The 72,089-nt window shown below is 31.2% G+C and overlaps 1 protein-coding gene and 1 non-coding gene across 18 annotated transcripts; one reads left to right on the top strand and one right to left on the bottom strand.

The window, feature by feature from the left end:
• Positions 1–29,346: 29,346 nt before the first annotated feature.
• Positions 29,347–29,453, bottom strand: LOC149516512 (small nucleolar RNA R71). The gene has a single exon (XR_016346013.1). It is a non-coding gene; the product is annotated as a small nucleolar RNA R71 (small nucleolar RNA).
• A 19,699-nt stretch (positions 29,454–49,152) lies between these two features.
• Positions 49,153–66,808, top strand: LOC111291744 (serine/threonine-protein kinase EDR1-like). 17 transcript variants are annotated; one of them, XM_089766867.1, is made up of 20 exons: positions 49,153–49,272; positions 49,396–49,490; positions 50,339–50,737; positions 51,385–51,553; positions 55,400–55,603; positions 56,484–56,672; positions 56,872–57,131; positions 57,308–57,427; positions 57,545–57,634; positions 58,320–58,415; positions 58,989–59,081; positions 61,424–61,544; positions 62,775–63,075; positions 64,375–64,498; positions 64,606–64,625; positions 64,872–65,028; positions 65,634–65,672; positions 65,991–66,279; positions 66,403–66,475; positions 66,574–66,808. In XM_089766867.1, the coding sequence occupies exons 5-20, from the start codon at positions 55,523–55,525 to the stop codon at positions 66,654–66,656; spliced, it is 2,136 nt and encodes a 711-aa protein (XP_089622993.1). In that variant the 5' UTR covers positions 49,153–49,272; positions 49,396–49,490; positions 50,339–50,737; positions 51,385–51,553; positions 55,400–55,522; the 3' UTR covers positions 66,657–66,808. The 17 variants fall into 17 exon arrangements, 16 of the variants coding, with proteins under 16 accessions (XP_089622993.1, XP_089622985.1, XP_089622982.1 ...); XM_089766859.1 differs by lacking the exon at positions 51,385–51,553 and having other exon boundaries at positions 49,396–49,493; positions 58,995–59,081; XM_089766856.1 differs by lacking the exon at positions 51,385–51,553 and having other exon boundaries at positions 49,396–49,493.
• The last annotated feature ends 5,281 nt before the right edge of the window (positions 66,809–72,089 follow it).

Raw genomic sequence — 72,089 nt, 5'->3', positions numbered from 1 at the left:
CCTTAGCATAAAGTTTTTGGTATTAAGGCTGTTTTCTTAGAATCAATGTTCTCATGCTCATTTTTGGGATTTTAAAGCACAAAAAATCATGAAATATTATAAAATTGAGATATGAAAAGTTTCATAAAAATTCAAACTTAAGAAGGTTAGGGTACTGCTGTGATTTCAAATGTAACAAAAATCATGAAATATTATGAAATTGAGGTCTGAAAAGTTTCTTAGAAAGAATCAGCCCTAGGAAAGTCAAATTACAAAATTCCTCTAAAGGGCATTTTAGTAATTTTATACTTTCCCAAGTGTAATAAAAATTTTTAGTGTTTTAAAAATCATAATTTTAACTTTAAATCACATTGATTCCAATTAGGTTGTGAATTTTCAAAATTGACTTGGGTACTATCCATTTTGACAAAGTTTTGTGCAATTTTGACTGTGTTTGACTAATTTTAACTTTTTTTATCAAGTTTGACTAGATTTGACCCAAGTTGACTTTAAAGCTTACTCACTTCATTTATTCTTTATTTTCATGCATCCACATGAAAAGGTAGCCTCCATATAAATCTTATGGAAAATAGTTTCACAACAACCTTACGGGTATTCTTTTCTTTTGTTTATTATAGGCCTAAATATTGATGCATTTTATGGGCTTTTAAAGTAGGTTTTCTTATGGGCTTCAAATGGCCTTTGTTTAGGCTTGTAATTGGGTCTCCAAATGGTTTATGTAATGGTCCTAAATTAATGGTTTCGACTCATGTTCACAAATGGGCCCGAGTCAATCATGTTAAAAAAATGTTTCAAACAAAATTCAGTATCTATACTTTGGAGGATGCCCAAAAGGAAATTAAAAAAAAAGGCTTATGATTTTGAAAAAAACATTTGACCTTTAAGAATGAATGATGGCATGGGTTTGTGGAGTAGGAGTTTGTGAAAAAAAAAAAAAGCCAAAGAGACTAGTATAGGAGAAGAGGACGTTTGAAAACAAGCAAAGGGTGTTTGCAGGAGGGAAAAATAAAAAGAAAAGCTTGGGAAGCAAGAAGTAGAGACGTTTGGGTAATATAAAAGCTTTGCCAAAAGAAAGAAAGGGAAAGAAGCTGATTTTAAAAAAAAAACACAGAAAGAAAAATGAGGTCTTAGTGGTTTTGTAGCCAAAAAACAAAAAAAAAAAGTTTTGTAAGCAAAAAGAAAGACGTTTGGGCATGCACTAAAATAAGGGGAAAAAGAAAGAAAACGAAGAAAAATAGACTTTCATGAATAAAAAAATAAAAGAAAGAAAAAATTATTTTAAAACTTAGAAAACATAAAAAACAAGAGTAACAGCTTTAAAATGAACAAACAAGACAAAAAAGTCGAAAGAAAAGAAAGCTTGGCCAAAAATGAAGAGAAGCTAGAACTCAAGAAAAGGTAGTTTTTCTTCTTCCTTTTTTTAGATATCTCACATATATAAGTTAATCCTCTATTGCTTTTTCATGTAAAGTTGGTTTGCATAAAAAGAGATTTGTGTACTTTCCTTGTAAAGAAAAAATGTTAAAAAGGCGAGCTTGTTAAACTAAAATGGGATAAACCTCATCCAAAAAACTTAAAACAATTCATTAAGCTATCGTTTTCTCTCCCAAATGAACCAAAAGCCTCTTGCTCCATTCTTAAACAAAAGCTACTAGCTTTGTAATAAAAAAAATGTTTTTTTCCTTTTTAAAAGAGATAAGTTTTCAAGTAAAAACAAAACCTTACTTTGATAGTTCTCTGTTAGTTTCCTCTTGGTGGATAACATTTAGAAAACTTAGATGTGAGTTTATTTTTGTAAGAACATGATATCAACCTGTAAATAATGAAAAAAAGGCCTTTTTCCATTGTGAAAACTAAAAACCAACTGAAATGTAAGAAAGAGAAAAATTTGTAGGGATTTTAAAGACTGAAAGTTCTTAAATCAGGTTTCAATCCTCCTGTTACCATCATAAGAGCTTGGGGTACTGATTATGTCCATTTTTTTAGTTGGTAAAAAAAAAGAAGCTTTTTTTTTCTCAAACAATAACATGACATCAAAAACAGGGGAGGGAAATAGCAAAAAAGAGACTTGGAATTTGTGTTTTATCCCATTCTGTATTTTCTTTATGTATGTCATTTGGTATAAGCCTAAGGTTCATGTTGACTACTTGGTAAGGGACTTGGAATTTGTGTTTTATCCCATTCTGTATTTTCTTTATGTATGTCATTTGGTATAAGCCTAAGGTTCATGTTGACTACTTGGTGTTGCTTGTCCTTTTTTCCTTTGCATGGCTTTGCTATAGGCATTCAAAGCTTGTGTTCTAGTTAGGTTTAAAGCTACCTCTTTTAAACCGAGATTTTTTGCCTTTAAATAATAAAAAGGGAGGTTTTCTTTTTTAAAACTAATTGGCCTTTCAAAGCATATTGTAGGGTAGTTGAATGAAACCTAAAGAAAAACCTTTTCAAGCCTATCTTTTTTTTTCTTTTCTCCATAGAGGTTTCATGTCCTCTCATTAAGCTTTTAAACTCCCAAAATAGAAATGAAATGGACCACACCTTCAAAAATGAAAGCCATATTCAAGAGTATGTGCAGACAAATATTTGGGGAAATTATAGAAACTGAAAGTTTGCTTATGGTGTTTTTAGGTCATGATTTGAATCAACCATAAAGTGTCCAAGTTTTATCTTTTAGGCCTATGGTCTTTGGGCTTAATTGTTAAAAGAGCTTTTTAGCAAAAGAATAAGTTATAAAACAAAGAATGGTTTTATAAAGGTTTAAAGTAAAAATAAATAAATATTAAAAAAATATACTAAATAAAAAAAAAGGGATTTTGGAAACCCTGCCTATATGTTTAAGGGAATCCAAATTGTGTTTTGAAAATTTTAATTCCGTTTAGATGTTGAGGTATTAAATTAAAAAAAATTAAATTAAAAAAAAGAACAAAAGAGGAAAGACTTTTAAATTGAAAAGGAATGGAAAAAAATTCAAATAAATAAAAATTAAAAAACTTAGGTTTTTACGATTGTTTAGATAGCGTTTTACATTGATATTGTCATTATGCTTATGTGAATATTCTGACTTATGTTTGATTTTGATTGCCTAGATACATATTTTTAATTGGCATGCTTAAATTATTTTGGATTTCATTCATGCACTTTCATTGGTATTTACATTTTTAAGATCTCCCAAAAAAATAATAAGAGCAATAAACAAATTTTCAAAATAAAAGAAAATCTCAAAATCTTTACCTAGATGTTGGAGGGAGTTTAAAATCACATTTTAAAGAATTAATTCTACCTAATTGTTGGGGAATTATCAAAAATAGCAAAAAAAATGAATAATAATAAAAATAAATAAATAGATTAAAATTTTTAATTAAAAGGGAGAAAAGTATAAAAGTATAAAAACTTTATTTTTAGAAAAAATCATAAAAATAGAGCTTGGTCCAAAGTTTGTCTAGATGTAGGAGATTTTTAAAAAGGCTCATTAAAATTAAAACTCTAGGTGAAACCCCAAACCCTAAGTATAAATCCTAAACCCTAGATAAACCCTAAACCCTATGCAAAACCTTGAAACACTAGGAGATAACCTAAAATCCTAGATAAAACCTTAAAGCTCTAACCATAAAACTCTAAATTTGATCCAAACCATGACCTGTGCCCACACCCAAAACCATCCCAAAATTCAAAAGATTTGTAGGAAAATTTCATATGAAGCAATCTATTCCTAAATGCTACCTAAAGGATAGGGTATTTAGAAAATTTTATTTCATTAAGTTTTTGTACGATTCTTTAACCCAAGAAAATAATAATAATAAAATATGACAAAGGAAAAACAAAAATAAGATTTTAAATATAAACAGTCGCACCTACACTCTACTTAGGGTTAGAGAGCCTAGATGGTCTTTTTATATTTAAGGGTCCATTTCAAATTTGCATCTCAACATCATACTGGACATGCACTTGTATATCTTCATTTTTAAATTGTTGCTTGCATTCATTCCGCATGTTCTTTATTTGTTATTTAATTGCCCCATCATCCTTTTTATGCATAAATATCTTTTTATGGAAAATGTTATTTCAAAAAAATGGATTTTAAAATAAAACTAGAATAACATTCTAAGGGAAATAATTCTTATGCTCTATCTAGATGTTAGAAAGTCACCAATAATTATCATTTGCCAAAAGTGTTACTTTCATTTCAAAAGGAATGTCATGGTGAATCTTAGGCGAAAAGAGTTATCCTTAAATTTTGCCTAGATCTTAAAGAATTTTAAGGTAATTATTTAACCTAAGATTTCCACAATATTCCTAAGTAAAGATTTTTAACAAAATTGATTTTCTTTTTTAAAAGTGAAAGGAATTATTATTAAATTTTAAACTAAAACCATTTTATCCAAAATAAAAAATTACACATAATTAATTGGTATCATTTGTAAATAGGCATGTGGGGGTGCTAATCATTCCCTATGCATAATTGACTCTCAAAACCAACCCTGTTTAAGTAGACCAAAATTATCTTTTTGATAAGGTTTAAACTCGTTTAATTATTTTACTAAAAAGATAAACTTTTTATATGGCCAATCACACTCTAACAAAAAAGATTGGTGGCGACTCTCTTTGTTTTAAAAATTTTTAAAATTTTTCATATAGCAGTCTTCGAAAACCTTTAAATAGCTTGGTGACTCTATTAGGGATTTTTTTTTTTTAGTCAAGCCAACATTTAATCATATGTTATCTTAAGCTTTAGATTTAATGGTTTTAGTTGATATTTAATTTTAATTCCCTTCATTTAACATTTTTTCAAAAATATTGCATGATAGTTAGTATCTTACTTTGATTTTGTTATTTCTTTTACCCTTATATTACTTTTGATTGATATATTTCTTCACACACACTTTGCATAATCACTTGCTTGCATAAGCTATAAACCTGAGCTTTATCCCTATTACAAGGAAGTTAAGTAGTTATGCTCTCGTAAGGTGATAAACTCCACATTTGCTAGTGAAACACTTTCACTCGAATTGAACCATTTCTATTTTTAGCTTGTAGTGGGTGAGGATTGGGGTGTTTTACTAGTTTGTAATGGATGATGATGAGAAGAACAATTTGGAAACCTTTAGACATATAAATCTCAGCCCAACATATAATGAACCTTAGGGGATCAGCCTTAGGTAGAGCCATGTCAACTTTTTTTTTTTTATAGCAGTTACCCTAATTAGGACACCTGAGTAACATTAGGATACAATTTGCATTTATAGGTAATAATAATGAAAATAAAACTAAACTTTCGACAGAAAAAGGGAGAAATAAATAATAAAAGAAAAACATTCTTTTAAGAAATTTTATTTTGACGTGTAGTTCAATTCATTCGGTGTTTCTCCAAAATCTACATCTTAAAGAAATATTAAAAAAAAGATTTTTTTTAATATTTTACAATAAAAAAGAAAACAAAAATAGTTTTTTTCAAAAAAAAGGTCTTCTTAATTTATTAGCCAAATAAAAAGCAAAAGCATGAAAAAGAAAAAGTTTTTTTAAATGAATTTAGAATCAAGTTTTTTTTATTTTTTTTCCCACGTTTTTAAAACATAAATGAGAGTTTTGGAACTAATCAAGTTGCCTAGTGGACCTTGCAAAAAAAATAATCTAGTAAAAAGTTCAAAATAAAAAAAAAAAAGAATGAAAACAAACGAAGAAAAGAGATAAACAAAAAAAAAAGAGTGAGAAAAATTAAAAAAAAATTCAAGATATGTTAGAAGGTTGTTGTATTTTCTTTTGGATTCAATCATTGCATTCTACATTCATTGTTAATATAATTTTTATATTTTATGCCACATGCATAAAAAATTCCATTTTGTAGATATATTTGCATCATTATAATTTTGATGCATTCATAAACATGTTATGTGTGTCATGCAAGTTAAAAATCGTTTTGTGGCATTTATTCAGTAAGAGTAATAATATAGACTATTTTGTTTAAACCCTTAAAATAAAATATCCATCTTAGTACGTATCAGAAGCTGAAAATATAAAAAATCAATTGGAGGCCCGAAAAAACTTTAAATGCAATTAAAAGGAATTTGGACATAACATTCAAAAGATGACATAACAGCTTGCTAAGTTGATGAAAATAGTTGAACGACTCAAGGAACTTAAGTTGGTTCCTTTTTAAGGGTCTTTACCAATTTCAACCCATTAGGTCCTAATAACTCAAAAAGTTATGATTAACTAATTCTTGCTAGGTCCACCACTTTTCCTGTGCATGCTAAAGAATTTAGTGGTTCGAGCAATGATTAAAGTTTGGGCAAGGTCATGAAGGAATGAGTGATTTGACCACACAAATGTCTGAGTTCAAGAATTTGATTTCTAAGATGGAGTCACCAGGTTCCATATAACCCTCATAAATTGTTTCAAACCCAAACCTGCACTAAACACTCCTTATATCTATTTTTTACCTCTTTTCCAAGCATTTAGGACTAGGCCCCCAAATTTCATGTAGTCTCCAAGAAGTCCACATCTAAACCCAAATCTTCAGCCTGCCATTTCCCAACCATTTATTTAGCCAATTTCTTAACTTCATACCTTTGCACCATCATCAAATACTTGGACTCCTAGTCAATTTGTTGCCTAAAAACCACCCAAGAAGAAAAAAAAACAGTTGGATCTTATTCCCATTTCATATGGAGAACTTTTTCCCTATCTAATTAAGAAACACTTTATTGCCCTTATGCCTTTGGAGTCTTTAAAGGCTCCATACCCTAAATGGTTTAATCCAAATACAAGATATGAATACCATTATGGGAATATAAGGCACTCCATTGAGAATTGTAAGGCTTTCAAACATAAGGTACAATCACTTATAGATACGAAATGGCTTGATCCAATGACAATAACAAGCTAAAGATTTAAGAATGATGAAAAAAGGTTGGCATGATGCTAAACATGGATAGGGTTCTTTCTTTAAAAAGATCTTTGAGTAATAAGTTGTGAGGAAAATGAAATGTTTCATAAAATTCTTCTATTTAGTAAATGTTTAAGAAAAATGATCTTTTATTTAAATATGGTTTTATCTTTTTCAACTTGGATGTATGGATTATGGCTTTCAAATTCTTTAATTCTTGCCTGTGCTCCAATTTCTACATATTTCTTCAAAGAGCTTTGTCATTCATGCATTCATCCATTCATCTATATATCCACTTAATAAAATGCAATTCATGTGGGCCCTAAAATGATTTTCTTTTAGAATAATCTTGGCGATTTCTTCTTAGGATTGGGAGAATATCAAATTGATAGGGGTAAATGGAAAAAACTACAGAGGAACTTTTTGCTCAAGGAAATAATCAACCTAAAAGACCAGCTTATGACCCTTAAAAGAGAACTCATGGGATCTAGATGCATAAAGAAAGCATAGCCTTTTAGAAAAACAAGATTCGAGTTATTAAAGGTGGAAATAAATCTTACAATGCAAAGAAATCTGACTAGTTCCAAACATGGTTATATTGCTTAAGTTCAGGGTTCCAATATTTGATAAGTATGATAAAACTGGATATCCTAAGACATTTGACTCGATACTATCATAAAATGGTTAGGTATACCCATGATGAAAAATTGCTTATTCATGTCTTTCAAGAAAGTTTGATTAAGGCAACAACCAATTCGTATTATATTTTGGAAATCGGCCAAATTTGTACTTAAAGGGATTTATCTTGGGCATTCTTGAAGTGATACCAACAAATGTTAGAGATAGCCCCAAACTAATTAACTCTTCAAAACATGAAAGTAGCTCCAACGAAAGCTACAAAACATATGTTGTTAGATAGAAATAGGTAGCATCACAAGTTCGATCACCACTTACTAATAGAGAGCTCAATTTGTTATTTGTGGATAGCTTTCTTTCACCCTATTATTATAGGTTGATGAGTAATACATCCTTAGAATTTGTAGATTTATGGGTAGAATTAAAGATGGGATAAAAAAGGGGAAAATTGTAGATGCCAATGTAAAAATTCATAATGAAAAGAAATGAGGTGTTTTTGGTGAACACACCTGAGAAACAATTGTTGAAGGGCAAAATGAAGGAAACCTCAATGTGATACAAGAAGTTCCGGTAAATGCTTATCTTCATTAGTCATTGTATGTTAATAATCTGTCCCAACCTTTTTACAATTCGACACATTAGGCTAATAACTCTCTTCGACCATTTTATCCTCATGCCTTATGCTCTATTCTCAGATTCTTTCACCATGGAAATTCACAAAACAAAATATCAACCCAAATTGTTTGCAAAACTACAATAGGAAGAAAGTTAAAACCTACCACTCACTTTCAATGTCCTACATAAAGCTTTTCCCTCTATTTGCCAATAGTCATATGATTTTCCCTATCCCTGTAAAGCCTAGAAAACCTCATCACCCAAAAGGGTACAATCCAATGCTAAATGTGAATACCATGTTGGGGTCAAAGGACATTCCATACAAAACTACATTACTCCCAAGGATATGGTTCACTTTTTTATCGATACAAATCCTACAAAGTTTAAATAGTTGGTTGACGGTTGTGATAATTGATAGTGGTGGAATTAAGGGTCAAGATTCTAAAGCTAAAGCACCAAGTAAAGGACTCTTTTTCATTTTTTGTTTAGGCTTGCATATCATCTTGAAAGCACTATTAAATATGTGAATTTGGATTGTGCCTCAATGTTTGTGTTGAATGAATGGATATGGTGCATCATATTATCTCATGAATTTGAGAATATCATCATGTGAGGTTTTTAATTTCTTTTTAAGTTTTGGATATTTAGGATTTTTCCAGAAAAAAATTTTAAAAATAAAATTGTTTGATTTAAATAAAGCCCCACTTAATTAATTTTCAAAATCACAAAAAGAGAAAGCAATGCCTTAAAAAAAGAAAGGAAAAACATGTTTTATAATGTAAAAAAGGTCTTAAAAGAATTGGTGATCTCTTTAGAAATAAACTCATCCAACATTTTTATGCCTTTCTCTAACCACTTTCATGTTCCAAACCTTTTGCATAATTTTGATTCATCAACCATAACCCTTTGAGAGGCATGAATTTGAATTCATAAACCTTAGTTTTGCATGATAATATTGTAATATAAAAGGGTAATAATCTTTTCCTAGGTAAAGAACAATGAGACAATTAATTTCAAAAATTAAAAAAAAAAGAGTAAATGAAATTTTTAGAGATTTCTAAAAGATCAGGCAAACATGATATTTTAGAATTTAGATGTGGCAATATAATGTTTCAAGGCTATGCTATAGTTTTAAAAATTCCTAGGATCAAAGCCACCCAAGGCCTTTAAATGACCAAAAACATACCAACGTTTTAGTTTTCAACCACAAATTATATTTGCCTAATGTCTTAGGGCACATTAACAAAAAAAGACCTCAATGCCCTTAATCCAATTTGAATTATGATCAATGCATCCCTTGTTATGCAATGACATGAACTTCTTAACACTTTAAACGGGTTCATACTACATACCTTGTTTTTTCACATTAACCTTAATTGAAGGAGATGTGTCAAAGTAAGGTATCTTTCTTGAATAGTGGTTGGAGACAAGTAAAAAAAAAGGAAAAAGAAAAAAGAGAGAGAAAGAAAAAAAAAAGAAAAACATTTTCATTGTGATATCATACACTTGAAGTATTTAAACGAATCCAAAAGATCTCAATAAATTTATGAAAAAATCAAAAAGAGAAAATTAAAAAGTTCAAAGAAAGTTTGAAAAACCAAAAAGCCTAAAATGAAAAAAAAAAAAAAAGCCATTAAAGAAAGTCAAGAAAACCAAAAACCCCTAAAAAAAGAAAAAAATTGAAAAAAAATCTTTAAATTCATTTTTCCTGAAAGGAATTGCTCTTCTATTTAGGAGATTATGCTTGAAATAACAAATGGTCGTCTTTATTATCCCTTCACAAATAGGAAAATTATTCCATCGTTACCCTTTTGAACCTAATAAAATTTTTCTAACTAAACTCTAATTGAGGACCACCTTCCATATTAGAGGAAAAATATAGGTATTAAGGAGTTAAGTATCATAATGTCTAAGAAAGAACCCTATTTGTTGAGGGCAAATGTCCTATAAAAGGTTCCTAAAGTTTTGAATCCACTTAAAGAAAAGAAAAAAAAATAAAGTGAAAGAATAACAAATAAGGAAAAAAAATGAAAGAAAAAAAGATGAACCAAAGTAAAAGTAAAAAAAAAAAAAAGATAAATAGAAAAAGAGGAGAAAAAGAAATGATTGAGTGGAAACTATGGGAAAATTAAAAAAAAAATACCAAAAGTGATTTCTTCAAATGAGAAAGAATGATCATTGGTTTAATTACCCTTAAACACTTATTTTGGGCATATCTATCCCGTCTTTTGAAAATCTCAAACCTTGGCCTACATTATATCTTTAGGAAAGTCCATATTGAATCAAGTATAAATGCTTAAAATTGAAAAGCTTCTCTTTGAGGAATGGCCATAAAACCTATTAACCTTTTCATCCTTTTTTATTACCTAATTACCTATTTTGACCATTAACTCATTTTGATAAGTCTAAATTCTTAAGTGTATGGTGTAATAATAAAAAGAATGAAAAAAAGAAAAAAGAGAAAATGAACATGGCCCTAGGGTGAAAACTCTACAAAAGGGCAGTTTAGAGCAAACCTTGAAGGCCTTAAAGCCACTTTTGATATTAAGTGAGATGCTAACCAAATGAAACCTAAACCCTTCAAAAGATTCGAAGATGTTGAGATCTTAAAAGTTTGAAATGCATAAAAGTGAGATTGATTTCAAAATTTTGAGCCTTCTTTCCTTATCCTTAAATGACCTTTCAAGATTTTGAGACCATCATGGCTGACCTTAACATCTATTAAAATGCCATATTTAGATACTAAAGAAAATATCAAACAAGTTTGGTTCAAGGGATTCGTGCTTTTTAGAAAAAATTATGTCATTTGAGCCTACATCAAAAAATATATACCTCTTTTATCCTCTTCAGATGATGAAGCCCTTTAAATGAACTAAAGTATACACCTCTTTCATTTCTAATAGGGAATGCCAATTTTTAAGAGACTCTTAAAGTCACATCTGTTTGGATATTACATTAACTTGCATTATGAACTTAATTATGTGAGGTAATTTTGTTGACCATTCTGAAATTTTTTGAATAACCGATTATGTATTTTTGTGAAAAATAAGAAAATCACATTGTTATAAAAGAAAATTATTAAATTATGAATCTTTAGACCAATTCAAATTTAAGGAAGGAAAATGTTTTTCAATAAAGAAGTAATGTTGTTGAAAAGGAAAGAAAAAAGGAAGAAAAGTAAAAAAATAAAATATATTTTTTAGAAAGAATATGGTGGTTTGTCTTTTTGATTTTGCAATTGAGTCCAAAACATATGTTGCATGTTGTATGTTGAAACTAAAAATAAAAAGGAAAAGTTTCATGAAAATGAAAGGAAAACCAAAATAGCCTATTTGAAAAGCAAATAAGGTAAAAATTGATAAAGAAACAAGGCAAAATAGTGAAGGAATAGGAAAATAGTAAGTGGAGTTCATTTTAGGAGGAAGTTGAAGAATTAATTGGATGGGAAACAAGAGACAAGCAAAATTGAGAAAGAATGTCTTTTTATTGTTTATATTTATGTTAAGGCATATACATCATAAAGTTTCTGCATTTGAATAGGCATTTGTGAAATGACATTTCGTGTTTGCAAGAAATACTCGAAAAAACAAGAAAAAAAAAAGAAAAAATTTGAATTTAGGGCATCCATGTCATGTATGAACATCGGCATTTACATCATGAAAAAAAATTTACTAGTAAAAAAATTTGTCATGCATCTTCTTATGTACATTTGTGTCACAAAACAAAAAAAAAAAAAGAAAATTCACATTTATATCAGTGTCGAGTCATCTACATGAAAAAATATTGGCATTTACATCATGAAAAAGTCACTTGCATTTACATCAAGCATTTGCATCATGAAAAAATTCAGTCAATACATGATTCTCACATTCTCATAAAGACATTTGCATTCACATCATTTAATTAGAAATAGACATTTATATAATCATTGCATTTGTCAAAAAAAAAAAAGAATAACAAGGAAGTCTTTAAGAGAAGAGTTTGAAAAAAGAGAATAAAAAAATCCAAAAAAAAAAACCAAAAAGGATAAGAGCCTCTTAATTTAAGAAATAAAAAAAGTAAATTCTACCAAGAAAAAGGATAAAGGAAAAGAGCTTAGGAAAAAAGAGAAAGAAAATGAAAAGAAAAAGAAAGAGAAAGAGAAAAAAAAAAGAAAAAAGAAAAAGAAGTATAGTATGGGAAAAAAGAGAAAAAAGTTTAATCTATAAAATAGGAGAGGTTGCTGAAGAAATGAATGAAAAGATGATATATGATAACAAGTTTAGTTTTTAAAAAGAATAAATGTTAAGAAATTATGAAAGAAAAGAGAAAAAGCCTAGTTTGGTTGGCACCATTGAGATTTAAGCCCAATTTAGTTGGCACCTAGATGAAAGTTAAGTCTAATTTAGCTAGCACCCTAAGAGATTTAAACCCAATTTAGCTGGCACTTAAATGATATTTAAGCTCAGTTTAGCTAGCATCTTATGATATTTAAGCTCAGTTTAGTTGGCGCCCATATGAGATTTAAGCCTAGTTTAGCTACAGATGAGATTTAAGCCTAGTTTAGCTACAAATGAGATTTAAGCTCAGTTTAGTTGGCACCCAGATGAGAGTTAAGCCTAGTTTAGTTGGCACACAAATAAGCTTTAAGCCTAGTTTAGCTAGCACCCAGATGAGAGTTAAGCCCAGTTTAGTTGGCACCTAAATGAGATTTAAGCCTAGTTTAGCTAACACCTATTAGATTTAAGCCTAATTACATATTCTTACATATTTTCATGTGATCTTTCCAAATCGTGGAATAAACTTTCTAGTTTCAATCAATTTTTAGCTCAAATCAGTTCATTTCTTTTTACTTTTCAAATTGTTTGTCAAATTGATCTTGTTGATGTACATGTGGTTTTTGCATTGAATCTATAATAAATCTTGGTAGTTTTTGTTCAAATTTTTTTTCATAGATTCCTAATCCATAGATCTTCAACATACATAAAATTTAGATTCCAACTTGTAGTAGAGAATCTTAGATCAAATATGAAAGTTCCAATCAGAGCAAGGTATGGGTGCCAAATGTATATAGTCTATTTTACATGAAACCTCTCTCTTTGTCGAGTTCTGTTTGATCTCTCTTTCTTTTAGATCTATAGTTTTATGTTTTGCTTGATAAATTTGTATTGAGTGACTTGATTTTAATTCAAATAAGTTGTTGTTTGGATCAAATATTTGAAAATACATTTTGTTTGATGCTCATCAGTGCCCTCTTGGAAGTTTAAGTTATTGAGCTAATTTTTTGCACAAGTTCTATGATTTTTATGTTGATTCTTGCTAAATACTTGTCAATGAAGATGTTTTTAACTCATCTGAAGATCATATATAGTAGCTGGTCATATTTTGAATTTTTTATGAAAGCTTATGCAATTCAATACTCGGAGACCTTATAATAAGCATGAAAGAGACACAAGGAGTTCATGAGTCAGTATCTACACCATGGATTACCAAAATGGTTGGAGATCCAGATATTTTATAATGGGTTAGTGCCTAGTACTAGTGTCACACCCTAGGCGGGCATGCCAGGCACATCAGGCGAGCCAGAGGTTGAGGCCCGCAGACTAGGCGTGCTGGCAGGTATCTGCGCACAAGGCCTAGCAAACGAGGTCAGAACGCCCTCCCAGCTTGTAGGCAAGCCCGTGAGGCTAAGGCCTGGCGTTCAAGCTGCCCGCACCATATCTAGAAAGGCCCAAGGTGCTGGACACGCAAGGAAAGCTTCTGAAAGCATGCAGTATCAGTAGAAGCCTCATGGCAAATTTGGTTGACCCTGAAAATCAGGAATTAGCATCCTGATTGATTGTAATCTGTATAATCCCATGATTTTAGCCTTTATTCTAGGGATATTGCCATTAAGTGTAGCTGGAGCCTCAACTATAAATAGAGGACTGTTCCACCCTCATTTGTACACCATCAAACACTTCTATTTCAGTGAATACAAGAGCATTTCCAGCATTCTGTCGTGTTATCCTGTTTCTCTTTAACTTGCGTAATCAACCCTTCCCATTATTCTAGTGCCTGCACGCTTGTATTTTAGGTTGACTTAGGCATAAAGGAGAAGATTCCAAGCCTAAGGTTGTACGGTTTCTGAGTCTAAGGTCGGAGCCCGTGACAGTTGGTATCAAAGCAAGTTTGATTTTGCCTGTTTGTGTTGTGCAAGTTAGACCGTGATTGAGGAGATGGCATCCCAAAGTGACGCTACTAACCAACAACTAGAGGCCTAGGAGCATGGGCATGAAAGAGGTAGGAAAGCCAGTTCTAGAGACATATGGTCTACCATGGACGGTAGCGACATGGGGGAGAAGCTTGAGGAGGTAGAAACTCACATTGCATCGCTAGACTCCATGGGGGAAGAGATCCAAGGTGAGCTGCAAGCTACTCTCAACAAAGGCATGGATGTGATCACCCAAAAGAATGAGGCCTTGGAGGCTGAAGTGCTGACCTTACGAGATGGCATGGAGGCCATGCGCCAGCAGGTGGAAAAGCTTACCAGTGAGCTCGTTGCTTGTAAGACTACCATTAGGAATGGCATGTTTGTTGGAGTGTCCAAATCCAGATTGGATGTCCCCAAGCCTAAAGAGTTCAAGGAGACTAGGGTGGCCAAGAAAGTAGACAACTACCTATGGGGTATGGAGCAGTACTTCCAGGCCATGGGCATGCAAGACGAGGCGATAAAGGTAAGCACCACTGCTATGTATCTCACTGATGTAGCCTTATTATGGTAGAGGCGCAGGTGTGATGATGTCAGGTGTGGAAGCGCCAAGATTAGAACCTAGGCAGAGTTTCAAAAGGAGTTCAGAGAACAATTTTACCAGGACTATATCGATGATGAAGCGCGGGCAAAGTTACACAGGTTGAGCCAGTAAGGGGACATAAGGGAGTATGTCTAGAAATTCTCTGAACTGATGCTACAGATCTCTGATCTAGGTGAGAAGGATGCCTTATTTACTTTCATGGATGGGCTAAAGCAGTGGGTGAAGCATGAGCTACAACGAAGGAGAGTTTATGACTTGGCTAAAGCCATGACTACTGTCGAGGCCTTGATAGAGTTCAAGCCTCTGAACAAGTTCGAGTCTTCTAAGGCCAAAGGTAAGGGCAGGGACGATAGGGATCAGAAGAAACAGTCCAAGGGGAAGGACTGTGACCGAGAGTCCAAGGATAAAGATCGAGACCGTTCAACCAAGGATGACAAGAGGAAGCCACCAACAGGCAAGTGGAAAGCAAAGGGGGATCGAGAGCCACTAGCATGTTACCTATGTGGAGGGAGCCACTTAGCACGTAATTACCTATAGAAGGGTAAGCTGGCTGTTGTAGACAAGGAGTCTGACGAGGAGCTAAAGTCAAGGGCAGCAAAGCTTGGGTCATTGGTGCTCAATACTATTCAAAGTAAGGGAAGTCACAAGCCAAAGGGCTTGATGTTTACAGATCTGATGGTTATGGGTCAGAAGGTGAGCGCACTAGTGGACACAGGTGCCTCACATCTTTTTATTTTAGTTGATAGAGCTTGAAAGCTCAAACTAAAGGTACAGAAAAGGATTGGTACCATTAAAACGATGAACTCCAAGAAGGTTTCAGCCATTGGAGTAGCACGGGGAGTGGAGTTATAGCTTGGAGACTAGAAAGGCAAGGAGACCATAGAGGTAATACCTCTTGACGATTATGAGTTTGTGATTGGGTTAGATTTCTTTGTTCGGATTAACACCTTTCTTGTGCCTTTTGTCGATTGTGTTTGCATCCTGGATGTACGATGCCAATACCTAGTGCCATTGAGGAGAGGGTCTAGAGTTAGGTCACGGGTGGTGTCAGCCATCCAATTTGCCAAGGTGATAAGCAGACAAAAAGACGCCTTCTTGGTAGCCCTGAGATATGATGAGCCAAGGGAGAAGGAGACTAAGTCACCCTTGGAGGTGCTAAAGGTGCTGAAGACCTTTAGTGATGTGATACCCGTAAAGTTGCCTAGCAAGCTACCACCTAAGAGGGAGGTAGACCACAAGATCGAGCTGGTGTCCGAGGCCAAGCCACCAGCTAGAGCCCCTTACTGAATGTCTCCACCAGAGTTGAAGGAATTGAAGAAGTAGCTCAAAAAGTTAGTTGATGCTAGCTTCATCAGGCCATCGAAGGTACCCTATGATGCATCGGTTCTATTCTAAAGCAAGCATGATGGGTCGTTGTGACTGTGCATAGACTACCGAACTTTGAACAAGCTGACCATTAAGAACAAGTACCCCATCCCACTCATTACAGACTTGATCGATCAACTTAAAAGTGCAAGGTGGTTCATCAAGTTGGATTTGAGGTTGGGCTACTATCAAGTTAGGATCACGGAGGGAGATGAGCCAAAGACAGCATGTGTCACTTGGTATGGTTCGTATGAGTTCTTGGTGATGCCTTTCAGACTCACGAACGCCCCAGCAACATTCTGCACCCTTATGAACAAGGTACTTCAGTCATTCTTTGATCGGTTTGTTGTGGTTTATTTGGATGACATTGTGATCTATAGCCAGACTTTGAGAGAGCATGTAGACACCACTTGAGACATGTGTTCGAGGTGTTACAGGCACACAAGTTGTTTGTCAAGAGAGAGAAGTGCTCATTCACCCTACAGGAGATCTCGTTCCTTGGCCATATAGTAGGAAGTGGCAGGATACGCATAAATGAAGGTAAGATGCACGCCATCCAGGAATGGCAATCGTAGGCCAAGGTCACTGAGTTGAGATTGTTCCTTAGGCTGGTTAACTACTACAGGTGCTTCATCAAAGGTTACTTAGCAATAGCCACGCCATTGACTGACTTGCTTAAGAAATGGAGAGTATGAGAGTGGAGCGCAGGGTGCCAGGAAGCCTTTGACAGGTTGAAACAGGCTGTGATCGAGGAGCCAGTCTTGGCTTTGCCAAACCATGCCAAGCCGTATAAGGTGCATACGGATGCATCAAACTTTGCCATAGGGGGCATGTTAATGCAGGAGGGATGCCCAGTTACGTTCGAGAGCAGAAAGCTGAACGAGATTGAACGTAAGTACACGGTCCAAGAAAAAGAGATGACTGTAGTGGTACACTGCTTGTGCACTTGGCGCCATTACCTGTTAGGGTCCAGATTCGTGGTTAGGACGGATAATATGATGACCAGCTACTTTCAAACACAGAAGAAACTGTCCCTCAAGCAGGCGAGATGGTAAGATTTTCTTATAGAATTTGATTTCCAGATGGAGTACAAGCCAAGACAGGCAAACCTAGTGGCAGACGCCCTGAGCAGAAAGGCTAACCTTGCTACCATTAGCCAACCGAAGGGTCACTGGTGTCACGCATCAAGGAAGGACTTACACATGATCTTACAGCCAATGCTTTGATGGAGTATGCCCAACAAGGTAAGACTAGGTAGTTTTGGTTGCAGGATGGCTTTCTGTACACCAGGGGTAGTAGACTATTTGTGCCGTAGCATGGGAAGCTCCGTAAGGAAGTTTTGCAAGAATGCCATGATTCAAGGTGGGTTGGACACCTCAGAGTGAGCCGCACCTTGGCACTGATCGAGGATTAGTACTACTGGCCGCACATGAGGGACGATGTGAAGGCCTATGTAAAGACTTGTCTTGTGTGCCAACAGGACAAGATAGAGCTCAAGAAAACAAGTGGTCTCTTAAAGCCATTACCAGTGCTAGAGCGACCATGGAAGAGTGTTTCTCTAGACTTTATAGTCGATCTACCTAAAGCAAAAAGGTTTGAAAGCATCATGGTAGTGGTGGATAGGTTTTCCAAGTATAGAATCTTCATTCCAGCAACCAAGAAGTGCCCAACCGAAGAGGCAGCTCGATTATTCCTGAAGAACATACTTAAGTACTGGGGAGTGCCAATGACCATTGTTAGTGATCGAACAAGTGTTTCACGGGCAGGTTCTGGACTGAGTTGTTCAAGCTGTTAGGGTCAGACTTGAACTTTTCCACTAGTATGCATCCATAGACCGATGGGCAGATAGAACAAGTGAATGGACTATTAGAGGTCTACCTCAGGCACTATGTGAGTGCCATATAAAGGGACTGGCCAAAGCTGTAGATATTGCATAATTTTCCTACAACTTGCAAAGGAACGAGGGTACGAACCAGAGCCCATTTGAGGTTGTGACAGGGTAACAACCACTAACACCCGGTTCGATTATTGCAGGTTATACAGGGCCAAATCCAGCAGCTTACATGTTTGCAAAGGCATGGCAGGAGCAAACTGACTTGGCCAGAGTTTGTCTACACAAGGCGACTAAGAGGTCGAAGAAGTGGGCAGACCAGAATAGACGGGATGTGTAGTTCTAGGTTAGAGACTTGGTGTTGGTGAGGTTGCATCCTATTGTGTGCCACAAGGGGCTGCATAAAAGCCTAGTCCAAAGGTATGAAGGACCTTTCCAAGTAGTCAAGAGGGTAAGCAAGGTTACCTATAAGCTGGATATGCCACCCAAGCTGAGGGTACACTCAATGTTCCATGTGAGCATGCTCAAGTCGTTCCATAAGGATGAGGGAGATCCAAGACAAGCAGAGTCAAAGCGTGCGCCATTAGGAGCAAGGGCATCAAATGAAAAGGAGGTCTACAGCATCATAACCGATCGAAAGGTGAGACGAAAGAACTATCAACCAAGATAAGAGTACTTGGTGCGCTGGAAAGGACTTCCAGATAGTGAGGTGAGCTAGGAACCAGCAAATAACTTATGGTAGTCAGGTAGTACCATACAGAAGATGCAACGAGGGCATTACACAATTAAGTGGGGGAGAATGTCACGCCCTGAGCGAACGCGCCAGGCACATCAAGTGCACCAACAGGCGAGCCAGAGGTTGAGGCTCACAGACCAGGCGTGCTGGCGGTATCTACGCGCAAGGCCTAGCAAACAAGGTCAGAATGCCTGCCCACTTGCAGGCCAGCCCATGAGGCCAAGACATAGCATTTAGGCTACCCACACCATATCCAAAAGGGCCCAAGGTGCTGGACAAGCAAATGAAGCTTCTGAAAGCATGCAGGATCAACAGGAGCCTCCTGGCAGATTTGGTTAACCCTGAAAATTTAGAGTTAGCATCCTGATTGATTGTAATCTGTATAATCCCATGATTTTAGCCTTTATTCTAGGGATATTGCCATTAAGTGTAGTTGGAGCCTCAACTATAAATAGAGGGCTACTCCACCCTTATTTGTACACCATCAAACACTTCTGTTTCAGTGAATACAAGAGCATTTCCAGCATTCTACCTTGTTATCCTGTTTCTCTTTAACTTGCATAATTAGCCCTTCCCATTATTCTAGTGCCTGCACGCTTGTGTTTTAGGCTGACTTAGGCATAAAAGAGAAGATTCCAAGCCTAAGGCCGTACGGTTTCTGAGTCTAAGGTCGGAGCCTGTGACACTAGGACTCTCTTAGATTCTACATCAAGAGGTGTTTTGATGAGTAAGACTTTTAACATAACTTATGATCTTATTGAGGATATGGCAATTAATAATTTTTAAGGGTCTAATGAAAAATAGCATTCTAGGAAAACTTCGAGGATGTATGAGCTTAGTGAGCTTACAAAGCTTACTACTAAGATAAATTTTCTATCCAAATCTATAGAGTTTTTACACTATAAGTTTACATCCTTAGAGCCTAGCCCTAGTAACACTAAGTTTACTCATACCCATAATCTTATAGGTATGTGTGAGGTATGCAAGGTAGGATACCCAGGGGAATCATATTAGAGCACTCATTCAAAGTTAGTTTTATTTGTAGGTTAGAATTTAAGGTAGTCCAACAATCTCTATTCTTCTACATACAACCTAAGTTGAAGGAATAATCATGTTTTCTCTTATAATTAGCAACAAAATCACCATCCCTCATCTTTTCAGCCTAGTCAACACCATTACCACTAGTACTGCCACTACAACAACATGCTTAGTTTTCTAGACCACCTTACTCACCCAGCTTCTAGCAACCACCTTATTAGTAGTAGTCATCACAACAACACTACACACTTTTATATCCATCTATGCCATCCTCAGATAAGAAGACCTTAGTTGAGTATCTTTTAGGTTTTTTTTATTAAGGCTTAAACTTTATTTATGCAGACCCAAAATGCTATGTTTTAAAACTAGTCCATGTCCACAAAAAACTTAAAGACCTGGATTGGTCAACTAACTACCCTTTTAAGTACTTAACCCAATGTACCTTACCTTGTAACATAGAAGCAACCTTAGAAGGGAAGGGAAGAGCACTATCAAGCAATTACACTTAAGAGTAAGAAGTAGTTAACTAGTGGCTAGGGTTAGATAAGTTCTTAAGATGGAGCAGATGATAAGTCTAATAATGATGAGCCGATAGAAACCTAGTTCATAATGAGAAGAAAGGTAAGAAAATGAATGATGGTGTAGTCCTTAAGCATACCCTATTACCATAGACACTATACCTAGTTCATCTAAGTCTGTTTCTCTTAAAGTTAAGCCATTTAGGCCTTATATTCATTTCTCTTGGCAATTTTAGAAGTAAGAAGAAGAGAAGTAAGTCTTTAAATTTCTTAAGGTGTTTAAAAAGCTGCACATTAATATCCCATTTACAAATGCACTTAAACAGATTCCTACCTATGTAAAATTTATGAAAGACATTATCTTTCATAAAAAAAAGCTTGAAGACTATGAGGCAGTTACACTCACCAGTGAGTGCACATCTATGACTCAAAAAAGACTATCTACTAAGCTTAAAGATCTTGGTAGCTTTACCATTCCTTATACTATAAGTAGTATTCTTTTAATAAAGCTTTGCATGACCTAAGTGCTAGCATTAAATTGATGCCTTGGTCTATTTTTTAGAGATTAGGCATAGAAAAGGCTAAACCCACCCCAGTTACTTTATAGTTGGCCGACAGGTCATTGAAATACCTTAAAAAAATTATAGAAAATGTATTGGTTAGGGTAAAGAAATAATTTTTTCTACTGATTTCATTAAGTTAGACATGGGGTGGATCGTGAGATCATAATTATTTTAGAAAGACCATGCAAGTACAGGATTAGGATGTCTAATTTAATATTCTTAAGGCTTTAAAGTATCCAATTGATTCTAAGAAATGTTCTACGATAGAGGTAGTTGGTAGCTTGGTTAGTGATTTGGTTGTATAAAGTATCTAATCTCGTAATTTAAGGATTTTTTTTATCGATAAGGTTGAGGATATAGATTTGAACAAGAATGATGATACAATTTTGATGATTCCTATTAGTCAATATGCACCACCTTCTAATGTTAAGCCTTTAGTAGACATAGATATTCTTCCTAGAGTAATTAAACCTTTTATGGTATATTTACCAGTTTTTGAGCTTAAACCATTGCCTTCACACCTTAGGTATGCTTACTTAGGTAAGGATGAAACTTTGCCTATGATCATATCAGCATCATTGACTAATGATCAAAAGGCACAACTTCTTTGGTCTTACGCGATCACAAGTTAGCTATTGGTTGGTCTATTATCGACATTCAAGGTAATAATCTATCTTTTTGCACACATAAAATTTTGATGGAGGATGCATTCAGGCTGACCATTGAGATGCAATGAGGATGAATCCAACCATGAAAAAAGTGGTGAAAAAAAGATTATTAAATAGCCAGATGTTGGGATCATATACCTGATTTTTTGAATAGTCATAGCTTAACCCAATTTAGTATATGCCTAAAAAGGGTGGGATGACTATGGTGCAGAGCAAGAATAATAAGATGATTCCCACTATGACTGTTATCGGATGGCAGGTTTGTATGGATTATTGAAAACTAAATAAGGCTACAAGTAAAGATCATTTTCCTTTACCCTTTATTAATCAAATGTTGGACTAAGTATCCAGACATGAGTATTATTGTTTCTTGGATGGGTATTCTGGATACAATTAGGCTATAACACTTAAATATTAGGAGAAGACTACGTTTACCTACCTTTTTGCTACCTTTGCCTTTCGAAGAATGCTTTTTAGACTTTGTAATGCCCTAACTACCTTTCAGAGGTGTATGATGGCTATTTTTACAATATGGTAGAAGATTTTCTTCAAGTGTTCATGGATGATTTTTTAGTCTTAGGTGATAGATTCAAGGGTTTTCTTGATCATTTAGCTCATGTTTTGACTAGATGTGAGGTAACCAACCTAGTGCTGAATTGGAAGAAATGTCATTTAATGGTTAAAAAAAAGATAGTGCTAGGTCATAGGGTTTTTGTCACAGAGATTAAGATTGATAAAGCTAAGATCGAGGTGATAAAGAGATTGCCACCTCTAACTATAATTAAAGGTATTAGAAGTTTTCTTGGACATGCAAGATTTTAGAAGAGATTCTTTAAAGACTTTTCCAAGATTTCCAAACCCTTATGTAAATTGTTAGAGAAAGAGGTGAAGTTTAAATTTGACGATGATTACTTGCATGTTTTCTAAGTGCTTAAAAAGAAATTAGTTTTTGCTTCAATCATTATAACACCTATTTTTTTCTACCATTTGAGCTTATATGTGATGCAAGTAACTATACAACAGGAATTGTTCTAGGTCAGAGCATAGGAAATCAATTTCATTCCATATACTATGTAACTAAACTTTGAATGGTTCTTAGTTAAACTATGCGACTATTGAGAAAGAGCTATTAGCGGTTATATTTGCTTTTGATAAGTTTCGCTCTTATCTTTAGGCTCTAAAATCATAATTTACACTAATTATGCTGCAATTAGATATCTCATGACCAAAAAAGATGCAAAGCCTAGGTTTATTAGGTGGATTCTCCTCTTACATGAATTTGATTTGGAGAGTAAAGATAAGAAAAGATCAAAGAGCCACGTAGCTAACCATCTTTCTAGGTTAGACAATGGTAACATTGACAATGACTTAAGCATTAGTAAGACTTTTTTTGGTGAGTAGTTGATGACATTTCAACATGATACCTTGTCTTGGTATGCTGATTATGTCAATTTCATTATTGGTGAAGTATCTTCAGATTTGTCATTCCACCAAAAAAACATTTTTGCATGATGTTCGATATTATGTTTAGCATAAGCCTTATTTGATTAAGCAATGTAAGGATCACATTTTGAGGTGATGTGTCCTAGTAGATGAAGTTGATGATACACTAAGACATTATCATGCTTTTGATTATGGTAGACATTTTAGAGGTCAAAAAACTACAACTAAAGTGCTTCAATCAGGATTTTATTGGCCTATTCTATTTCAAGACATGCATTTATTTGTTTGTGATCGATGTTAGAGAGTTGCGAACATATCTAGGAGAATAAGATGCCCTTGAACTCGATTTTAAAGGTTGAGATCTTTAATGTATAAGTTATATACTTTATGAAACCTTTCATTTCTTCTTATTGGAACCACTATATTTTAATAGATGTGGATTATGTTTTAAAATAGGTAGAGGCAATAGCTTTGCCTACTAGTGATGCTAAGAGTACTTAAACATTTTAAGGAAGAATATATTTTCTAGATTTGGAACCCCTAGAGTCATCATTAGTGATAATAGATCCCATTTTTGTAATAAGATTTTTGATGCATTGGTAGCGAAATATGGGATCATTCATAAGGTTGCCACTACTTATCATCCATAATGTTAATGGTTAAGTAGAAGTGTCAAATAGGGAAATCAAGTTCATACATAAGAAAACTATGAATCCGAGTTGTAAAGATTGGTCTAAAAGATTACGTGATGCATCATGGGCATATAGGACCATCTTTAAGACTTCAATTAGAATGTCACCCTATCAGTTCATATATGAGAAAGCTTGTCATTTGCTAGTAGAGGTAGAATAGAAGGCATATTAGGCTATTAAGAATTTGAACTTTGATTTAAATGCTACAGGTGAGAAATGACTTTTACAGCTCCATGAGCTTGATGAGTTCCACTTGCATGTTTATGATAGTGCTCGATTTTTTAAGAAAAAGATGAAAAAGTGGCATGACAAGTGAATTTTGGATAGGAAATTTAAGCTTGATCAATAAATTTTGCTATTTAATTCTCGCTTAAAACTTTTTTTAGGGAAGCTTAAGTCAAGATGGATAGGCCCATTTGTGGTGACACAAGTTTTTCCCTATGGCACTGGAGATTATGGATAAGGTAAAAAAGGTTCCTTTTAAAGTGAATGGGCATAAATTGAAGCATTATTATGAAGGAAAGGTTGGGAAGTGATGGAAGTGATTCATTTTAGAGACTAATTCTCTTAAACACATAGTCTAGCCTTTTGACTTTAATGAAAACGCTTCTTGGTAGGTAACCCAAGTTTTATTTTTCATGCTATTTCTTTTTGTGCATGTTTTGTATATATGTGTGTGTATGTTTGCTTCCTTGTACATATTCAATTTTCCTTATTTGTACTTGTTCTTGTTTTCATTTGGTTATGATGTACATACTTATTCATTCACCTAGTGTTCAATAGGTTATGATTTCTCTTGTACATATTGATATAGTTCTTTGTATAATTGTTTTTATATTTCGTAGGTTGAATAAGAGTTTGAAATGAATGCACTAGTTTCAACCATAGTAAGAAGGGGACATTTAGCCATCATGCCTCTATGATGATGGGGGAGTTTTCTTGTTCTTCTATTTGTAAAATTTTTGAATTTTCCTTAAGCTTGCCTTAAAATTTGAGCTTAACATGTAGTAGATTAAATCTTTATTATACTTTCTTTGATTAGTTCTACATAAAGCCAATGATAGATGGTGATGGATAATGAATATTACTTTAGGAAAAGATTGAATGTGTGAATTATGAAATGATACTTAAGTCTAGTGAATTTTTCAATATTGTATTCATTTGTAAGTGATGTCTTAAACATGGAATTACATTTTTTATCTAATAGTCACTATGTGAGCATGAGATTGTTTTTGCAGTGGTCTTTAGAGTTATGTTTCATGATTCTAAAATTTGTTTTGATCATCTTGCAAGGCCAATTCCTAAAAGACACATGATTATAAGCCATTCTTAGATCATTTGAGCCTTTCAAGCCAACTTTGACATAATGTTTCCATAGTCACTCCATGTAAGCCTTATGATTCCTTTTCTTTGTTTTGAAATCCCATTACAAGCCCATAACCTTTATTTTGATATTTCCTATCTTTGTAGTCCCTTACCTATGTGCATTAAGATATTCATGTACATTTATGAGCTATGCATAATTAGGGTGGAAAGGTAGAGCTTGGAAAGTTTAGGAAATTGAAAAAAAAATCAAGTTAGCTTGCAAAAGAAAAAAATAATAAATAATAATAAACAATAAATAATAAACAAAAACAATAATTTGGTGAAAAAGCAAAAAAAGAAGAAGAAAAGAAAGAAAAATGGGCATAATCTAAGTATAAGGGTGATTCTTTATTCAAGGTTACCTTTCTTATCTTGAAAGCTCAACTATAGATGATCTTAGACATGTGATGCATTGTTAGGGTATTTGAGCTTAAATGACTTTTATCATATCTTGACCTTAGCCTTACGTTACTAGTTTAATAAAATCCTAAATGATCCATGGTTATGTGTTTATCTACATTAGTGGAGAAAGATATGATAAACAAACTTATGAAAAATGAGCATGGTTTATTGATCCTTGTTATTAAAGTTTCATATTTTGCATAACTTTACTAGATTTCATGTAAGTATGTGTGAGAGGTTCGTTTGCTTATGGGAATGAGCTTAGCCTAGATTGATTCGTGCATACTAGCATTTATTCATAATTTTACTTTAGTTATATTCATTGATTAAATCATAAGGCAATCATGTTGAATGGAGCACTAAGAATATAATATGATTCTTACTCAATCTTATTTTGCTTGAGGACAAGCATAAGCTTAAGTTTGGGGGTTTAATTGAAATTAAATTTTAGCTTTTTCATGCTTAATTTTAGTGCGATTTGACTTATATCTTAGCTTGTTCTTTGGCATTTTTTGGTAAAAATACTCCTAAATGCACATTATTCTTATGTGTAGATGCAATTAAAGAATAGAAGGAATATTAGTCAATTTTGATACAATTTGGAAGATTTTTTGTGCAAATTTATCCAAATGGCCTAAACTAGCTTTAATAGGTCATTTAACACTTAGGGAGTTTTCTTAACTTTTTTTGATTTTTTAGTCTTATTTTCATAGATTTTTCTCAATAAAATGTGTGATAAAAATATTTAATAAGTGTTGGAAATTTTTGCAGAAAAGAAAAAAAAATTGAAAGGGGTAAGACTATACATGGTGATGAACATGAATGGGCAGGTTGCAATAGCATGCAAGGCTGCCTAAGCTAAGAGATATGAAAGAAAGTGATTTGGAACTTTGGAGAAAAGTGATTTGGAACTTTGGAGAGAAATGATTGGTCATTATGTGGACGTGGGTGAGAAGCCATTACATGAGGAATTAGTACACAACCATGTATTAGATTGACCCAAGCATGCACTAGTAGTAAGCATGAAGCTTTGGATAATTTTAAGACTCAAGGTCCCTCCTCTCTGCCTATAAATAGGGGGAGAGGGCTAGACATTAGTAGCACTTAGCTTAGGTTTTAATTTTATGTTTTCTCTACATTTTAGTTTTCTATCCTATTCTTAGGTTTTCTTAGCTTCCAAATAACTATTTTCTAGATTTTTCCATTAAAAGTAACTACCAATTTACATGTTCTTATGTATTTTTGTGTGATCTTTTCATATCTTCTAATAAACTTTATAGTTTCAATCAATTTTTAGATCTTTTCATTTCATTTTATTTTTGAAACTATTTGTGAAATTGATCATATTGACATACAAGCACTTTTGCATGCAAACTATAGCAAAATCTTGTTAGTTTTTATTAAAATTATTTTTCACAAGTTCCTAATCCACATATCTTCAATATACATAAAATTTAGATTCAAACTTGTAATAGAGAATTCCAAATCAGAGATGGAAGGTTCGGATGGTGCAAAGACTAGGTGCCAGATGTGAATGTCCATTTTGGCATGGAACCTTTCTCCTTGTGGAATTCTGTTTGATCTCTCTTTCTCTTAGATCTATAGTTTTATTTTTTCCTTGATAAATTTGTATTGATTAGTTGAAATCAATTACTGTTTGGATCAAATATTTGAGAATACATCTTGTTTGATGCTCATCAGTGCACTATTGGAAGTTTAAGTTGTTAAGCTAATTTTTTTCATAAGTTTTATGATTTTTATGTTGATTCTTGCTAAATATTTGGCAATGAAGATTTTTAAACTCATCTAAAGATCTTTTGTAGTAGCTAATCATATTTTGAATTTTTTACAAAAGCTCATGTAATTCAATACTTGCGTTTACTGCAAACATTTTATGTTTAAGCATTACTTGACTATTTTCAATTTTTCTACTACATCTTAATTTTTCATTTTTATTCTTTATTTGTTATTACAAATTCCAATTAGTTTTAGGTTCATTTGTATAGCTTAGGTTCATTTTAAGCTATATTTTAATTTTTTGTTCATGCACATTTAATACATGTAGTAGCTGTAAAAATTTTCTATTCATGTGTGAGCTCAATATTGTTCATGTTATTTATTGCATTTTCAATCTTTAGTTAGTCCTTTAAATGTTCATTCGAATCCCATTTAAATTTAAGTTCATTTTTACAGTTTAGAAACTCAAACCATAAGGTGTGAATGTGCAAATCATGTATAAGTAAGTTCTATCATTGTTAAAGCATTTTCTTTGCAATTTCATTTCTATGTTTTAATTTTTCATATAAATCAATATTTAGTTCTTCATTTAGGATATATAAAGTTCTAGTGTTTCATCATTAGGAAGCAAGTCAACCTTGGTATGCAAGTCTCTTCTTTATTGCTTCTAGTATAATGTTTTACGATTTAGCTTTAATTTCATGCAAGCATTCTATTTTTTTTTTTAGCTTCTGTTTAATGCACTTCCTACTTCCCTAGTTCATATAGGTTTTCAACTTAATTTACTTTTTAGTTTAGGTTTACTTTCTTAGGTTTTATTTTCTTAGCCTTGTGTAAAAGTCAGTTTTGGTTCCATCAACAATTTTTAACTTTAATTTCATTATAAGTATCATTTAAATTTATATTAAGTATCATTTCTAAATTTCATGATTTTAGAATTTTAGGTAATATTTTCATGTAATTGTGTCATTGTCTTTCATACTTGCTTTGTGGCTTTGCATTTTATTACATGTTTTTGAAATTTTAGAATTAGTGGTACAAGATTTAGTTGTCAATTAGATTAGTTGTGGTAAAATTTTAATTGGAATTTCATTTGTTAATTTCTTTCATTGCATTCTATTTTCATAGTATTAACTCCAAATTTTTTAATTTGCTTTCTTACTTGATTTTAGTTGTTAATTTTGAAGGAATATTTTTTTCATAGTTATTGATTGACCGAACCAACTTTAAGTAAAATGTTGAGATAAAAGGTACTTAGACTAGGGATCTCTTTAGCCAATTCTCATGGGATCGACATCTAAACTTTTATAGTCTTTATTATTACTTGACAGTTTATGCATTTGTAAGATTTACCCAATCAAGTTTTTGGTGCCATTTCCAAGGATTAGGTGTAAAGATATTAGGCTAATATCATCTTTCACCATACTCTTCTAGAGATTGGTTTCCTTTTAATATGCATACCTTAGGCTAGAAATTATATTTGTTTCAAGTTCAGGTGTATATATCATAGGATCTTTTGTTGTTCATTTTTTAAGTGTATATACTTAGAGTTTCATTTTCAGAGTGGTTTTTTACATCCAGTGTTCTTATGGCCAATGTATGCTCTCAGTTAGGAATCATGAACTGATCCTTCTAAATCTTAAGCTTGAAGCTACCTGTAGAAGAATTAGAAAGGAAAGACAAATCAATCCAACCAATACCATGGTTGAGTAGGACACTAGAGCCCTTAAGGATTATGTTGTGCCCGATCTTCATGGTTTTAAGCCTAACATTAAGAGGCTGCCATCCAAGTCAATAATTTTGAGATTAAACCTGCAATCATCCAGATGATACAAAAGTTGGTGTAATTTAGTAGTCATTCGAGTGAGGATTCAAGCACTCATCTTTGGGATTTCTTAACGATATGTGACACATTTAAACATAATGGTGTTACTAAGAATGCCATTAAGCTTAGGTTATTTCCATTTTCCCTTAGAGATAGAGCCAATAGTTGGTTAGCCTCGATGCCATAAGATTTCATTACTACTTGGGATGATTTAGTGCAAAAGTTCATGATTAAATTTTTTTCTCTGGCCAAGATTGCCAAGCTTTGGAATAAAATTACTACATTTTCCCAACATGACTTGAAGACCTTGTACGAGGCATAAAAGCAATACAAGGAGCTCCTAAGCCTATGTCCAAACCATAGACTATCGAAATGACTAGAAATCCAGATATTTTATAATGGGTTAGTGCCTAATCTAGGACTTTCTTAGAGGCTACTTCAAAGGTACTTTGATGAATAAGACTTTTGACATAGCTTATGATCTTATTAAAAATATGGCAATTAATAATTGTTAGTGGTCTAATGTGAGACAACATTCTAGGAAAGTTTCAAAGATGTACAAGCTTAGTAAGCTTACAGCACTTAGTGTTAAGGTAGAGTCTCTAGCCAAATTTGTAGTCTGTACATTGTAAAGTTACATACTTGGAGCCAAGTCCTAGTCATGCTAGGTTTACTTATACTTATAGTTTCATAGCTATGTATGAGTTATGAGAGATAGGACACCTGAGGGAGTCAATATTGAGTACTCACTCAAAGTCAATTTCATTTGTAGGATACAACTTGAGGCAACTAAAAACCCCTATTCTTCTACATACAACCTAGGTTAGAGGAATAATATTGTTTTATCTTGGAATTAGCAATAAAACCAGTATCTCACATCTTTTTGGCCTAGTAAGACACCATTACCTCTAGTACCACCACCATCACCACCATAGGATGTTTAGTTTTCTAAACCACCTCACCCACTTGGCTCCTAGCAGCCACTTTATCAGTAGTAGTCTTCACGATAGCACTACATGCCTTCATCTAAAAAAGAAAACCTCAATTGAGGATCTTTTAAGTTTTTTTATTAAGGTTCAGACCTTATTTATGCAAATCTAGAATACTATGTTTCAAAACTAGTCTACATCCATAAAGAACTTAAAGATCTAGATTAGTTAGCTAGCTACCTTTTGAGTACCCGACCCCAGGGCACCTTACCCAATAACACAGAGGTCAACCCTAGGAGGGAAGGGAATGAGCATTGCAAAGCAATTACAATTAAGAGTGGGAAATAGTTAGCAAGTGGCCAAGGTTAGATAGGTTCTCAGCATGAGGCAGATGAAGAGTTTGATAATGATGAGCGTGATAGAAAATTAGTTCATGATAAGGAGAAAGGCAAGAAAAAGGAAGAGGGTGTAGTCCTTATTTATACCCAATTACAACTGACACCATCCTCTAGTACTTTATCTAGTTGATCTAGGCCTGCTCCTTTTAGAGTTAAGCCATTTAGGCGTTATTTTCCTTCCCCTTAGTAGTTTTAAAAGTAAAAATAAGAGAAGCAATTCTCTAAATTTCTTGAGGTGTTTAAGAAGTTGTACATTAATATCCTATTTGTAGATGCACTTGAATGATGTCTACCTATGCAAAATTTATGAAGGACATTATTTCTCATAAGGGGAGCCTTGAAGACTATGAGACAGTTGCACTCACCAGTAAGTGTAAATCAGTAATTCAGAAAGGACTACCTATTAAGCTTCAAGATCCTAGTAGCTTTACCATTCCTTGTACCATAGGTAATATATCCTTTAACAGAGCTTTGTATGACCTAGCTTTACCATTCATTCGCATGTTCATTATTTGTTAGTTAATTGTTGCACATCCTTTTTCTGTTTTTATGGAAAATGTTATTTCAAAAAAAATGTATTTTAAAATAAAACTAGAGTAACATTTTGAGGGAATAATTCTTGGTGCTCTGCTTAGATATTGGGGAATCACCAATAATTATCATCTGCTAAAAACGTTAATATCATTTTAAAAGGAATGTTGTGATAAATCTTAGGCAAAAATAATTATCCTTAAATTATGCCTAGATGTTGTAAAATTTTAAAGTAATTCTTTAACCTAAAGATCTTCACAATATTCCTAAGTAAAGATTTTTAACAAAATTGATTTTCCTTTTTAAAAGTGAAGGGAACTATTATTAAATTTCAAACTAGAACCGTTTTTATCCAAAACCAAAGATAATGTATAATTAATTAGATATCATTTTTGAATGGATGCTATAGGGTTATTAATTCTTCTCCACATGTAACCGACTCTCGAACCCCACTTTATTTTTATAAACCAAAATTATCTTTTTGATAAGTGATTGATGATCTGCAAGTGGACTGAATCGTAGCAAGTAGTAATATAAATACCATTCTCACAGAGATTGAAAATAGAAAAATCAAGCACCAAAATTGTATACTCTTAAGCCTATACTTAGAAAAATCAATTAAAAGAAATGAAAACTGAACTAATAAAACCCTAAAAACATAAACCAAAACTAAAATAATGCAAACAGGAATCAGTTAACCCAAATCTAACAAAATCGAAACTAATAAAACAATAGAAAGTAAAACCGAAACTAATATAACATATAATTAACTAAAATCAAAATAACATCAACAATAAATGCATGAACTGAATGTAATTAAATAAACAAGCATGCAATATAAATCAAATTAAAAAGAACCAAATGATATAATAACCAAGAATGCAAAATCTAAGCAAATCCTAATCAAACAATCATGCCAACCATGCAATACATGTAAACCAAAACCCTAAACAACTTTTAAAACATGCAATAGACTTAAATTCATTAAAAAACATGCAATTAAACCATATTACACTAAAACATAATTTAAATCAATCAATATATAAAACCCTAAATTATTAAAACCCTAAACTTTTTAATATGAAACCCTAATGAAATGCTAAACCAATTTTTATTAAACCCTAACTATCAAATGAAATTATAATCTAATTCAACAAGATTTAAGTAATAACTAATAATAGAAACTTGATTTAACTAACAACTATAGCAACCTAATCAAAACATGCAAGAAATCATGCAAAGAAAACAAGATTGAAATCTAAACATGCAACCATAAAACAAAACAAGAAAATTGATTTCAATAAAGCATTAAACAAGATAGTTGAATCTTTAGATCAAGATTAACATGCAATTAAACCAATTAAATGCCAAATAGCATTAACCAAATACCAATTAAACAAGATCAAATTGAAAATTTGCAACTATAATGTCAAAAACCCTAAACTAAATTAAAAAACCAATAATTAAACCAAAAAACAACAAAATTGAATGAAACAAAAGCATAAAACTGAATTTAAATTACTTAAAAACTTAAAAAGAAAGTGCATAAATAAATCTTGAAAACCAGAAAATTAAAAAACCATAGATCTTGAAAATTAGAGTTTGAAAGCTTAAGAAAAACTACAGAACAAGAAAGCTTAAAAAGAAAGCTAAAGATCTTATAAATCTAATCTATCACCTGAACCCTTTACACCCTTTTTTTTTTCTAAAAGAATATGATGTATTTATAGGTAAAAGAAACCCTAGAGTATTCGGCCAAAAAGGCACTTTCTTTAATCCAAGAATGCTTCTTTGATTAAACTTCAACAAAGACTCTTAAAAGAAAGCTTTTAGATCTTTACCACACCATATCTTATCATGTAGCAACTCTTCCATACCATACATAAACTTACCAAAAATAGAATCTTGCCAAATCAAAAAAGCATATTTTTAACCAAATCAAGAATCTTCCTAAAAGTTGCATCAATTGCATTTGATCTTGATCTTGTTCTTGATCTTCTCTTTCATACCTTGGCTTGAATTCTTGAAGGAAAATTAGAAATTAATTTCATCCAAAAAGTTTTTTTAATAATCATACAAGTTGTATTTATAAATCCATGCATATCCTACTACAAGTAGAATTAGGAATGTTTCCTTACTAAGAAAATAAATCTAACTCCAAATAGGAAAAGAAAATAGAATTGCCACCTCATCATGCCAAATCATATGCCTTAATCATTAAGAAAAATTTTTATGTCATGTCATCCTATAATAATCTCATATATGTGCACCTACATAAGCTATGATGGACTTATAATCATGTGAAAGTACAATTCTACCTTTATTCTTTGTTGAAATTTATTCTTCAATTTTTGCAAAAATTTTCATCTTCTTTCTTCAAGATTAATCTTTTCATCTCCATTAGACTCCATAAAGTCAATCTCAAACTTTTTTCCCAATTCTTGAACTTCAAGATTTCCAAGAAAATTAAAAACTTCCAATAACATCTCAACTATCCATAATATGATAAAAAATCATCAATAATCTTCAAGAATCTTTAAGAATTACCAAGAATCATTATTTTCTTGAAGAAAACTTGTAAAATAGAAAATTCAACCATTTAGGAGTAAAAAGAATATTGTTTTACTAAGAATCAAGCAAAAATGAACCTTTAAAACACTAGAAATAACTTTATAAAATGGAGTTATCAATAACCTTTAACCTTGTTTTATTGTTTTATTAAAAAGTAAACTTTTTAGGTGGCTAATCACACCTTAATAAAAAAGATTGGTGTTAACTCCCATTATTTTAAAACTTTTTAAAATGTTTTGTCTAGTGGTCCTCAAAATCGTTATGACACTAATGGGTTCAATTTTTTGTTTTGTAGGAAATCTAGGATGAAAGAATGAATCTTGTTGAATCTTGATGAAATATTGATAATTCTTGATGCATTAGAATGAATTTTGGAATGTTCTTGACATATTTTTGGTAATTCTTGGTTTTCATGAAAATCTTAGAAAGAAAGAATGAAAAATTGTCTAAGATTGGTTTTATCGAACTTAAAGGAGTTTAAATTGTTGAATCTTGTTGAAAATTGGGAAAATTCGTACAAGAATCAAGCTAGAAATGTTCAACACTAATGGAGAGTATAATTGTAATTTTAAGTGAATGCAAGTCCATGATAGTTTACTTCGGTGCACTTGCATAAAATTACCAATGAATGACATGGCAATAAATCTTTTCTTATTGGTTAAGAAAGATGACTTGAAGGCTTATGTGGCATAATAAGGTGGCAATTTAGTTCACATTGAAAAAGACTAAGCAACCTTTGATTTTTCCTACTTGGATTTGGAATTCCTATTTCTATTTGGAGTAGGATTTGCATAATATATAAAAAAGCATTGATAGGGGTGACAAAGCAAACCTTTTATTAGAGGAAAACTTAGAATTTCTCCAAGAAAAAAAGCCAAGTCATGGAAAGCAAGAAGAAGTGCAAGATCATGCAATTTCAAGTTTCTTTCTAGACGGTTTGCACACTTTAAAATTGAACCAAGATTCTACCCTTAAATGATTTGGGTTTTCTTTTCTATTCTTCTTTTCAATAAGTTGTTACATGTAAAGAAAAGAAGAGTATAGAAGATTTTTATGGTCTAGAAGACAAGATAAGATCTATGAAAGTTCTTTTTGAAGAGTTTTATTTCAATTCAACTATAGAAGCATTCTTTGATTAAAGAATTGTATTTCAACCAAACCTATGTACTGCTAAAAGAAAGTCCATTCTAGCCAAATCTTTCTTGGAGTCTTGGTCTATAACTACCTTATCTAGATCTTAGGAAAAAGGTGTAAATAGTTAGGGTGACAAACCAATCCATAGCTTTTTTATTCTAGTTTTCATTTTAAGCTTTCTTGATTCTTTTAATTTTTTGTTCTTTCAATTTTAGTTTATACAACCTTCTCTCTAAAGTTTTCAATTCAATAAAGTTCTATTTCAGTATATTTCAATTCGGTTTCAAGTAGATTTAAATTCTAGTTTGTTATTGTTATTAAATCAATTTCAGTTTTATTGCTTATTGATTTCTAGTTCTTGCGTTATTAGTTTTTACTTAGTTAACTTGCGATCTTGCTTAATTTTGGCATAATAAGTTGTGGTTTAGCTATTGTTTCATATTATTCTTCTAATTGCATGTTTAATTTTAGTTAAAGCATTCGGTTATTGTTTTAAAGTTTAAAGATTGATTTATGTTTGCATTTCTAAAGTTTAAAGATTGATTTATGTTTGCATGATTTGCATGTTTAGGGTTTTAATTAGTAGAGTTGCATGATTTATTGCTTTAAAGATTGATTTACGTTTGCATTTCTAAAGTTTAAAGATTGATTTATGTTTGCATGATTTGCATGTTTAAGGTTTTAATTAGTTGAGTTGCATGATTTATTGCATGAAAGATTTGGTTTACATATGTTAATCTTAAAACAATTTCTATTCTTAATTAGTTGGTTAATTTTAATTTGAATTCTTGCATCTTTAATCTTAATTACATTCAATTACGGCTAGTTTAGGTCAATTGCATCTATTGCATGTGCATAGGGTTAATTTAAGTTCCATTCAGTTTAATTTGCATGCTTTAGGTTAATCTAGATTTACTTTGTTGCATGTTAGATTTAATTTCATGTTTTTAGGTTAATTTCAATTCATTCTAGTTTATTGCATGTTTAAAAGTTAATTAGGGTTAGTTAAAGTTTAATCACTTGCTGTTTCAATTCAGTTTATACTTAATTGGTTTATATTGGTTTTGGTTTTTGCTAATTTGATTAGGTTTGCTTGTTTAAGCATATTTGCATACTTAGAGTTAATTGTATTCGTTAATTGCATGATAATTGATTTACTCTAGATATAATCACTTTTAGTTTGTTTCATTAGGGTTAACTTGCTTTTGGTTCTATTAATTGAATGTTCTTTAGTTTTAGTTTTGTTTAATTGCATTTTAATTCTTTTCAGTTTACATTAATTTAGGTTAAGTTTATAAATATTGCATGCTTTAAAGTTTAATTTGCATAATTTATATTATGTTTTTGCATATTTTATTGAATTTTCAAAGTATAAGTAAGGGTGAGACAATTTCGGTACTTGTTACTCTTATATTTACAATCTCCTTGGGAATGATCTTTATTTACTACTTGTACGATTCTGTGCGCTTGCTTAAACATGTAATAAACTGGAGTAAATAAACACCATACAAACAATAAATAAAAATCATTCCCATGAAGATTATAAATATAAGAGTAACAAGTGTCAAATTGTCTCACCCTTACTTATACTTGAAAAATTCAATAAAATATGTAAAAATAGAATATAAACTATGCAAATTAAACTTAAATAAATCATGCCAACATAAATAAATCTTTAAACTTTAGAATAATAACCGAATGCTTTAACTAAAAATTAAACATGCAATTAGAAGAATAATATGAAATAATATCTAAACTACAACTTATTATGCCAAAATTAAGCAAGATCACAAGTTAAACTAAGCAAGAACAAATAACGAAAGAACTAGAAATCAAAAAACAATAAAATCGAAAATGATTTAATAACAATAATAAACTAGAATTTAAATATACTTGAAACTGAATTGAAATATATTCAATGAAAACTTTATTGAATTGAAAACTTTAAAAAGAAGGTTGCATCAATTGAAATTGAAATAACAAAAAATTTTAAAAATCAGGAAAGCTTAAAAAGAAAACTAGAATAAGAAAACTATGGATTGGCCTGTCACCCTAACTATTTACACCATTTTCCTAAGATCTAAACAAGGTATTTATAGCCCAAGACTCCTAGATAAGTTCAATTGGAATGGACTTTCTTTTAGTAGCACATAGGTTCAATTTAAATACAATTCTTGAATCAAAAAATGCTTCTCTAGTTGAATTGAAATAAAACTCTTCAAAAAGAACTCTTCTAGATCATATCTTATCTTTTATATCATAAAAATTTTTTATACTATTATTTTCTTCACATGCAACAACTTCTTGAATAAAAGAATAGAAAAGAAAATCGAAATCCTTCAAAGGTAAAATCTTGGTTCGGTTTTAAAATGTGCAAACCTTCTAAAAAAACCCTTGATATTGCATGATCTTGCACTTCTTTTTGCTTTCCACAACTTGGCCTTCTTTCTTGGAAAAATTCTAAAGTTTTCCTTCAACAAAAAGACTTACTTTGCCACCCTTATCAATGCTCTTTTATATCTCATGCAAATCCTACTCCAAATAGAAATAGGATTTCAATTCCAAGTAGAAAAAATCAAAGGTTGTTTAGTCTTTTCAAAATAAATTGAATAACCACCTCATCATGCCACATAAGCCTCCAAGTCATCTTTCTTATCTAATAAAAAATGACTTGCTGCTATATCATCCATTAGTAATCTCATAAGCTACCATGGATTTGCATCTACTTAAAATTACATTTCTACCCCCCATTATTGCCGAGCATGCCTAGCTTTAATCTTTCATGAATTTTCTAAATTTTTCATCAAGATTCAACAATTTCAACTCCTCTAAATTTGATAAAACCAATTTTAAACAACTTTTCACTCTTTCTTTCCAAGATTTCCAAATAAACCAAGAATTACCAAGAACATATCAAGAACATTCCAAGATTCACTCCAATGCATCAAGAATCATCCAAGATTGATCAAATTATCATGATTCAACAAGATTCATTCTTTCATCCAAGATTTCATACAAAACAAAAAATTAAACCCATTAGAAGTAAACAAAAAAAAAACATTATTATGCTAAGAACTAAGCAAAAATTAATCAATTAAGCACTAGAAATAACTTTATTTGATAGAGTTATCAAAATCCCAAACTTGAACTTTTTGCCTATCCTCAAGCAAACTAAAGCCAAACTAAATGGAGAAACATGTTAGATATCATAATACATACTTTCAATAATCAAATTTTCATAAATTCCTTAAAAATTACAAAATGAATATAACTTAGAGAAAATTATAAGCATAGATTAAACTTAAGAATCATTCAATAACATGCATCCCTTCTAGTTACAAATTTTCATATGTGTGTGAGTAATCTATCTCACATTAATGCAAGATATTCAACTAAAATTAAGCATACATTTTTTAACCAAAATTTTTTAAAGAAATAGTTCTTTTGCAATTTGGACTAATTTCTTATGAAACAAACCTCTAATATGCAATTTAAGAAGAAAAATAAGTGAAAATAGAATTTGGTAGTGTTTGGGGATAAATTATTTCAAATGATTTTGAATTCTCATGAAGTAAAAAAAAAGGCTTTGAAACACAAAAGAGGAACAATTGTTCAACACATAATCAACAACAACCTATAATAATCCAGCCTTTAACACAATACAAAAAAAAAAAAGCAAGGAAGCAAATCAACGAGAAAATTAAAAGATAGATTTTCTTTGGTCTAGGAGTAGTTGGTGTTAGCGTTTTTTTCACTAAGATTGAGAGGAGTTCGATGGGAAAAAGCTATCAGGTTTGGCCAGATTTTAATGCTTTTTTATTCCTTCAAATAGCGTTTGAGGAAAAATTATTGGTGATTTTTTTAGTTTTTTAAGTGATGGAGGAACGAAAAAATAAGGATTGTTTAGGGTGAATTTTCAAGCTCAAATTTGTGAAGCTCCTATGTTGTTTTGAAGAATCAAACCTCAAAAAGTGAAATAAGAGACTGAAAGAATATTTTTGACAATTTTTAGAGCTTTTTAACATAGATGATTGATGGAAGCATGGCAGCAATGACAAAGGAAGTAATTGGATTATGAAAATTTGAAGGCCCTAGCCGCCATTGTTTTTAAGTTCGTCTAGAGAGAAATGTGAAAAAACTTTGAATAAAGAAAAAACACATGTGAAAATATGAAAAAGGGCTAATTTTAGTATTTAAGGAAAACGAAATCAACATCATTTAGCTAAGGGGGATCCATATGTTTTACCACAATCCAATTGATCTAAATGTTGTTGACCCATGCCCAACCTAATTTATGAAGTTGTTAACCATCATTGATTATTGACTAGGCGTTGATAATTGACTAAGGGCATTTTTGGTTTTTTTTCATTTTTTTGGTATATTTTTCTTATTTTTATTTTTAAAATTATTTATTGTATTTTTATGAGAAATATTTTTAAATTTGTGTGGAAAATAAAATGTTTTGGTTTGAAATTTATTTAAAATAAAATTTGAAAATGTCATGAAAAAGTTGAAACATCAATCTTTCCTTGAAATAAATTGTTTTGAAAATTAAGGAAAGAGTCGAAATATCAATCCTTCTTTGAAATAAAAAAAATGTTTTGAAAATTAAGGAAAAAGTTGAAATATAAATTTTTCCCAAAGTTGTGAAAAATAAAAGTTTTAAATCTTCTAACAATGAAATTAGTAGAAAGTTGCAATAGCAATTTTTATATGAATTTTTAGGTGAAAAAATATTCTTAAATTTCTACCAAAATATTGGAGAAATTCAAGAAGACTTTCTAATATAAAGATTCTAAGTAAAATATGAAGTTTTATAAAAGTTTTAAATTCAAGGATGTAGCCTTTTCAAGAGAAAAAAAATTTTTTTTTAACTCTTAAAGTAAGGAAATATTCTTAAAGTTCTATCAAAATATTGGAGTCATTTAAAAATAATTTACAATACATAAATTATTTTGAGATTTTTAAGACTTAATAGATAATATGAAATTAACCGATACTATCTTTTTGATAGATGTTGTATGGGAGTTATAACCTTCCCATACATAATCGTACTTCCTAACTTAATTTTGTTCTATGGATCAAAACCTATTCTTTTTAAGGAAAGTCAAGTTTAGGATTTCTTTAAAGAGAATAAATTAAATTAGGTGACCAATCACACCTAAATAAAAAATATTAGTGGCGACTCCTAGTTAATGTCTAGTGATAAGTTTACTGACTTGTATGTTATGACACTTAATTCTCTATCTTATACCTACAATAACACACACAAAACCTAACTTCGAAAAACAACATTCATTAATTTGCTTTTTTATTTTTTTCTTTCCTGACTTCGTGTCTTCTTATTCTTCCATTCTTATTTAAAATCTTCAACTTCTTTATGATGGGAAATGAAAGAAACGGATTAAAAAACCTTTTACCTTTTTGCAAACACAATTCAACATGTAATATGAATTTCCCACTTGCTTTGGGTCTTCCCATTCTCCCATTTTTGCCCAAAATCTATAATTTCTCTATTATGGCTTATGGGAATAAAAAAAGCACATTAAAAAACCTCTTATCTCTTTGTAACAATTAAGCCTCTAATCTTAATTTTTCACTCCTTGCATTATTACCTTTGGCTAATTCCCCAATCTGTGTCCTTTATCTTTTCCTATTTCTTCTTTTTTCATCGTTTGAAATACATAGTTAATAATATTTTGAATCTAAAGGAAAAACACTAATCTTATACTTTGCCAAAAATTAAAATTTAATCCTTATAGTGTAACTCATAAAAATTTAGTTCTCATACTATTTTTATTTAATAATTTTAGTCTAATTATTAACTTCATCAATTGTTTACTATTAAAAATATTGACGTGGACGTTGGCTTGATAACATAGGTGTTAACTTTGCTAAGTGGCATTCACTTTATAGCAGTGGCAACTTAGATGGATGAAATCAGTTGTCAAAAAATAAAATGGTCACTATACTAATGCGAAATTTAAACTTTACTCTCTTTAATATAATTCTATAAAAATTTTGTTTTCCAATAAATTAAATCTGATAATGTTGGTCTACTTATTAATAAAAATAATTTTTTACCCTTTTTTAAAAATAATATTTTAATTTTTGAAAAGTAAATCAATATTTTGAATTTTTTAAAATTTTTTCATGTTTTAAAATATTAAGTTTAATATTAAAAGTATTTTAATCTTTTAAAAAACCTATTTTTTGAATTTTTTAAAATCAAATTTTACTTTTTAAAAAATTCCAATTTTTGACTTTTTAGAAATTTTTTAGATTTTTAAATATTAAATTTAAAATTTTCAATATTTTATTTTTAAAATTTTATTTTTTGAAAGTTTTTGTATTTTTAAAATTTTGGCATTTTTATTTAAAAAATATTTAATTTATTATTTTTTAATTCTTTGTAATTTTTATAAAATTTTCTACATTTTTTTAATTTTATGTTTTTCATAAAGCTTTTATATTTTTTATGTTTTTAAAACGAATTTATAAATTTTAAAAAAAATTTACACATTATTTTGTTTTATTCAATGAAGAATAAATTAGAACCAAAGGTTTTCATGTTTTACTATTGCTCTGTTTTATTTTAAATTTTTATAATTTTTTTCACCTAAAATATACCGAAATAGAACAAATTTTAAATACCTATATCTTCTTTTTTTTCAGATACTTGTGTCTTCTTAATAATTTATTTGTTATTTTGCTCATTTAAATATTTAAAAAATACAAAAAACTTGTAAAAAAAATTTTAAAAATATATAGAGAATTTTATAAAAAATATAAAAATTAAAAACAAAAAATTTAAATATTTTGATTAAATAAAATAAAAAGAAAATTTTTTTAAAAATAATTTTATTTAAAAAATAAAATAATGAAAAATGCAAATTTAATATTTTCAAAATAACTAAAAATTAAAAAAATCAAAATATTGAATTTTTGGAAATATAAATTTTGATTTTAAAAAATTGAAACTATGATTTTTTTAAAAATTAAAAAATTATTAAATTTAATAATTCAAAAATATAGAAAAATTCTTTAAGAAATTTGAAATATAGATTACTTAAAAAAAATTAAAACTTGATTTTGAAAGTAAAAAATATGATTTTTATTAGTAATTGGACTAAAATTCTTATATTTAACTTGTTTAGGGATAAAACTTTTATGAAATTATATTATATAGACTAAAATTTAAATTTTATGAATATATGAACCATTTGGATAATTCAACAATTGATTTATCCATGTAAATTGCTACATCATTAAAATCAACACAATATCAGCAAAGTAAACGTCTACAGCATCAAGTCAATAATTATGTTAGCATTTTTATTGAAAAAAATAATGAAATTAGTGATTAGACTAAAATTATCAACTAAAAATAATATAAGAATTAAATTTATATAAATTGTAATATAAGAATTAAATTTTAAATTTTGACTGATTGTAGGAATCTCTTACATAATTTGATATATTTAAAACATTAAAAAAGGGACTAAGTGTCAATTGTTGGCGAACATCTATAATGACTTTCAATAGCAAAAGATGTATTCTTTTGTTTTTCTTTTTTTAGATCATAGAGGTAAAAAATTGTAAAGGTAAAAACTTGCAGAATAAATATCAATTATATTTAAATAAATTTATTCTTGTTCTAAAATGTCAATGGGCCAAGTTAAATATATATATATTTAAATAATGCTTTATTATTCGTGTGAAAATGGTCTTATGCAATAATGGCATTGAGAGGGTTGCTATTTGCACCCAAAAAAACTCTCAATACACCTTAAAAAATTTACCTTTAAAAAAATTACTTAAATACCTATTAGTTAAATTTTTTTTTTTTGTCTTTCACATCCCTTCTCAATAAGTTATCAAAAATTAATTTCTAAAAACTTCTTCAATGTACCGAAAATTCATTTTCGAAAACTTTTTCACTGTACTAGAAATGCATTTCCAAAAAGCATTGCAACTATCAGGTAATGCATTTTTAGAAGTAATTTTTTTACTTCAGTTTCTTTGTTACAATCTCTTGAACAATGCTTGGCACGAGAATATTGGATGCCCTTGCTGTAATCTCCAAACGGGTCAACAATGATTTCTGACATATTGGCTATTTAAATTCAATAATAGAAACCTCTAATCTTTCAGCCATACTATCTATTCAAACATATTTACAATATTTTTCCAATTCTAACAAATGTGCATCTAAAAGAAATTGCTAATTGTGAAGATGTGCTAAAGTGATTGGCTACTGCACCATGTGCGATAAGGTAGTTATGCTCCATCACACATGGTGTAACAATTAACTTGCACAAGTGCCTCTTTACACTTAACAATTCCTCAAAGATGCACATATGTCAAAATTACAAAAATGTTACAAATATTATTGAACAAATAGTGCTTGGTAGTTGAAAGATTAGATGTCCTTATTGACAGATTTACCAGTGTATTGATGACATAATAAGGTCAATTATTATGTACTGAAAAGTTATTTGATCTCTATTAGTGGCTAAAAGTTATTGTGCATCGAAAATCTATTTTTGAAAGTTTTTTGAAAGACTATGGAAATAAATGTCCGAAAATTATTGAGAAATTATGAAAATACACTTTTACAAATTCTTAAAGATTTTTGGAAATGGATGTCTAGAAATTTTAAAGGATTCCAAAAATGAATTTTTGGTACTTTGAAGAAGTTTTTAGATATTCATTTATAGAAACCTTTAACAATTTTTGAAAATTTATTTTTGAAATACTTGAATCACACCCTGAATCTCACACTTAAAGTTAAAATCCAAAATTTTTTAAAACTAAACACAAAATCAAATGAAAAAAAAAAAACTGATTTACCTATGATTCTAAACTACCTAACATCAAATAGGTGATTGGGGCTTGATTTAGGACTTAATTCCTAAAGGGTTTGTGGAATTTAATCTTTATTTTTACTTGCTAGTTGATTTTATCTATTTTAGTTAAGTCTTTTAATTTTAAAATGAGGAGTGACTTGGGTAATTATACCAAATCTATTAGATATATTCTTATTATGTGTAAAAAGTAAATTACTTCTTTGATTAGCTATTTTAATGCATGAAAATCTTAGATTTTAAGACTAAGAATATTCAATCTTTGACTTATATATTTTCATGCAATTCTAGCATTATAATAAGAAAAATATAAAAGAATAAAATAGTTTTATTCTAAAGATTTTTTCATGGAATCCAAGCACGACCTGAACCTTCGAAAATTTTCACTTGGAGTCTAGTATGACTAGCAGAAAGGAGAACCTGGCGTCAGGGGTTACCTTTAACCTTAGAGCTAGCATTTCTTAATCATTGCAGAACATTACCACTCTTATTCAAATAGGTTCTTTAGCACAAAAAAGTAATTTTTTAAGTGTTTTAAATGTAAAGTTAGAGAAATCAAATTCATGGATTGTGGATTTAGGAGCTTTAGATCATATGACTAGGGATGCATCTGTATTTAGTAAGTATAACCCATATCATGAAAACTTTACAATTCAAATTACTGATAGATTACTTTCAAAAGTAAACGGTACAAGTTTTATTACTATTTTCAAAAAGATAACACTTGATTATATTCTATTTGTCCTAAATCTAAGTTACAATCTACTGTCTATAAGCAAACTTACAAGAGACCTTAAGTGTGTTACTAAATTTCTTCCAAATATGTGTGAATTTTAGGATTTGGACTCGGCAAAATGATTGGTGATGGTAAAATGTGTGCAAGAATCTATATACTAAAAGCTAATGATTCTAAAAGGCAATATTAAAAGATTTTTTGTGTGACTTCATTCTTTAGTAATAATAAAGATAGTACTATCATGTTATGGCATTATCAATTAGGTTATCTAAATTTTTGGTACCTTAAAAAGTTGTTTCCTTCATTATTCAATCAAAACCCTAACAACTTTTAATGTGAAGTCAGCTAACTATCCAAACATACTTGTACCACATAATCAAATCAACCTTACAAATCATCCCATCCTTTATCAATGATACATAGTGACATTTTGGGTCCCTCTAAAGTAAATAATATTACTAACTCCAGATGGTTTGTCACATTTATTGATGATCATACCAGGGTTATTTGGGTATTCTTTATGAAGAAAAAATAAAAAATGGACCAACTATTCTAAAACTTCAACAATATGATCAAAACTTAATTCAAACCAAAATCCAAGTGTTAATAACCCAACAATGGGAGAGAATATTATAATTCAATTCTTAGATCATATCTAATTAAGTATGGTATAATTCATCAAAATTTATGTGTTGACACTCCTCAGCAAAATGGCATTGTTGAAAGAAAGAATAGACATTTGTTGAAAGTTAAAAGATCCTTTATGATGATTTTTCATGTACCTAAGCATTTTTAGGGTGAGGTTGTATTTACCTCTACATATCTTATAAACAGAATGCTTTCTTGAGTCTTAAAATTTTAAAGCCCTTATCAATCCCTTTTCAGTTCCTATCTTCAATTTCAAATCATTTTATCTATTCCCATTAAAAGTGTTTAGATACACTACATTTATTCTTACCAGCCAACAAAACAAAAGCAAATTAAATCTCAAATCCATCAAATGCATATTTCTTGGATATTCTCTTAATAAAAAAGGATATATGTGTTATTCACTAGTAATAAATAAATTCTACTATTCCATGAATGTTACCTTTGAAAATCAATCTTACGTTCTTAAAACTAACATTTAGGGGGAAAATCTAATCACATGGGAATATAAGCTTTAGGAAGATCTTATTACTGAATCACTAAATACTTTTAAAACTCCTTTTCATGTCTAAAACATCTAACCAGATTTTCTAAAACATCCAATCAGATCCTTCAAGCCTAAAGTCCACATAAGAAAAAATAAATAAGAAATTGATTGTCTATTCAAGAAGACATAAAACTCAAAATGATCTATGGGAATGTACACCTTCAAAGCAAAACTAAGAATTGAATCGATTTTAGAGATACTTGAAACTAACACAGGTAACACTCTTATTGAATCTGATTCAATTGAATCTTTTGATGATCTTGATCAATTAATTGCTTTAAAAAAATGGGTGAGATCATGTACTCAACACCCAATCTGTAATATGATTTTTTATAAAGGTTTATTACCTAGTTATCAGGCTTTTATTACCACACTAAATAATATGCAGATTTTTAATAATATTCATGAAGTACTTATGCAACCAAATAGAAGTAGCTGTTTGGGAAAAAATCACGGCCTTAGAAAAGAACAAAGCATGGAAGATTTCAAAACTACCCAAAGAAAAAAATTTAGTTAGGTGTAAATGGATTTTTACTGTTAAGTACAATATAGATGAAAGTATTAACAGATTCAAAGTTTGTCTTATTGTAAAACGATTTACTCAATCTTATGATGTTGATTATGAGGAGACATTTACTCCGATTGCTAAACTTAATTCAATTCGGGTGTTATTATCATTGGCAGCAAATCTAGATTGACCACTCCACTAATTAGATGTAAAAAATACATTTCTTAATGGTGACCTAGAAAAAGAAGTTTACATGAAAATCCTTTTAAGATACAAAAACTAGGACAATTCTGGCAAGGTATGCAAGCTTCAAATGTTTTTATATGGTCTCAAACAATTTCCATGTGCATAGTTTGATAGACTAACAAAAATGATAAAGAAGCATGATTTTTCACAATACCAGACTGATCACACCTTTGTTAAACATTCACTTGAAGGAAAAATAGCTATTTTTATTATTTATGTGGATGACATTATTCTTACTAGAGACTATGTAAAAAAAATTAGCAACCTAAAAAACGTCATAGCTAAAAAATTTGAAATAAAAAATTTGGGATACCTTAAATATTTTCTTTGCATGGAGGTAGCTTGCTTAAGGAATGGCATCTCTGTTTCATAGTGTAAGCATGTCTTGGACTTATTGAAAGAAACTTAAATGCTTGGATGCAAACCTGTTGACACCCCTATGGATACAATGAATATGGTAGGAATGGAAGAAAGAAGTCCACAATAGATAAGAGTAGATATCAAATACTTGTTAGGAAACTCATTTACTTTTTTCATATAAGACCAGATATCGAGTTTTTCAGTTAGCATGGTAAGCAAATTCATGAACAACCCAATCGAGAAACATTTTGAGGGTTGTGTATCGAATTTTACACCTAAAGAAGAGTCTTGGCAAAGGGTTATTTTTTAAGAAGAGATTACACTGAAATATTAAAAGTTACATCGATGTTGATTAGGTTGGATTTGTTACTTATCGAAGATCAACTATGGGTTATTGTACCTATATGTGGAGAAATTTAGTTACTTCAAGAAGCAAGAAGTAATCTGTAATGGCTAAAAGTAGCGTAAAAGTTGAATTTATAGCTATGTCTCATGGCACATATGAAGGAATTTGGTTGAAACGATTGCTAAAGGAGTTAAAAGATTTTGCAGAAGAATCCATGAAGATATTCTACGACAACAAAGTTGTCGTAAGTATAGCAAAGAATCATGTTCATTATGATAAGACTAAACATATGGAGATTAATTGTCACTTCATCAAAGAAAAAGATAGAATAAGGAATTGTTAGATTAGTTTATACTCTCACATACCTCCAAACTGTAAATATACTCACTAAGGTTCTCTCAAAATAACTTTAAGAATCTAAAGTCCAAGTTGGGCATAATTAACATCCACCACACAACTTGAAAGAAAGTATGAAAATCTATTCTTCATTATTACTTAATTAGTTGATTTTATTTATTTTAGTTAAGTTTTTTATTTTTATAACAACAAGTAATTTGGGTAATTACACCAAATCTATTGGATATTTTTTTATTAGGTATAAAAAGTAAATTATTTCTTTCATTAGCTGTTTTAATGCATGAAAATCTTGAATTTTAAGGTTGAGAATATTTAATCTTTAACCTATATATTTTCATGCAATTCTAGTATTATAATAAGAAAAATATAGAAGAATAAAATAATTTTATTCTAGAGATTTCTTTAGAGTTTAGGGTTTTCAGTTCAAAAAAAAAGAAGGTGTGAAGAGATAAATATTTAGGTTTTTTAGTAAATTTTTGTTTTAATTTAGAGTTTGAAAAGAAGAACCAATAAATGTTAATAGTAATGGGGTGTGAAGAGAGGAAGTTGGAGTGCAAATAGCATCATTCTTACATTGATAATCTTTGGACGATTTCTATTTAGTACATAGTTTCTTTGTTCTCTGTTTTCTTATACCATTTTTGCTAGCATATGAAAAGCCAAATTTGCTTCTCTTTTTACATGCAAGAGTCCACCTAACAAAGCTTTTTAATTTCATTTTAATCTTTTCAATTAAATTATCTTTTACAAATAAATTGGTGTTGGTTTGCTTAACTTGTGATACTGCATCTTTTTCTAAGACAATCTTTCAAGGTATATCTTTATCATAAATTGACACATGTTTTACATTTTACATATGGTTATGCAATTATTGATTTACATAATTTCTTTCAATATGAAGTACACTTTTTTTTAGGTGAAACAATGAAGAGACAATTTAAACACAAGGAAAATATTTAATTGGATTGAGGGAGGCATGTATGGACCAAAAAATACATGACACGGCCTACAAAGAAAAATAAAAATTGACCAACTATTTTCCCACGTGTGGGTGTGTGTGAGAGTTGTTACTTTTTGGTAAGCCCTTAGGATTGATGCCATTGACTCACTTTGCTTCGTCCGAAACAATTGATGCCACTTTGTTTTCTCCAATGATTAAGATTACATGATAGAAAAAAAACCGTTTTTTTATTAACACAAATTTAAAATAATAGTTTTTTTTTTTTTTTCAAAATTCAGGTCAAGATATAAAACGTGTAATTTTTTTACTTGGCTTGTTAAGTGAGTTATTTTGGATAGTGCCAACAAGAGATGATTGGCATTTGTAAACAACAAATAATTTATATTAACAATAAAATGCTTAATTGAATTTGATATTTTTGACATCAAGTGACATTAACACAACAAGAGAAATTACTCAAAAATTATATTATAAAATAATTTTAGTCTTCTAATTTTCTTAAAAGTAGGATTTGAATTTGAATATATATTTAAACTTATTGTTATTTTTTTGTTTTAACTAATTATTTGTATATTTATCTTATTTATCTTTTTAATATTTAAATAATTGTAATTTTAAAAAAAATTTTAAGAAAAATTATCTATTATTTTACTCTCAATAGTGAATGTGCATAAATTTAATTAGATTAAAAAGAGCTTGACTTTAAAATTTGTTTTGGCCAATTCTTTTAAAATTTGTTTAAAAAACACAAATTAAAAAAAAGAGGGATGATTCACGCGGAAGAAGGTGTGGATGTTGGTGAGCCAACCAATTCCCAGCTGGCTGTCGGGGAGAGGTCCCCAGATCCCTCTGCACGTGACTCACCACCCCCTTCCCCTTGCCTCTCTCTCTCCTAAACTCGGAAGAAATAGCTCATCGCTTTCTTCATCGATAAAAAAAACAAAAAATCCTAGACTACTCTGGCACTTATTCAACATTAAATCCAAGAATCCAATCTCTCTTTCATTCTTCTCTCAGTTTCATTCCCTCGTTCCCTTCTCCTTCAGGTTTGCATTTCTATTTTTTCTGACTTTTTTTCATTTCCCCCTAGTTTTATCGACCTTTCTATTTTTATAAACATAAATAAATAAGTAAATTAGGAACTTTTTTTTTCTTTTCTGGCTGGTGAGTTTGTGTGATGTAAAGAAAGATGGGGCTAATTCTCAAAGGGAGGAGTTGAGATTCAAATGCTATCGGTTTCCGATTCAAATGCCCGGATCTGCTGGTGGTAAAATTATCTTTTCACTTTCTTCGTTCCATTCGATCATTTCCAATTTTTAAAAATATTTTTAAAGATTAAAGAAAGGAGATATGCCTGTTTCGTGTTTGGATTGGATTGGATTAGATTTTGTTGTTGATTAGGGAAGGGCTAATTGTTTGGGATTATCAATTATCAGTGCCAAAAGAGAGTCGGATTAAAGTGTAATTTCTTGAGAATGTGTTGATGATTTTGATTCGTTTCTATTTTTTGTCCGCCTAGGCTTTCTATTCGTACATCTTCTAATTTGATCTATATTTGCTTTTCTTCCTTATTCAGGTTTATATATTTATTTATTTGCTTATCATTCATTAGATTAATAGTCACTTTCCAAAATTTGAATGAATATATTTTTTGGTGGATAAGAATTTAGCTAGAAATGAATTAATTCATTTTAGGGTTGTTTTGGTTGCTACTTTGCTATTGTCATATGAGATTGAATATTGATCATCTAAATAAATTGCTGATTCTATTAGTGGGGATAATTTTCCGCTGAATGTTTGGTGGGTGATGATCTTTATCTTGGTGGAAAATGGTTTATGGGATAGACTGCTGATGTTCTTGTGAAATAATGATATTCGGAAATTATGGATGTAACATATTTTTGGATTTTAATTGGGGCAAAGGCTTTTTAAAGGAAAATTTAGGACATTTTCATTGTACATTACTTTCACATTTAATTGTCTTGGTTTGTGCACTTTCCTCATTTGCTTGTAGGTGTTTCCTCTTTTAAAATAGTTGCTAGACTCTTGCATGCTTATTGAATTCAGAAGTATCTAATTTACACTTTTGGTCTAATGGTCTTTGCTCTGCAGGTCTGATGGCCTCCAGCTTGAACAATTTGGTACAAAAGAAGCTTGTCATCAAACGTTTTGTTGCCTGAGAACTATTCCTAGATTGAAAAGATCTTTTATGGGGTGAGAAGTGGGGGCGAATATGGTTTTGCATTTCAAATACTTAAGGACATGGAGGAGACACGAGATGATGCAGGGCCAGCAGAGCAAGGGCCTTCTAATGCAACATGGTGGTCTTCAGATTTTATTGAAAAATTTGGTTCTGTTTCTTTGGGTTCTCATGAAGAGAGTTTGAGTAATAGGGAATCACCTAGAAATTTTGATCAAGATGGATTGTCATCTCAGACAGCATCACAGATTTTGTGGAGCACTGGGATGCTTTCTGAGCCAATTCCAAATGGTTTCTATTCTGTCATTCTGGTGAGGATTGAGTTATTTTGTTCTTGATTAATTGTACTGCACTTCCTTCTTCACTATTCTTGTTTTTTGGTGAAACTGAGTTTCATAAGATAATGGGTTCTTGCTTCTTCCCCATCCTTCTCTCTTATTTTCTTCTTCTTTATAATTTCTTTGTAGCTATTTTCACTTTATCCTTATGGCTAGTTTGAAAGTGCTTTCTGTTGCATTTCTTCTTCCATTTCCAGGATAAATATTCATCTGTAGTCTGTGTCTTTTCTTCTTTTTTGAAGATTAATTTCATCTTTAAACCATTCATCTAAGTAATTGCTACATCCTTAATTTATCTGAAAAAAGTAGTACTGTTAAATATATTTGATTTTGAAAGCCAGTTGCTATGTCCTTAATTGCATAATTTTGTGGCTTAAAACTGCACATAATACTCAGGATATCAAGACTCCAACATGGATCGAGTTATAGATCTCATTGATGTTAAGGTGATATGGCAATAATGATTTTGTCTCATCAGGTGATAAATGTTAGTGATGTTTAGGTGTTGCATGTATCCTATTGTTGAAGAGAAAGTGGGGATAAGTTGGTATTATGAGATAATAGTTATATCTGTTTATGAACATCTTGTATATGCATTCACTGTATTGCCTTATATCCAGTGCTGTAATAGTGATGCCGAGATGTTTCCAAGCCCTGATGCGACTGGGGTGAAAGTACACCATTGCTAAGTTTGTGACAAGTGGTTTTTCTTTTCTGGTTTATATTTCAAGAAGTAGTAGAAGTTCTTGCGGTGCTGTAACAAAACTTAACTAGAATTATTCAAAGAAGGTAAAAGATTTTCATTTATTTCTGTGATGGATTTATTCATTGAGTGGAAATCCAGGAAGCTAATAGTTGACTTTTTGTCTGAGGACTATGGAATCTGATGCTTGTGCTGGACAAAACTGTTGAAATGTCAAATTAATGCTCGTAGGTTTAGAGTGGGAATGTACTTTCTCTAGAGTTTGATTTCCCAACAGAATCCCTAAAGTAAACTGAGTTGGAGCCCACTTTATTTCTGCTCTTTAAGTCTAGTTGATGGTGGCTTTGGTTGTTGATTTGAAGATTGTTAATGAAAGTAGGCATTGACTTTATGATATTTTAAGGTAATATGAAAATGTCGAGAAAATTTGCAAAAGACCATTACTCCCTCATTGCTGAGATTGTCCTATGGAGTTTCTTTCTTACAAAAGGCAAGTGCATAAGTTGCGGTATGAATATATCAGACTAGGTTCAACTTCAATGATGTTAGGTAAACAGGTTTAAGTTAGAGAACCATTGGCTTTTCTTTGAACATGTTTCAACCTCCTCTATTCTTAAGGGATGATTACTTAAAACTTTGGGCTGCAAATGTCTGGGATTTAAATGGTTCTCTTCAGGTGGGCATTTTACTAGAACAATATTTTTGGGCCAAACTTATTCCATATAACTTTTTAAATAGGTAATGGGTTATTGTCAATTAGTTCAGATGGTGCAGAATTTTTCCACTTGATCATTTTGTGGAAAGCTTGTAGTGTTTTATTTTGAACTTCTATTGCAACTCGAGTTTTGCCAAAAATTACGGTTAGGTGGTGACTTCATGAATGAGAGGTTTTGACTACAAGATAAAGCATGGTAGCGATATCTTTGGCTCTGTGTGGAGTGTTAATAAACTATTATTTTTTCCATATTGAGTGTGAAGGAATACTTTTACTTTTGGTAGCATTCACCAGATTGAAGCTAGTCTACTACAGATTGCATTTTGTTTTATTTATTTGTTTATTTTGCCTGTGTGCCTTTTGTTTTCTTTGGAGTGCAGGGGGTGTTTGTTTTCAGCTAATCTTTCATTGCCCTTGTAATATGTAAACAAAGGGGAAAAAGAAAGTAATTTACCATACATAGTTGTTGCTAATATCCTCTCATGTTTGATATTTTCTTAAGAATCATGTACAACTATTTATTTGTTTGGATTATACAATAACATGAATTTGGGGAGTTACATGTATATTTTTGTTTGTGCATATATATGCATGTATGTATCAAATAAGTTGTTTCTTTTGCTATATTTCAATTTTCTACTTGTTTTTAACATCCTCAATAACTGTTTCTTTTGAAGCTTTTCTTTTTTCTATCCTTAAGATGTTACCACTATCACTATAAATAAATTGGGATCTAAATAAATCTTTTAATGTTCTTGTAATATGATAAACTCTAATTGCTTCCAGTTTGCAACTATTTGATTAATCCATTTATCTATCAATGATTTTTATCACTTACTACCTTAACAACAAAATTGTTAAAGGAGACTTATAGCATAGGGATATGCAACTTGGATAATAAAAGAATCATAAGGCTTTGGGTGATGCGCGTTTACTAATAATATACTTCTTGAGGGTTTATTTAGAATTTCCTTTTTCAGGGATATAGGTGATAACTATAAAACCTCATAGTTTAGATTAACTTCTAACAAGAACAAAATTGTCATAATGAAAGAAAGCACTAGACTTTAAAGTTACAGACATGTTTGAAATTTTCAAAGTTGGAGAATTTATTATAATTATAAATGAAAGTTTAGGGATTTCCTGTGCCTTTTACCTTAAGAAATTTGTCACATTTATTAGTTGAGCAAAATGATATTTTATGGGTTTATTGAGAAGATCTGTTGTTGGATTTAACAAATTAATTCAAGGACATTAGGATGAGGCTGTGATACAGTTAGAAATGAACTGATTTTTGCTATGGATGGATTCATTAAGAGCTTTACCGCTTATTTATGGAGATGCTAATTGATTTTTGCTATTGATAGATTTATTGAGGTCTTTACCACTTGTTTTCATAGATGCCACTGGTTGATGCCTTGGATGTTGTTTGCTGATATTATAGAGTAGGAATATGCTGTGTTAAAATGACAAGGCAATGATATAAATATTTGGGTAAAGCAAGGTGTAAAAGGGAATTTGATTTAAGTATGGTTTTAGACTTTTAGTTAGAGGTGGTTAAAATTCCTTCATTAGTGAAGAAAGCTTTCACTGTTAGTTGCCTCACTCCCTTCGCTGGATGGTTTTATGTTGTGAGGAAGCTTGGTCCGCTTTATTTCAAGCAAAGTAGAAACAAGTGGGAATGAGGATCTATTACTTATGGTAGGGGGGGATTGGGGTGAAATTTGCGGCAAAGTTAATGAAGAGTCATCTATATCTGATGATTAATCTTTAAAGAATTGCAAATAAGGAAGAAAACTTCTATAGTTTTTGGAAAATTATTATGGTACCTTTGATCTCGAGAATCTTTCATCTATTAGGAATTAAGTTTTATTTATGGGGAAGAGATGTAGGAAGTTGTTCACAGGATTGAATCTGACTGGATTCCCATTTTTTCTCTAGAAGAAAAATAAGATGTTTCCTTGTGTTCTGATTCATTACTGGTACTGGAGCACTACCAAAAGTTTTATAGAAAGGTTATCTTGATGTACATCTGCTTCTAGCCTAGATCAACATAAGTTAAATGGAGTCTCCATCATCCTAATTAAAAAATCAAACATGAAATGACATACACCTTAAGATTCATAGAATGAACAGAAAATTTTTTAGGTCCTTATACTCATTATGCCCAGAATTGAATAGACTGGAATATGGAATTACAGTTAGGTTGTAAGCATTAGAGGAATGCTGTAAATATCAAAATCTTGTTTGTTTGTGATGATAGTAGATTTCAAATTTTTGTTTCATTTTAAGAATGAAAGAGCATAGTTACATCATAAAAAATATTTAGGCCTTCTTTAATGCATTTTATTTTAACCTATTGAATGGCTAATTCTTTTTAATACATTCCAAATGTATAGATCTAGAACTTTTCACTTTTTTATGTAGCTTCCCACTTCATATTTGCTCTAACTCCGCATATCAGTATGACAATCAAAGCCTTTAATGATATTTGATCAAATCTAAAATGGAATGTTAAGCAGTACTATCTGGTCTACCAGCTATAAAATTTCTCTTGTTATTGACAGCATTACTCTTCTGAGTATTTTTTGCTACCTAAAGCAGACTCTAGACGTTTTATGCTTGGAATTTCATTTCTTGACTTTTATTTTGTGCTGAGAAAATGTAATGGCATTTTAAGGAAAAGAAAGTTTTTCTTTTCAGAGATTTGATGGTTGCTAACTTGTAAGAACTTCCTGAAATAAAAGCTTAGAAGGTTTTTACAACTGTACTTCTCTGCTGAGGAAAACTGATGGTATAAAGAGATACAAATTAATTGCAGTTTGAAGACTTGGTGGTGCTAACTTGTAAGAACTGTCTTTTATTAAGTTTAGCAGGTGTTTGTCATGTAAAGTCTTATCATTGAAGGAAAAACAGAAGCTATCTCATTTTCCTTTATTGTTCTGTTGATAGATATCTTCTCTATACTATCCATTCAGGGAATGCTTTTTACTCTTGGTAAAGAAATCTGGCTAGGAATTTCCACAAAGGATTCTGTAGATTGCCTGAAATGTGAAATCAGAATAGTATTGTTGTGCCCGTTTAATGTTGTTATTTGGATGATATATAGTTCATATTTGTGCTGGTGAAATGACACTAACATATGCATGATTTAGATTTCCATTTAGTCTTCTTTCGTATGATTATTCTTTAAAATCTTAAGTATTAATACTAACAGGATAAAAGGCTTAAGGAGCTATTTGATACTATTCCTACACTGGAAGCGCTTCATGCTTTGTGTGCAGAAGGTTATAGAGCAGATATTATTCTTGTGGATGCTGAGAGAGATAAAAAACTATCTATGCTGAAGCAGTTGATTGTGGCACTGGTTAAAGGATTGAACTCAAATCCAGCTGCAATAATTAAAAAGATTGCTGGATTGGTGAGAATAGTTTAATATTTGCTTTCTTCTTTAGCCCTTCTTCCTCTCATCCTCATCTCCCAATGTTTTCATTGTCTGTTTTTCAGATTGTTATGTTGTCTTGTCATTAACAACATATGGCTAGATGCATCTATTCATGTTGTTCTTGTTATTAGATAGATTCAATATTCTTCTCTTTTTGAAAATCAAGTTTCCTTATATGCAAGCACACCACGTCAGTCCATTGCATGGCTTCAAATGGTGGACTTTTATAGGTGCATGCTATTTGTCATATTATTTGAAAATAATTCCTACTGTACACTTTGAACATGTTTCAGCTTCCTCTAGTATATATTGGCAATAATAAAATAAAAAGAAGTGTTTATTTCCCTTTCAATGCTGGCAATTTGTTACTGATATTTGCTAAATGTTAAACATTATTTGTTTCCCATAGAATGCAGGCAATATAAGAAAACCTGCATTGAAATAAAGATGAATAGATTTTATAAGGGAATTTTGGAGACTAGAAGGTACTTAACAAAATGCTGGTGTATATTTTTGTGCTTGGACCATGGGAGGGTCTATTTCTTGAATAAAATTTCTAAATTTGGAATTCAGTTATTACCAAATGTTGATAAAGTAAATTCTTAGGTTTGCATATAGTTAAATTTCAGTTCTCCACATTAACATGAATAAATAAATAGTACTTAAAACCCATAGTCAAAGCTGGCTCCCTTGAACAATAGGACAACATAGTAACTTATTCTTTGCTGTATCTCTTTCATACTTGTATTCCTGTTGGAAGTCCATTATAAGCATTTATTTGGTCTTTTCAATTCTAATTTGGTTGCTTATAATGCTTTATTTATTTTTCTTTTTCGAACTCCTGCTGTTTACCTAGGTTTCTGATTGTTACAAACGTACAACTGTGGAAAGTCCAGCAAAAGCTGCACTAGAAGAAACCTCCCACATGTTTGAGAATCGAAGTGTCCAAATGCTGGGGCAAATAAAGCATGGTTCATGTCGTTCCCGAGCAGTTTTGTTTAAAGTTTTAGCAGATACTGTAGGGCTTGAAAGTAAGCTCATGGTGGTAAGCTCTTCTTGTGTTCCCACCCTCTTCAATTATTAGGTTACATTAAATGATTTATTTCTTCTTTCATGTATTTCAAGTTTCTGACCTTGTGAAATTAAGTTGAATGAAATAGAAGATTTTCCAGGACATTATTGGTTGCTTATTGTCAAATCTGTAACTGAAAGCCTGTGTCAATTTTCCTGCTTCATTCTTTCAGGGTTTGCCGAATGATGGGGCTGTTGAGTGTGCTGATTCATATAAGCATATGTCTGTGATAGTTGTGTTAAATTCTGTGGAGCTATTGGTTGACCTTTTGCGTTTTCCGGGTCAGTTGATACCACGATCGACAAAGGCTATTTTTATGTCCCATATTTCAGCAGCAGGGGAGAGTGATTCCGCTGAAAATGACTCCTGTGATTCACCATTGGAGCCAAATAGTCCTCTCTATGGATTTTCTGAGAGAGTTGATCCTGACAGGTGAGCAGATGGCATTTGACACATTCCAAAATTGTATACAACTTTCCTTTTGAGCTTCTTTGACATAATGTACTTGGTCATAAGTGTGCGTGAGGTCTTTAGGAAGTTATTGTTGTCTCTTTTTTTTTTTTTTTTTGATAAGTAGAATGTTATAATTCTCATTTGGTTTGCTGCAGTGCTGAAAAAGATGAGAACCTTCAGTTCCATCGAAAATTAGATGGCTCTTCGAATATAACTGGTGCTTCATTGCGGAATATGATGCTACGATCTTCCACCTCTATTGATGGGAAGTTAAGGTAATAGTTATCGTGATATCTCACAAGATAAAGACCTGCTTGATTTAAAATTATATATGCCACAGCATTTTTGATATTATAAATTTCTAATTTTATTTATTTGTTTTGTTCCCTTAGTCTGTCACATAGTGAACCCAACATTGCTACTACTTTCGGGCGCCGTAGCCGAAGAAAGGTTATTGCTGAACAGCGGACTGCTAGTTCCAGGTTTCCCTCATGCCCTTTTGTGTTTTGGATTTATATGTGCTAAAGTTGAGTAGCATAATCCTATTATTGTTTGGTTTGGGTTTTATTATGACTCTATATTCATGTTGGTCCCACCACTTATTATTAAATAGTTGTAGATAGGATGCCATGGTGATGTAGATATATAAACAGTAATTTAGAGGGAAAATCAGAGATCTGCAGAACAATTAGGGAGAAACAGATGACATAGGGAGATGAATTGAAGAATTAGGGGAGAGAGAAAAAAAAAAGTCAATAGATGGAGAAATCTCAATATTCATCTTCCTAAACCTAATTGAAACTAAAATGAATTAGATATTTGTAAGCTATACCTAAATCCTATTAAAATGAAAAATACCAAATATAACCCTAAAACACTGATACTTGGAAAATAAGCAAACCATAACAGTATAAAACAGCCAAAATAACCTAAATCTAAATAAAGAGGACAATTGAACTAAAACTATATAACAAGATTATAGGCTAAAATTTTTACTTCAAACATCTCTTTCCATTCCCCCTCATGTAGGCAGTAAGTTTTTTGAGAGTATCCATCTCTAAAAAGAAAAGAAAATTATTAGATCTGAATATCAAAAGAAAATTAGTAAATCTGAAAATTGATATGTTAAGCATTTCTTGTTCTTTATAAATTTTAATGCCTTTGCAGTCCAGAGCATCCATCTTTTCGAGCACGTGCAAGGTCCATGCTAAGCGGTGATAGGAATTCACTTAGAGATTATGGTGATGATGTTGCTACATCAAGGTTCTTTCTCATTTGATCCATTTTTCAGTAAATATATCCCACAATTTTCATTCTGAAATTGGTTCTTGTGTTTATTGAAAAGAATGAAGTATTTTGTGTTCTCTGATAACAATGTTGCAGTACGCCTGTGGCTTTAATGTCAAAATATGCAAATCTCCATCCCCCTTCTCCCCATAAACTTGTGTTGCTGCAAAATTTTTTTTCATTTAGGTCTTCGAGTTGGATGCGGAGAGGGTGGGAGCAGTTTTTGAAGTTTTCTTCCACCATCTTTATATTAACCAAATTTTTTATTCACCATCTTTACCATTGTCCTTGAAATATAGATTATGGTGCTCTGTCTATAGGCATTTGTTCATGTAATCTGGTAGAGTTCAGTTGCTTCCCACGCTGGTGACGTTCTGAATTGGATTGCCTGTTTTAGTTTAATATGCTAACTTTGGCTTAATGAAAAGAATGTATTGGCCTTTCTTAATCAGTTTTCTATTCCCTTTTCCCATGTTCTGTAAACTAACTTTAGAATGAAGTGCCAAATTGTCCACTAATTGTTACTGCTATCTTGAACTGTAATTCTAGCTACAGATCAGGTGGTGCATCAATGTCAGAAGCTCGTAGAATTAGAAGAAGAAGCATTAGCATGACTCCAGAGATTGGTGATGATATAGTAAGGTTGAATTTTTTTTCTTGTTAAAAAGTAATGACATGCTTTTATCTGATGCTTGACTAGTCTAGCTTTCTTTTCTCTCACTCGTTGTCTTCTTTTCTTCCTAGCAATTTGACTTTTGTTCTGGTTCTAGTAATTTATGATTATTTATTTCTGTTTTCAAGATGCCTAACCTCTTTTTTTTTTTTTAGCGTAGATATTCAAGAATTCTAGTTCCTCTTCTCTTTCGTATTTTTTTTACTGGTGAAATATTTTGCATGTTTCAAGATTATATGTGTGTGTGTGTGTGTGTGTGTGTGTGTGTATGAGGAGCGATCCACTTACATTAGTGTAACTCTTACACTTTTTTTGGACCCTTGGATCAATATTAAATTCATGACTCATTTGAATTAAAGAATATTTTTAAATTTAGTAATTTTGATCCAAGAGTCCAAAAAAAGTGTTAAGAGTTACACTAGTGTAAATTGATCTCTACATACAAATACATATATATATACATATACGTATATATACATGTATATATTGTTAACCATGTCAGTGCCTTAATTGTGAGAAACAAAATTTTTTAATTACATGGCCAATGTATAAGAAGAGGGATCAACAGATTGAAAGAAGTTTGTTTAGAGCAATGTAATTGCCTTTCAGTGATTATTAGAGGTGGAACCAAGAATATCTATAGCTTGCTTAAATGTGCTAGTTTGTTTTCAAACGAACTTTATCTGAAGTGCATAAATTGATGTCAGGACTGATGTAAGTAGATGTGCATCTGTTAGATTATTGTGGTTCTAACATGTAGCCAGGTAGTCAAGTATGTTTCTACTTGTGTGAACTTCAAATCTCTTGGGCCGATATCTTACAGCCAAAAAAAAAAAAAAAAGGATGGAGTACTAATTTCATTATCTCTGTTGTGTGTGTCTATAACTTTGGGAGATTATTCAGTGATAAATCTTAAAATGTAAGCCATCCTCCCTTTGCCCCTTCTTTTGTATTTCTCCAAAACGAAGAAAAGGAAATAAAATTTATCCATTGATCAAATAAAAAAAATCTAAAGTTTGATAGCTGATCTGCTTGCAGTCTTAACCCAGTTTATTGGGAACAGATTTGCCTTGCCAACTGCATTGGCTCATGTTTATTATACAAGCAAAAGTAACCATATTAACGAGGCATCTCATTGGTTCCCCCTTCAATGGTCCAAATAATTGTTATGCAAGTTACTCAGTTTCTGTTTATACAAGGCCCACTAAATGTTAAATCTAATGTCACCAATCTCTTTTGAAGGACCTTTTAATTTGCATAATCTTACTTTCTCCAGCTAGCATTTTTATTTACAATGCTATTAAATTGTGGCATTAAATTGATGCCATGAAATTGGACTTGTCTTTTTCTTGCTTTCCTCTCTTATCATATATCTTAGAACCTTAGTTCCTGTTTAGTTTTAGAAAATGTTGTCTATTTTCTATTTCGTTTTACACTCTAAATATGATCAATAAGATAAGGTAAATAACTAACTTTGGAAAATTGGAACAAGGGTTTCCCAATGTAGTTCCTGTTTAGTTTTAGAAAATGTTGTCTATTTTCTATTTCGTTTTACACTCTAAATATGATCAATAAGATAAGGTAAATAACTAACTTTGGAAAATTGGAACAAGGGTTTCCCAATGTAGTCCAAAAGTTGGGAAAAAATTATTGTAAATTTCTTTTTCTAGAGAAAATTGGAAAACAAGGATTTCGAATTTTGGTTATTAGCCTTATTTGATTTTATTTCTTAGGTAAAAATGGAGATGGAAAATGGAAAACATTTCCTAAACAGGCTCTAACCTTTCCTTCTTTTTTTTCCTACTTCATTCACTTTTCTTTATATATAAGATGTTAATTTTGGCGATTACATCAATCAGTTTCTTCTCTTTGAATAGTAAGTAATAGATGGAAAAGATCTAGTACATTTTTTTCTTTCAAACAATTATTCTAGAGTAATAGCTTTTGGAATTAATCATTGTTACCCTATCAACTTGTGTCATACAATAGGGGCTGCATATGAAGTTGGCTTTTTGCTTTTGTCCATGTTAATTTCAGATTTTGAGCTGAAGAATTAATGGTTAAAATGAAGTTGTCTAGCAGTTCATCTTAGTAGTTTTTTTCAGTTTTCAGTCCACTGATATTTGTATCACATATACCAAGTTATGCCTATATTCATTTGTTTGTCCCTTAGTGTTACCTGAACATGCTTACATATTGATCTGTATTTTCTGAAATATTCGGGACTTTTTTTTTTTTTTTTTTTTTGTGGGGCTTACATTCTGTAATATGCATTTGTGATTTAACATGGATTATGCATGAAATGTTTCAGGGCTGTCAAAGCTATGAATGAAGCATTGAAGCAAAATCGTCTTTTGCAAGAGCGCGGAGAAGATAGATCTTTTGCTCATTCTTCTACTGATAGGAATGAGAGTCAAGATCTTCAAAAAAATGTATGTTTCTTTTAACAAGAAATTTAACTTTGGCTTGATAGGATGTTCTGCATTTTAGCAAGTCTTTCTCTCTAGCCCTTAGTGTACGCAAACATGTCTTTCTCTTGTTTCTATACAGATATATTTATTTGCATAACTGCCAATCACTTCAGGAGATTTTGGTTGAAAGGCATAATCTGAGAGTTAACTGATAATTGCAAAATTGGTTTTGTTTTAAATAGATATCCTTTATATTTTTGGGATGGTTGTATCTGTTGCTTCATAGCATCTGTCCCCATTTTTCTTATATGATTGTTGTGGGTTTTGGAATTACATTGTAACATTATAAAAAAAAAAAATGAAATTGGTTATATAGTTGAGGACCTCTAATCAGTTTGGGACTCACGAGTCATAGGAAAGTTTTCAGATTTGTGCAGTTACCTATGCTGGTATTAATATTGGAAAATACCTATAGACATAATTATGTTGCCTTAAAATAAGGAGAGCAACCAATGGATGGTTGGCTCAAGTGGCAAAGAGAGTGTGCTCCTCTCTTTGTTGCTTGGGTTCGAATCCACTGGGAGGTTGTGGGAAGTTTATTTCCCATGAATTCACTAGGCCTGGCATAGATAAGCCTGCTTGGACTGGCTTGGAAAGGGGATGTGTTGGGCAAAGCTGAGGAACCCCTTGCAGCTAAATCAATAATAATAATAATAATAATAATAAGGAGAGCAACAAGTTGTGCTTTTATCTTTTCTGTTGGAATCACATTTTGATAATTGTTATTCTGATGAGCTATCTGTTTTATGGTTGTTTCTTATCTGTTTTTAATGCTTATAAAGTTAGGAGATCAATTTATGGGACTTTTTCTTCTTGCTCACGTTTTTTTCCCTAATGTCATAAAATTCTGCTACTGCTTTTAAAATAAAAACTTAGTCTAACACTGTTTTCCCCTTCTCTATAGTTAGTTTCACTGCCATTTGCACTGTGCAAATATTCCATAAAAAATGTGATTGCAATAGAGGCTAACATTAGTTGTACAATTAATCTATGTAGATTTTATGCAAATTGGCATTAAATATTTACTCTTATCTTTTGTTGTTATATTCTTCATTTTGGTTTTAACTCTGAAAATCTTTATTTACTGGCTTGGCCTTAAAACATAAAACTGGAAAATGCTTTCCTTTTTGAGAGGGTTAAGTTATCTAGTGCAATTAATAGGTCACTAAAGCTTTCTGCTTGTTCTTCTAGTTATCAAATTTCCATCTTGACGGCCACGATAAAATTGCTGGTGGGAGGTCTGCATTGTATAACCTTTGCAAGAACCAAATAAATTCTCAAAAAGCAATATCATTGCCATCATCTCCACATGGCTATAGGAGGCAAACTTCAGAGAGAAGTGGAGTTTCAGCCTATTTAGCAAATGATGAAATGGTTGCAACATGGAATAAAATACTTGAATCTCCAATGTTCAACAATAACCCCTTATTACCTTATCCTGAATGGAATATTGATTTCTCCGAATTAACCGTTGGAACTCGTGTTGGGATAGGTAAGCTCTATTCAATTTTCTGCAGTATTGTTGTTGTGAAAACTTCTTTGGGCCTGCTTCATATACTTTCATGCTGTATATGTTTTATCTTTTCCATATTTCTAAAGGCCTTTGCTTTTTTTTCTCTGGGGGGGCTGGTACATACAAAAGGCTAAAGCGGTCCATTTTAAATGCAGCAGATGCATGTAAGGGGAACTTAAATAATGCCAATTCAAGATTTCTTTATTTTAACTTCTGAAATGAATATAACTTTGATTTCATGCATATACTAAAATTTGAAGATACTGAATACTAGCATCAATCTCACAAAAGTTGAGTCAAGAAATAAACTTATAAATACTAGGTACTTAAATTGGATCAAACGACGTATTAGAGAAACCAATAAAATGATGTGTTTAATCGTGTTTCCTAATAACAGTTTTTGAATGGTGTTATCTTGCATTAATGATGTTTTTTTTTTTTTTTTTGGCCTTGTATTTACATAGGGCCTCTCCACTTATTTTCAATTGGTTTAGGTTGGATGCTCAGTATGGTATTAGAGTACATGGTGTTTCTTAACCTCTCAATTTTTTGTTTATGTAATTTGTTTTGTTTTTCCGCTTGTTATGCTTGTTGTTCAATTGGCATTGGACTTGTACTTGAGGAATCTTATGTGGTGTTATTCTGCATCTCTTCTGTTTAGAGTTTGCTGTTGCCTTTATTCAAGTTGGACCTTTTCATCTTGTCAATTGATTGTTTAGTTGAATGCTTACAAGAGGCTAGTCTTGTGCATCATTGATTTCAAATTGGGGGTTTTTTTCTTCCCTTTATATATATGCATACATCTATATATTTTTGTAGGCTTAAATATCTATGTAATTTGGTTTGGACAAAATAGATAAAATTGTCTTGTAAAGTTTTCAGTTCATTTTGTTTACCTTCTTTTTTGAGGTGTCAGTTGTGAAGATTATAATGTAAGATGGGTGTGAAAACTGCAAATCCTGTTTATATAGAAGGCCATGGTAACAAGACAAAACTTGCTTAGGAGTAAAGAGTCTCCTTAAGCAAGAAATGTTTAATCATGTTTAGATTGCCCCTGCAAATTATCTTTTGGAAATCTGATGTATACTCATTGCATCCTTGGCATATTTCTTATGAGTATTCTATATTGGAAAGGATAAAGTAATTGGACACTGCATTTACTGATTTGCTAGACAAAGCGTTAATCTTTTTGTGCTTAGTTATGCATGGAATGTTCATCACTCCAGAAAATTTTCATCGAGCAGGTTGTGTTTCTCCAAATTCTTTTTGTGTTCCCAGGGTTTTTTGGAGAAGTTTTTCGTGGTGTATGGAATGGAACAGATGTTGCAATCAAGGTGTTTCTGGAGCAAGATCTTACTGCAGAAAACATGGAAGACTTCTGTAATGAGATATCCATTCTTAGGTAGTTTTTTGTTGATATGTTGAATGAATTAATATTTTCCTGTTTAAATATCTTTCTGACATAACCCTCTCTTTTAATTTTGTGTTTCTATGTGTTTGTACTTCCAGCCGCCTTCGACATCCCAATGGTACTCTCCTACCTTGTCTACAATTGTACCTTTTTTTTTTTGGTCTAGGATCGCTTCATCTGGTAGCCCAACCAGAAATAGTATAAAAAAAAAAATGAAGTAAAATAATTTAAAAAAAAAGGTGGCAGTGTGCCTGCAGTAAGTTATCTCATATATGCAATTTTCCTATAGCACCATAAGAAACATCCACAAGTTTGCTTGGTTTCATCATTTAGTGAACCAAGGAGTTCTGTTTTTATTTTGCAGTTATATTGTTTTTGGGTGCATGCACAAAGCCACCCCAGTTGTCAATGATTACTGAATACATGGAGATGGGATCATTGTACTTTTTAATCCATTTGAGTGGTCAGAAAAAGAGATTGAGCTGGCGGAAGAAACTGAAAATGTTGCTAGATATCAGCAGGTGTGTTAGGCCTGTTCACTTACAAAGTGCATTTATCTTTCTCTGCCTTCATATTTGAAAGGAATATGGCACAATTCAGTATATTTTACTTTTCAGATATTAATATTTCCATCAGTAGGTACTTTAGTGAGGAATCAAAGTACAGGTGGTATTTTTTACAGTTGCCTTAAGTTTTGGGGAATTTTTTTCTTGCTTTTTTTCTTCTTTTGGAAATTAACATGTGGGACACTTTGATATATAACATTTGAATACTCACGCATGTTCAGCTGTTGCATAAGAATTTACTTTGGAATTCTATCTTTGATATTGTATAATTAAGTTTATGGGAAAAGGAACTTCTAGAATTACACATGTTTGGTAGTTTTTAGTGCGGGTGCTTGAATATGGTTTTTTTTCAGTATTTAGGTTCATAGTAGGAGCAGATGAATGTTACATTTGTATGTTAAATATTTACACATTTCTAAATAAAGGTGTATATAGCTGGATCCTATATCTGGTATTACAAAGTGTCGAAGTTTAACATAGTTTCTGTCAAAATATGATATATCTGTTTTTTCCTCAAGTCATTATTGCTTGGTTTTTATGTGAAACTCATTGTCTTTCAGTACTTGTATGCCTGTGTTGGACAAGCTTATTGGCCTCTGGTAAAGATTCTTCTCTGGGATTTTGAATGAAGCATAGGAAATATTACCGTTTTTGGCAAATGATTTGATTCTTAAGAATTTAGACCTTTTGTACAACTAAGTGGTGAAATTAGAAACTCTATATCTGCATCATATTCAAGGTGAACACCCAATTAATTTTGAAATCTTATTTTATCATCTTTATTTCAATTTTATTTGGTATAAGCCTACGCAAAATTAGTTTTATGTCCTGATAAATGCATCCGTGGTACATGAATTAATGATGTTTTCAAGTAAAATAAAGTGTCACACTGACTAGATTTTCTCTTGTTTATATAGGGGGTTGATGTGTATACACAGAATGAAAATCGTTCATCGTGACCTAAAAAGTGCAAATTGCCTTGTGAATAAGCACTGGACTGTGAAGATTTGTGATTTTGGGCTCTCAAGAATAATGACCAGCCGACCCATGAGAGATTCAGCATCTGCAGGAACGCCCGAATGGATGGCTCCTGAACTTATTCGCAATGAACCTTTCACTGAAAAATGTGATATTTTTAGCCTTGGGGTTATAATGTGGGAGCTCTGTACTCTAAACAGACCATGGGAAGGTGTACCACCAGAAAGGGTATGCAGCATGCTGTTAGTCTCTTCCAAATCATTTTGTTGTTGTTGTAGTTGTTTTCCTTTTTTTTATTTTTTTGAAATTTCAATTATTAAAGATATATGATCCTTCTCTACATTGGTTCAGGTAGTTTATGCTGTTGCGAATGAAGGATCACGGTTGGAGATTCCTGAAGGTCCCCTAGGCAGGCTAATTTCAGGTCTAGAATACAAAATTTTCATACATTTTCCAGGATGTCATGAGATTTTTACTTCTTGATTCATGGTAATTGAAACTAATCATGTTTGTTGGGTACAGATTGTTGGGCAGAACCGGAAGAGCGGCCAACTTGTGAGGAGATACTTTCTCGCTTACTCGATTGCGAGTATTCTCTCTGCTGATACATTCTGTTTGTATAGTAAACCCGGTTGAGGTGTTAACACTGTGTTGTCGGCTTTTCAACTTGTTTTAACTGTAATAATTTTCCCAATCATTTCAATTAACAGTTTTTTGAGTTTTCAATGGCAAAACCTCTTTTAATCTTTTTGTTCAATCACATCAGGATTCGTTTCTGGTCCATGACCCACAAGTCTTAGACTTGAAACACCGATGCAACTTGAACCTGTTGTGAACCGACTTCGTAATGATTTGAATCCAATGTCGATCTTATTTGGAAATCGTAAAAAATTGAATTATAATTTAAAATAACTCAAACTATAATTATATGATCATTTTTTAAAAAATTAAAAAAATGATAACATATTTTTAACTAAAAATTTTAAAATATTATTTTTATAATTAGTAAATAATTATATCAATAATTTATTATCAACAAAATTAATATTGAATCTTTAAATTGTGAAGTAAAATTAATTTTGAAACACACTAAATATAAATATCAAATGATTTTTAATAGTATCCTTATTATATTTATAATAATAATCAATAAAAAATAAAAAATAATATTATTAATTTAAAATTTGATTTTATTGTAAAAATAAGCATTCATAATATTTTATTGCTTTATTATATTTATTTCACATTTAAATTTTAAATTTAATATAACAATATTTCAAAAATAAAATCTATATTATAATTTCAACATTTGATTGAATTTGATGTTTTGAGGAAAACATGAATATTATTATTAACAAAATTAACTTTTGATTATATTTTTCTTAGTGTTTCAAACATATTAAAATATTAAATTTACTTAAAAGTAAAATATTACTAAAAATTTTTTAACAAAAAATTGAAATATAAAAATGAAAAAAAAGTTGAGAGATGAGAGTTAGGATATAGTATTAGTTTTGATCATTTTTGTTTAGAAGGAATTATGGAATTGATAATTTTTGTTTGGAGGGTATTGTAAAATTGGAAATGCCCCCACTTTTTATTTTTTGTTAGTTTTTTTACATTTTACATTTTTAATTTTAATATCAAATAAAAATTTTAATTTAATTTGATGTTTAATTAATTTATTAATATTATATTATAAGTAAAATTAAGATGAAGATAGAATTAATTATTAGTAATAGTAAATTAAAGTATAATTTAGAAGTATAGTATACTAGTAATGGTTTTAATATAATTAATTTTATATCTAATTATATTTAAGTAATTACACTCGGTGAGTTTATGATTATTAATATGATATTAATTAATTTAATAATATCTACTATTTAACATTCTAATTATATATTTGGTCAATTGGTGTATGTCCAAAGTTTTTATATTTAAGTTAATGTTAAAATGATCAAATTAGTACTCTTTTAGAATGTTAATTGATATATATATATATATATATATGATATATATATATATCCAATATTATTATGTTAAAGTCAATTGTTGTATAAATTTTTTCTAATTCAACATTTTAAAGGAACTTTTGATCAATTATTGTTTATTTAACATGGTAATATTAGTACAAAAATTCATATACAAACTAAAAACAAAATAGATATATGGTTGAATTAATTAATTGATCAATTATTCAAATTAAATTTTTTTAAATGATAATTTTTTTTTTAGTAATGTCTACTATTCAGCATTATAATTGGATAGTTGATATTTGATGAATATTCTTAATTAATTTTAATTTCAAAATGATCAAATATTAAAATTAGATTAATACTATATCAATTAATTTTTACATATCACAATTTTTCAAATTTTTTAAATATTGATTATTAAGATTAAACCAATTAATTTATAATTTTTTGTTTTAATGTTCACTATTCAACATTCTAATTGAACATTTACTCAAACATGTACAATGTATATAATTAGATCTAATGCAATTATGTTGGCATTTCATTTATTTCCAAACAAAAAAAAAAAATAAATGTAAAAAATTTCTTCAGGAATTTAAAATATTTGTTAAATAATCATAATATAATAACTAAAAAAGTAATTAAATAAAATAAAATAATAAAAATGAAAACTTGTTGGATTAGGTGACAAAGTTTAGTATCCAATGGTCGAATAAATTATTGAGTTAAGATTTAAGAATAAAAAATCATTTATATAAATATTTAGTAGGTTTTATTTCCTTGAAATGATTTTTTTTAGTAGCTTAAGGGTTTGGGACTTTTGTTTTTATATATTAAATTTATACATTTATTTACTTTTTTGAACTTATAAGATGGATTGAAAAAATAATGGATAATATATTTTAACAAAATAATGGATAATTTTAAAATAAAAATTATTATATAATGACTATTTGTATAAATATTTATTTATTTTTAAACTTTTAACTTTAGGATTTATTTAATATTTTTATTTAATTATATAAAAAAATAAAATTAATTATTACTTTCTAAATTATAAAAAAAATTATTCCTTATAAAATTTTAAATCAACTTGAACGAATGGAGCTTCTATTAGAAACATGAGAGCAAATGGGTGCTCAAAGAGAATTCGTCTGTCATAACCGATTAAATCGAGAAATCTCGAATAATTTTTTTTTTTTGGTTTTTTAGTTGGGTTTTCCAGTTGTTTCGGATGTATGTCTGCTAGTTATTCGGCTTTAATGATTTTCTTGTTCACTTTTTGGTGTTTGAATTTGATACCTAAACTGATCAATAAAATTGAAAAATAAATAAATAAATTTAAATTGAATTATCCAATACCCATTTTAATTACTGAAACCCTTGTCCTAAATTGATTTTGATTTTTTCCTTTTATTTCTCTACTACGAGTCTCGACTCCTCTCCTAATCTCACCCAGTCACTCTCAATTGTTGGGTAGATAAACCATACTTGGAGCCCATGGGAGCACACCAGAGAGCCTATATATACATGTTTGACACCACTTGAGCCCAAAAGCTTAAGCTGTTAGGTTTTTGGGTCATTCATGCATATATAGGACATTTCATTTAGATTTTTTAATGATGTGAGATTCTTTATTCACATGTCAACCATATCCCAATAATCTCTCCCATTCACTTATGAGTTCTGATCAAATTCCACTTTGATTCCCTCGTGCGAGTAATTCCTTATTAACACCTCCTTTAGGCCAGATAACCTCACATCTCTAGTGCACTTTTGGGCCAGGGCATAGCACTCAACATGGGTGCCTAGGTTGTCTCAGTGCTTCTTCAAGCTTACACTTTAGGTTAACTCAACACATCGCTCACTTGGGTGTTTCACTTATGCATATTATCATATACTTGCTGTATTCAAGTTGAATTTTTTAATACCGACGTTCGATCACATGGAGTTGATGGACGCGACCAACCTCCGATTTGTCAACAATCTCTCTCCTAGCAACACTACTAGAACTTGAACCTGTGACTTCTCGAACCTATGACTTTTGACTCTGATACCACTTATTTCGAGTTGAGACTCATCCTCCAAACCCTCGTGGCTCTAGGACCTGGGCATGCACTCATCTGACATCCCAGATCAGCTTGACCGTCATGGTGCATACCTTTGTGAGGTATTGTTCGCTCTGACCCCTCTAGCCTCACAGTTTTATCCCACAAAAGATGCCTTACAAGAAGGAAAATGTGTGAACCCTTATATCCTAAGACCAACTCTAGTAGGGGGTACTAATGATGTGATGTGTCACCTATCTCCCCCTTCAGCCTCATTAGGAGGAGATTCATCACCATAGTAGTTTCATTGGAACCTACCTTGGCCAAGGAACTCATTCTGGCTAAGTTACTACAGAGCTCAAGCTTTTCTCTAGGAAGTATCTTAGTCAACATATTTATTATATTCTCATTAGTATGGACTTTTTTCAACAGCATCTGCTGTTCCTCAATCACTGAAATGTAACCAGTGATATCTAACATCAATGTACTTTATTCTAGCATAGTACATGATATTCTTACTCAAATTTAAAGCACTCTAGCTATCACAAAACATCACATACTCTTTCTGATTCAACCCCAATTCAAGAAGAAAACATTTCATCCAAAACATTTCTTTACCTGCTTCAGTTGCTGCAATATACTTAGCTTTTGTAGTTGATAAAGCAATACACTTTTGTAACTTATACTACCAAGACACAACTCCTCTTACAAAAGTGAACAAATACCCTAAAGTAGATTTCCTACCATCAAGATCACTTGCCATGTTAACATTAGTAAACCTTTCTAAAATTGGTTATGAAACTCCATAATTTAAGCACATTTTTGAGGTGTCCCTCAAATATTTGAAACTCCATTTCACTACTTTCCAATGAACCTTTCTCAGATTAGAAAGAAATTTGCTCACTATACCAACTACATGAGCAATATCAGGCCATGTACAAACCATAAGATACATTAAAAAACTAACTGTAAAAGAATAAGGAATACTAGACACAGCTAATTGCTTTTCCTTAGACATCGAACAAGATTTTTTACTCAAATGAACATGGTTGGCAAGTGGACTACTAATTGATTTGGCATGTTGCATGTTGAATCTATTAAGTATCCGTTCAACATACTTTTCCTATGAGAACTATAGCTTTCCAGCTTTCCTATCCCAGATAAAATCCATACCGAGAATTTACTTTGCTGGACCTAAATCCTTCATATTAAAAGATTTAAACAATTATTCCTTCAACCTGTAAACCATACTAACATCTTGTCCCACAATCAATATATCATCAACATATAATAAAAGAATAATGAAGTTACCATCAGAAAATTTTTTGACATACACACAAGGATTCGCTGCCATTCTTTTATAGCTGTGACTCACCATAAAAGAATCAAACGTCATGTACCACTGTCGCGGAGCTTGTTTTAAGCCATACAAGCTTTTCTTCAATTTGCAAACTAAGTGCTCTTTCCCTTTCACTTCAAAACCTTCAGGCTGATTTATATAAATTTTTTCATGCAAATCACCATGCAATAATGTAGTTTTAACATCAAGTTGCTCAAGCTCAGGATTTAAACTAACTGCTAATCATAGTACCACTCGAATAGAACTCATCTTCATAACTGAAGAAAAGATCTCATCAAAATCGATGCCTAGTTTCTGAGAAAAACCTTTCACCACCAATTGAGCTTTGTACCTCCCTAGCTTGTCACCATCTTTTTTCAACTTGAACACCCATTTATTTTTCAATGGCATCTTTCCTTTCGAAAGTTTAACAAGATCATAAGTACCATTTTTTTGCAATGACTCCATCTCTTCTTTCATTGCTTTTAATCAGTGCTTTTTATCTGGAGTAGTTGCACATCTTGGAAGCTCTCTGGCTGCCCCTTACTAGTAACTAAAATAAAATCTGAACTTAGATACTTGATCGATGGCCTGTACTCTCTAGTAGATCTCTTAGGCTGAGGCTCTACATCACTTGATGCCGAAGGTAACTCCCTTTACTCAACACTCTCA

This window comes from Durio zibethinus, chromosome 10, assembly GCF_047325235.1.
Source record: "Durio zibethinus cultivar Kanyao isolate XHJ-2024 chromosome 10, ASM4732523v1, whole genome shotgun sequence".
NCBI classification, from domain to species: Eukaryota; Viridiplantae; Streptophyta; class Magnoliopsida; order Malvales; family Malvaceae; genus Durio; species Durio zibethinus.
This window is presented reverse-complemented; position numbering and strand designations above follow the sequence as displayed.

What these genes read in the sequence shown, in the direction of transcription:
- LOC111291744 (XM_089766858.1), top strand. Translation starts at nt 50,489, where the DNA reads ATGGAGGAGACACGAGATGATGCAGGGCCAGCAGAGCAAGGGCCTTCT. An exon ending in GTTTCTATTCTGTCATTCTG is followed by an intron (nt 50,738 to 55,399) that starts GTGAGGATTGAG and finishes TAATACTAACAG; the next exon opens with GATAAAAGGCTTAAGGAGCT. An exon ending in AAGGTGTACCACCAGAAAGG is followed by an intron (nt 66,280 to 66,402) that starts GTATGCAGCATG and finishes ACATTGGTTCAG; the next exon opens with GTAGTTTATGCTGTTGCGAA.